This window comes from Humulus lupulus, chromosome 4, assembly GCF_963169125.1.
Source record: "Humulus lupulus chromosome 4, drHumLupu1.1, whole genome shotgun sequence".
Taxonomy (NCBI): Eukaryota; Viridiplantae; Streptophyta; class Magnoliopsida; order Rosales; family Cannabaceae; genus Humulus; species Humulus lupulus.
The window spans coordinates 31,237,761-31,309,849 of record NC_084796.1 but is presented as its reverse complement, the minus strand read 5'-3'; the positions used below and the strand labels follow the sequence as shown (position 1 = coordinate 31,309,849).

At 40.6% G+C, this 72,089-nt stretch overlaps 1 protein-coding gene and 3 non-coding genes across 5 annotated transcripts; 1 reads left to right on the top strand and 3 right to left on the bottom strand.

Annotated features, from left to right (window-relative positions):
• The first annotated feature begins 3,438 nt into the window (after positions 1–3,438).
• On the top strand, positions 3,439–3,545 carry LOC133833507 (small nucleolar RNA R71). The gene has a single exon (XR_009892884.1). It is a non-coding gene; the product is annotated as a small nucleolar RNA R71 (small nucleolar RNA).
• A 41,072-nt stretch (positions 3,546–44,617) lies between these two features.
• LOC133830291 (cysteine-rich receptor-like protein kinase 1) lies at positions 44,618–48,579 on the bottom strand. Of its 2 annotated transcripts, none has more exons than XM_062260233.1 (6): positions 47,433–48,579; positions 46,485–46,649; positions 46,063–46,407; positions 45,738–45,972; positions 45,357–45,501; positions 44,618–45,267 (listed from the first exon to the last, which is right to left on the bottom strand). In XM_062260233.1, exons 1-6 carry the CDS (start codon positions 48,208–48,210, stop codon positions 44,911–44,913), a joined length of 2,025 nt encoding a protein of 674 aa, XP_062116217.1. In that variant the 5' UTR covers positions 48,211–48,579; the 3' UTR covers positions 44,618–44,910. The 2 variants fall into 2 exon arrangements, with proteins under 2 accessions (XP_062116217.1, XP_062116218.1); XM_062260234.1 differs by having other exon boundaries at positions 46,485–46,628; positions 47,433–48,578.
• A 5,021-nt stretch (positions 48,580–53,600) lies between these two features.
• On the bottom strand, positions 53,601–53,707 carry LOC133833648 (small nucleolar RNA R71). Its single transcript, XR_009893017.1, has one exon. It is a non-coding gene; the product is annotated as a small nucleolar RNA R71 (small nucleolar RNA).
• A 14,634-nt stretch (positions 53,708–68,341) lies between these two features.
• On the bottom strand, positions 68,342–68,447 carry LOC133833542 (small nucleolar RNA R71). The gene has a single exon (XR_009892918.1). It is a non-coding gene; the product is annotated as a small nucleolar RNA R71 (small nucleolar RNA).
• Between the last annotated feature and the right edge of the window lie 3,642 nt (positions 68,448–72,089).

The window sequence follows — 72,089 nt, the reverse complement described above, 5'->3', positions numbered from 1 at the left end:
TCATCAAGGAAGTCAGCTCGAATGGCTGGGCCATCAGCGGAATCAGAAAATTCAAGACGAGATAAGTGGTCCGCTACCACGTTTTCAACTCCTTTCTTGTCTTTTATGGTCAGATCAAATTCCTGTAACAGAAGGATCCACCTAATTAAATGTGCCTTAGCATCCTTTTTGGAAAGGAGGTATTTTAAGGCAGAATGGTCTGTAAAGACTGTGATAGGTGAACCAATCAGGTAGGAATGAAACTTGTCAAGTGTGAATACTACAGCAAGTAACTCTTTCTCAGTGGTAGAATAGTTCATTTGAGCACTGTTAAGAGTTCTACTTGCGTAATAAACAACGAAGGGCTTCCCTTCCCTTCTTTGACCTAAGACGCCCCCTATAGCATAATTGCTAGCATCATACATGACTTCGAACGGTAAGTTCCAATCTGGTGGCTGAATGATAGGGGCGGAAGTGAGTTTTGCAAATAGCGTTCGGAAAGATTCCTCACACTCAGGTGTCCAACTGAACACAACATCTTTTGCTAGGAGGTTTGACAAAGGGCGAGCAATTATCGAGAAATTTTGTATGAACCTCCTATAGAACCCTGCATGCCCAAGAAAAGATCGAATGTCTTTAACAGTCTTGGGGGTGGGCAGCTTTGATATGAGTTCAATCTTTGATTGATCAACCTCAATTCCTCGTTCCGATATGACATACCCCAAGACTATGCCTGATGGCACCATGAAATGACACTTTTCCCAATTGAGTACCAAGCCCTTTTCTTTGCAACATTTAAGCACAGACTCTAAATTGAGAAGGCTTGACTCAAAGGAATCTCCAAAGACTGTCAAATCATCCATGAATACTTCCATACATTTCTCGATCATATCACTAAATATGCTCATCATGCATCGCTGGAAAGTGGCTGAAGCATTGCACAGGCCAAATGGCATGCGCCAAAAGGAAAAAGTACCAAAAGGACAAGTGAATGTGGTCTTATCCTGGTCTTCTAAGGTAATCTCGATTTGGTAATACCCTGAATAACCATCGAGAAAACTATAGAAAGGATGACCTGCCACACGTTCCAATATTTGATCGATGAATGGAAGTGGAAAATGATCTTTGCGGGTGGTTGCATTTAATTTTCTATAATCAATGCACATGCGCCACCCAGTTGTGACCTTGGTAGGAACAAGTTCCCCTTTTTCATTTTGTACCACTGTTACCCCAGATTTCTTGGGAACAACCTGAGTTGGGCTGACCCATTTACTGTCAGCAACATGATAGATTATGCCAGAATCCAGAAGTTTCAAGACTTCAGTTTTTACTACTTCCTTCATCGTTGGGTTCAATCTTCTTTGAGGGTCACGACGTGGTACAACCCCGTCTTCCAATTGAATGTGATGGGAGGAAATTAAAGGACTAATACCTTTGATGTCAGCTATCATCCATCCTAATGCATCTCTTTGTTCTTGCAACACATTGATGACTTGGCGCTCTTGTGTGGCATTGATCTTGGAGGATATTATGACAGGAAAAGTGTTATCAGATCCTAGGAAAACATGCTTAAGACCCTCGGGAAGTTGTGCCAACTTTAGTTGAGGAGCTTGTTCAATAGATGGTTTTGGTGTTTCTCGATCTTGAGGGAGTTCCTCAAAGATTTGATTCCAAAACATGGTTCTTCTAGCCCGTGAGTGTTTGAAGATTTCAGGGTTGATTTTAGACTCATCGGGCTCCAAGCTTTCTGAAATTTGGAAGAGGTGATTAAAATTATTAGACGTGTATTTTGCTTTGACCTCTTCTGAAATAAGTGTATCGATCAGATATGATTGGAAACACTCATCGTTATCAGGTGGTTGTTTGCCGATGTGGAAAACATTCACTTCTTGAGTCATGTTCCCGAAATAGATTTTCATGAGACCATTCTTATAGTTAATGAGTGCATTTGCTGTTGCGAGGAAATGTCTACTGAGAATGATGGGAATTTTGGACTCTATACTCACTTCAGATTGAGTGTCCAAGATGAGAAAATCAACAGGGTAATAGAATTTTTCAATTTGAATCAGAACGTCTTCTACTGTTCCCCGAGGTTTCTTAACTGATCAATCGGCCAATTGTAGCACCACAGATGTGGGCTTGAGTTCTCCTAGACCTAATTGCAAGTATATTGAATATGGCATGAGATTTACACTTGGTCCTAAGTCTAGAAGGGCTTGACCAAATTCCTGCTCCCCAATTTGACATGAGATGGTGGGACAACCAAGATCTTTGTACTTAGGCAGTGTCTTGCAGTCAATTACCACGCTAGCTTGTTCCGCCAAGAATGTAGTTTTCTTGACATGGTGCTTTCTTTTAACGGTGCATAAATCCTTGATAACCTTTGCATAAGCCGACACTTGTTTGATCACATGCAACAATGGCAAGTTGATCTTCACTTGTGTTAAAGGGTCTAGGATTTCACCATGATTTTCCAGTACCTTTCCAGTGGATTTCAAAGATTGAGGAAAGGGTGCCTTTACTGGAATGCTTATTGGCACGTCATCATCTGGAGCGGGCATTGACGTACGCATTGTCTTAGTTAACGTTGAAACTGTACTTTGACCACTTCGAGTAGAGATGGCATTAACCTCTTTGAAATTTGTATCTGTAGAGGAGGAGGTTTGTGCCATGTGTTGCCCTTTTTGATGGATTAGAGGTTGAGTGGGAAGTCTACCATGCTCTTGAATCGCCAAAGTAGTGTTTAGCTTTGTCATTTGGATTTTCATGTCTTTCATTTCCTCTACCATTTGAGTGAAACAAGATTTGAGCTCTTGAGTTGAGGCTATTTGAGTTTGCACAAGCATTTGCAAAGTATTCTCAATAGAATTACTTGATTGCATGTTATTTTGAGGAGCAATGTATGATTTTGGTGGTTTATGCTGCTCAGGCCTCCATTGGCTCCCAGATGCTTGGTTTGAATCCTTCTAGCTAAAATTTGGATGGTTGCGCCAACCGGGATTGTAAGTGTTTGAGAAAGGGTTATAAGGCTTCTTGTAATCCCTTAAAGCATTGCATTGTTCCTCATTTCCTCCTCTTAACTCACCAAGAGTTGGGCACTCTTGCGGTTGATGTTCCGTCCCTCCACATATGAAGCATGGATCCCGTGTCTCTACCTTTGCAGCCATATGGATTCCTCTACCTTCTTGAGATTTGAAAGCCTCGAATTGTTGTCTCAATGATTCAATTTGGCTTTTGACGTTGTCATCTTCCTTTAATTGGTAGATTCCAGTTGATCGTGGCTTGTCCATAGGCTTCGGTCCATTCCATGTGTAGGACTTTTTACCAAGATCGTTGAGGTACTCGAAAGCTTCATCGGGATCTTTTTAAAGGAATTCACCATTGCACATCATTTGCACGAATTGTCTTTGTCCGGTTGTGAGACCATCATAAAAATAGTTGATCAGACGCCAGCTTTCGTATCAATGATGTGGGCATTGATTTATCAAATCTCTAAACCTCTCCCAGACTTGTTGGAAAGTTTCATGGTCTTTTTGGATGAAGGTAGAGATTTGCCTCTTAAGGCTGCTAGTCTTAAGGGGCGGGAAATATTTGGCAAAGAATGCTTTTGTCATTTCCTCCCATGTTCCGATAGATCTAGGCCTTAAGGAATACAACCAGCTTTTTGCTTTGTCTTTGAGAGAGAAAGGAAAAAATTTCAATCTCACAATGTTGGTGACATCAGCTCGGTTGTTGAATGTAGCCACCACCTCTTTGAATTCCCGTATATGCACGTACAGACTCTCATTTTCCAACCCATGGAAGTTTGGTAAGAGGTTAATCATGCCGTGTTTGAAATTGAAATTTGGCATATTGTCGGGATACATTATGCATGAAGGTGTGGCTGTACGTGTAGGATGTAAATAATCCTGTAGCGTTCTTGGTTGGACTTCATCTTGTTGAGCCATCGTGGGTGGTTCAGGAAGTCTTGGTGAATCGAGAGTGTTTGAACGAATGGAAGAAAACGACGAACTAGAAGAGTTTTCTAAAGTTTCTACTTGTTGTCTCACGAATCTCCCTAGTGCGTCTCTATTTCGTGGCATAAATTTTTTATTTTATTTTGTAAGTATTATAAGCACAAATGTGTAATAATGTAATAAGTATACACCAAAAATGTTTCCAGGCCAATTGGGAAGGCTGCCAAGGTACCACTTTAGGCCCAAGAGCTTTTCTAGAATTCCCCGAGGTTCTTAGAAAAGATTGGAGGGTAACGCTAACACAAACCTTATTTAAGAACCAATTTTTCTAAGACAGAACAAGTTTGGTTTTTACTAATTTCCAAAATTACACAAATGTTCTCAATACTTTGTTTATTTTTTTTAAAAAAAATTATGATTTAAAATTTTATGCTTTTTTTTCGGAAAAAACCTAAATCTAGAAAATAAAATTCTAAACCTAAAAATAAAATAAAAAAAAGAATTGAATAAATAAAGATAAATAAAAATTACTAAGGAAAAATAAAATAAAAGAGAAATTAAAAAATTATACTACTTTGTTTTTTTTTAAATAGAAAAAAAAATTAATTTACTATGCAAACCTTTAATTGTAGAATTACCTCCCCGGCAACGGCACCAAAAATTGATATCGCTCAATAACTCCTAAGCAGTCATAGTAGTAATTGGGCTATGTCGTATCCACAGAGAGGTAAAATACAAGTAAAAAGAAAGATTATTAAATCAGAAATAATAAACTTTGAAATGATGTAACTTTGAAAAAGAATATAAACATTAAATAAACAAAATCGAGGAATTAGAATCAGAAAGAAAACATGGAAGGCATAAGTTTCATTCATGCAAACATATATATATTTTAATAAAATTGATTCATTATACTCAACTATAATTCTACACCATTAATTATAGTTGGAAAATATATATAATAAAGCTCACCTTAAAATATGTTCTTTAATTAAATTATACTAATTTCTAATTTTAAAAACCTATCATATTATATACCTTAGAGCGACAAAATACCAATGACAGAATACAGTAAAAAGCATATAATATAACAAATATCCTAAATTAAATTAAAAGTCTAAATTACATAAGAAGAGCATGCCTAGACTTATGTAAAAGATACTAATAAATTTAGAATAAAATAAATTTAATTGTAACAAATATATAGAAATGAAGAACAAAATAAAGAATCAATATATTAAAAATATAATGTGAAACATGAATTTTACTCTAGCCTTTCCACAAGAGAATTTAGCCTAAAATAGGCATTGTTTTCACTCAAAGTAATGTAAAAGAAATGAAAGAAAAATAAGAACAAAAATACTTTTCTCTCTCACTATACTCTCCACACTTAATTCCACCATTTGATGATTTTTTTCCCTACATTTGGTCCTCTATTTATAGTGAAAAAATGACACAAAATATGTTAAAATCGTGTACTCAAGAGTGGGAAAAATGGCTGCAAAGTAGGTGCAAAGTGGGACAAGTGGGAGACAAGTGCATTAGACACGTTGGCCACGTGTCAAGCTTTTGTTGGTTCGGCAGGCTGCGCGTCAGGTCGTGGGCAACAGCCGCCAGGCATGTGGGATGCGTGGCGACTTCTGGTGGGCTGCAGGTGGCGTCAGGTGGACTCGGCTTGGCTCCGTGCGGCTCGGCTGGAGGCGGCGGTGTGGCTCAGATGGACGAATGGCAGGCTGCCATGTGGCAACATGGGGGAGCCCATGTTGGCTTGGGCTTTGGCTGTTTGGGCTTAATTTTGGGCCATTCCATCTTCAAAAATGCCATTTTCTTCATGATTTCTTCAATTTTAATTCTTTCTTTTTCTTTGTGTCAAAATACATTTTATTTCCTGAAAATTAAACACAAATTAAATTAAAATTAATATTTTCAAATATAAAATATATGACAATTAATCCATGAAAATATTAATTAAAACTTAATTAATTTTACACTTTAAGACTAATAAAATGATATTTTTGAGCACTAATCAACCAGCACATCCCTCACCTCAGCCTGTCCCCGTCGTTTTGGATTTGGGGGCTCGCGAATGGAATCGCGCAGAGATGCGTGGATTGAGGTTGTGTTCGTCGATGGTACGACTGGGATGTTCTTGGCTGGGTTTCACAGAGGTGTGCGCCTAAGGTGGTGAGGGTGGTTGGGTTTCACGGAGGTGCGGCTGGGGTTTTCTTGGCAGGTGGTGAGGGTGGGTGGTCGGAGATGACGGTGGAGATGGTGAGGTAGTTGAGTGGAGGAGTGGCTGGGTTTCACGGAGGTGCGGCTGGGGTGCTCTTGGTGGTGAGGGTGGGTGGCCGGAGATGATGGTGGAGATGGTGAGGCAGCCGAGTGGAGGAGTTTTGGCTATGGTGGAGATGGTGAGGCGACTAGGGCAAAATCAAAGAGAAGATGTGGCTTGGCTGAATGAGTTTTGGCTATGTTAATTACCATAGTACCCCTCCTTTTGCTGTTTTTTTTTATTCATTTTGATTTTCAATATGGGATTAGTTTTCCCATAAACTAAGCTTTTGTTAATTAAATTTTCCCATACAAATTAAAAAAAGTTTAACTCCCATATTTTTGCACATTGATGGCTAAAAAGCCATATTTTTGAAAAATTCCCTTTTTTTAAAGTGTTACATTCATAATTTTGATTGTTTTATTTATTATAATTAATTGTATTTAATTCATCAAGTTTTAGAAAATTAGGGCATGAATGGTATGTCATTAGGATTCAATTTTATGATTCTAAAAACTAAAAATAAGTAGGACCCACAATAATCCATGATTAGTTAGTTATTTCCGAAAACAAAATCAAAATTTGATTTTAAACTTTTGCCTGTATAATTGAAAACGAGAAAACATCTTTTTCTCTATTTTTTTTAATTTTTCCCTAAGACTTGCTTCTATTGTGTGCTAGTATATATATATATATATGAGTGCACTTTTAATAGTTACTACACATGAATGACTACTTTAATATTAACCATTGGATTAAAATCAATGGTTCATATTTATAATATTTAATTAATATTTCTAAAAATATTTTTTTTTTCAAATTTTTGGAAGGGTTACCTGATGAAAAATATGTATTTATTATAAAAATATAATATTGTAAACTTTTCATTTTTTAAATGCATGTCAATTTCTAAATATAGTTAGTGTCTCTTATTAGTTGAAAACAACATTAATTATGAAGAAAAAAATAATTAATTCGAAATTAATGTAGAAAAAAAATATTTACCTATTAGTGACTTGCTATACCAAGTCACTATGTTGCCACATCATCATAATTGTTAGTACCCATCTATGGATAGTAACCATTGAGAAGTCTTCCATATATATATATACTGAAGCAATAAAACACCTATATACTGAAGCAAATTTATGAATTTAATCAATGCACTATTATTAAATTTTAATTTCTCAATATTAGTAAATTTTACTTAATTAAATCTACTGATAAATCAAAATTTAATATCATACAACTTATGTGTTGACGCCGTTTTTCATCAATTTAAACAGTAGAGCAATTAAGAAAATGGAAAATTGAGCGAATGAAATCAAAGAGGAAGATACGAAGGTTTTTACGTGGTTCAACAATTAATTCTGCCTAGTCCACGAGTCTATGTTATTAAGACTTGGAGTTTTCTAGAAATTCTTCAAAGATGAATTACCCAGAGCTTTCTCCCAAGAAATCAGAAATCAGAATTCGATCCCTTACAAGTGGTGATTCCTTCTCTATTTATAGGGAAGGTTACAGAGTTCATTCCCACATATTTCAGGAAGATATTCTATATATCAATTGAAATAATGATATTAAATGCCTTATTTCCTATATACACGGAAACGTCCCATGGAAATCGAGAATGGATAACAAATTAAATGATATCCCTCAAATTAGGAGATTAAATAACAATAAACACGTTCACATGTAATGGGTTATTTTAGACGAATGATCCAATCTTCGAGATTGGGCATTATCATTGACTCTGTCGAGACCAAGAGTCATTCATGAGCTTTCCACCCCAACTTCGTGCAATGCCCGAGACATGTGGATGTCGATGAAGCTGCTACATCCGAGCTTGTACTTCCCGAGTTTGAGCTATCTCACCTGAGAGTAATTGGTGAAAAATATGTTTAAGTGTCATGTTGTGCGAGCTCAGAACATATTAGAGGCTACACATCTCGAGCTTTTGAGGTCGGAAATTACAATAGAGCTGTCTGACTGAAGGATCAAATGACGACCATGCATACTTCGAGCTCACACCTGACGAGCCTAGCTTTCGGGATCATGACTCCTTATCTCGAAATCTGGGTGTACCATTTTGCTCCCTCAAAAGTATCAGTTCGAATCCCATGAGAAGGAAACTTTTGAACTGCCCCTTTGGAAAACTGTGCCATCCTTTGTACTCAAGTGTGGACACACGTCAGGTGGATATTGGTAAATCAGAATACTTGAGTGTGTTTTCACCACACCATGTCCTTTCAGTTTTTAGCTTTTGCCGCCATTGTGACATTCGCACCTGACCATTGGATCTAATACCAAATCCAACCAATGGCACAGATTAGCTCGACCATTGCCCTTCTCTTGGGACGCATATATATACCAGTGTCATCCCCTTCCTCTTCATTCTTACTTCAAGTTTCAGAAAAAGAAAAAAACAGAGCCGAGAACCTTCTCCTTTTTTTCTTTGCATGTTCTCTAAACCAAGAAGATAAAATAAGCTTGGCCTTTTCGACTTCGTGGGATCATTCTTCCAGCCGCTTCTCCAGTTGTCCATTTCTCTGTTTCCAACATCTTCATTGTGTAAGTATTTACTTTTGGTCTCAGATGTTCATGTATACGTTTTGTCTTTCCATGCATGTTTACTGTTGCAATGGCGTTTAGGTACATTTTACCAGTTTTATGCTAGAATGCTTCGATTAATGCCGTGTAGTTTTTAGGCTCTTCTGTTAGGATTTTTCAAACCCAAATTTTTGCATTTCAAGGGGTTATCTTGATTTCCAACTATCGTATCATGTAGACCAAGAAATTGGGCACATAATTAGGGTTTTCAAATTGCACATTTCCCAAAAAATCACCTTTTGAGTAACCGCCAACTTTTTTCCCTAAAAATCTGGGATTCTCCAAAATAAGTCCACTTTTCCCTCTTTACGTGGAATACACGCTCTGATTCTGATCTTGCTTTTTTGATCGAGCTCATTCTATAGTCTTCGACAATTCAAGCTTAGGTCGACTTGATTTTCATGCTTAATCTCTTATTCTTCTGGCCCTCACCCTTTTGTTCTCTTGCTAGATGCCGCAGAACTCGGAAGAGCGGTGGGGGTCAAAGCTCGTAGTTCCTTATTCACCGAAAACTCCAAGCCCGGAGTCTCCTTTTACTCAAAATCAGCGCTTGATTTGGGAGCACGAACTAAGGTGTGAGAAAGAAGACACTCGAGCTCATTTCTGACGCCAAATTGACGAGGTTGAGGAAAGAAAAAGGAAAAACTCAAGGTCGCAATCTATCCAGACCCGGACCCTGAGCCCAGACCGATCCCTCTCGACCCTACTCTTAAGGTGACGGTTGCATTCAATCTGGGCGAGCTTAAATTTTCACTGATGGAAGGTCCATCGAATCCCCCTTCTACCTCACAGCCAACCTCCATTCCCACCTCGAAGAGAGAATTTTTTGAGGCCGAGCATTACTGGAGCTCGATTTCTTCATTTGGGTAGATTTTTGACATCTTGGCCCTACACAACATTGGATTGTCAGCCTCGCTGAGGTGTCAAGCTGCAACTTCCCACGAGCAAAGTTGTCGCGCCCCGGGAGATGGTAATCCCAACAACAAGCTAAGATACGCGGCTTGGAGTCAGGAGCACATGAAGGCAGGGGCTTTATTGCCCTTAAAGTCCTTTTTCAAGGACTTCTTTGATTTTGTTGGGCTTGCTCCTCTCCACCTCAACACCAACTCTTACAGGGTTTTGGCAGCCCTGAGGTCGCTTTACCACGAGCTAAAGTGGGAAGGACCTTCACCACAGGATATCTTGTATCTCTTTTGCTTGAAAAGCAATCCCTCCCGAGCTCGGGGAGGAGACGACTTCTACTACCTTTCGAGCTATCCTAAGGAGAAGAAAATATTTGAGGATTTACCCAACCATCCCCCCGATTTCAAGAAGGCTTTCTTTTGGATAGATGGCCTGGCCCCGTCCAGATACTATTCGTTCAGACGAATTCGTAAGTATAAAAAATCTCTTCTTTTTGTGCTCGAATTTTTTGCTCAAGCTCGAATCACTCATGATATGTTTACTTCTCCAGCCAACTATCGTTGACCTACTCCCACCGATAAGATGAAGGAGCATAAGGAGGCCTTGCTCCAACTTCCTTACGGCAGGCGCTCCTTTTCCTATCTTCTTCATGAAGATAGACTCCGAGCTTGTGGTCTCCTAGAAAAGGATCAGTCCACAAATGACTGGTCCAACAAGAAGTACGCCCAGTGGGAGTTTGTGCCTCTCCTAACCGACAGCCTTCCTCCAAGGTGCAGTTCTAAGCCACAATCCCCAGCTCATCATCGCAGGAGTCCGCAATTAGGAAGCGAGGCCAATGACGAGGCCTCGAGCTCGAGCGACAGAGTTACGGTCATCCTAAGCTCGAACTTATGGTCTCCCTCACATCTTAAGCATAAGCCTGACATATTAGTCTTGTGTGAAGATGATAGGGACCACTTTTACGTATGGTCCCGGGTAGATGAAAGGGTACATAGGTTCGATAGTTGGCTAGGGAAATACGATACCATGTATAGCCTGAACGAGGTATGGGACTGAATAGCCGTTCAATACGGGACAAATGATTATATGGACCTTTCAAGGTTGACTTCCACATATAGGGAAGGGACTCCCCCTGTCTCTTCTGAAGATGGGGGAATTACGTGGTAACTGAGCACGAGCTCGGGGGAAAGTTCCAGTTAGGTTCCTCTTTACTTGTCTTTTATTCCGTGCTTGTCTGTATTGTGCTGACTTTTTGTGTCTGAGATTTTCTTATAATGTGGTGTAACTATGCAGGTGCCATGGACTCTGATCTTGACACCGTGCTCGCCAGTGGCAAGGGGGCTCAAAGGAGTAAGCGCCCGAGAGGCTCGCGAAAGTCAGACCGACCCGCCAAGGTCCTTAAGAGGACTAAGAAGACTCCTCCTCCACCAGCTCCCACTGTTACGAGCCCAGCTGTGGATCTAAATCCCCAGGTCGAAGCATCCACTGTAGTCGTTCCTCCCTTGCCTCCTCCGATCATGGTTCACTCAACACTCGGCCCACCTCCGAAAAAGCCCTCGGCCTCCAAAACACGCATGTTGTCGATTTCTACTCACGTCGATGAGTATGTAGTCGACAATGCTACTGGGCCCCATGGGGCTACACTTGGTTTGGACATTCTGTCCTGGGTGGGCCAGAGATTTAGTGGCTTTGATGCTCCCCAGTGGCAATTTTTGAGCAATGCTCAGGACTGCAACACAATTTACGACAAGAGTGTCGAGCTCACTGCTGCGGTAACTCCTCTCATCTTATTATTAGTTGTACTTGTACTTAGTGTATGTTCTAACTTGATTTCTTTGTGTGTCAGGCTCTTTCTGTCTCTGCTCAACTTAATTATAAGTTGAACAATGAGGTCCATTCGAGCATGTCCTATGCCCAAGAGTCGAAGGATCTCCAAATCAAGATTTCTGACGAGTTCAAGGCCACAAAGGCAAAGATGGAGGCTGAAGCCGTGTAGATGAAGGCCAGGATAACCGATCTCGAGAAGCTGAATGCCAGGCTCGAGGAGCTTGAGAAAACCAATGCCAAGCTTAAGGAGCTTGAGAAGGTCAATGCCAAGCTTGAAGAGGAGAAAAAAGCCACCTTCGAGATAATGGAGGGTGATTAGGCTCATCTTATCGCAGAGTTTAAGGAAAGGAAGGATCGGGCAGTTGACCTGGCCATGTACAGGATCTGAGTTCCTTGGCTATTCGAAGTCCTGCCAGTAGAGCTTCGTATTCAGCCTCGTTATTTGACGCTTCGAAGTCAAATCTTAAAGCGGAGTGAAATCGACACCCATTTGGGGTGATTAGTATTATTCCTACCCCGATCCATTCTCGTTGGAAGACCCATCGACATAAAGTTTCCACAGCTCGCGGGTCGGGGTTATAACTTTGTCGTCAGTCACTCCGATGCATTCCACTATGAAGTCTGCCAGGGCCTGTCCTCTAATGGTTGTCCTCAAATGACAAGTAATCTCGAATTGTCCGAGCTCAACAGCCTATTTCAATAGTCAGCCCGAGGCCTCTGGCTTTGATAAGACTTGTCGTAGTGGTTGGTCAATCAGCACATGGATGGGGTGTGCTTGAAAGTAAGGTCGGAGCTTTCGAGACGAGTGAATTAGGCTGAGAGCCAATTTCTCCATTAAGGGGTATCTCGATTATGCCCCCACTAACCTTTTGCTAACGTAATACACTAGTTTTTGCACCTTCTGGTCTTCTCGGACGAGCACGGCGCTGATGGCGTGTTCGGTTGTAGCAAGATATAGATATGAAATTTCTCCTGTGATAGGTTTCGACAAGATAGGAGGCTCCGCGAGATGCTTCTTGAGCTCTTGGAATGCTAGCTCGCATTCCTCTGACCACTCAAAATTTTTGCCTCCTCTCAAAAGATTAAAAAATGGAAGACAGCGGTCTGTAGATTTCGAGATAAACCTACTTAATGTTGCCATCCGCCCAGTCAAACTCTAGACATCTTTATGATTTCGAGGTGAGGGCATGTCAATTAATGCCTAGATCTTGTCAGGATTAGCCTCTATTCCTTGTGCGTTTACAATGAAACCGAGGAATTTTCTCGACGATACTCCAAAAGAGCATTTCTGGGGGTTGAGCTTGATGTTGTATTTCCGAAGTACGGTGAAGCATTCTTCGAGGTCGTCCACATGGTTATTGTTATGTTTAGATTTGACCAACATATCATCAACATAAACTTCCATGTTATTTCTTATCTGTTAAGAGAACATCATATTTACGAGCCGTTGGTATGTGGCTCCAGCATTCTTGAGCTCGAACAGCATGTCATTGTAGCAATACAGTCCTTTGTCTATTACAAAACTTGTATTTTCTTGATACGGGGCATGCATGGCAATCTGGTTATATCCAGAATACGCGTCCATGCCCAGTTGTGGCATCTACGAGCTGGTCGATTCGAGGTAGGGGGAAGCAGTCCTTAGGACATGCTTTATTTAGGTTCGAGTAATCAATATAGATTCGCCATGTTTCGTTAGGTTTCAGAAATAGCACCGGGTTAGCGACCCACTCCGGGTAGAAGGCGTCTTGTATAAATCGATTTACCTTTAACTTGTCGACCTCTTCCTTCAGGGCTTTCTTTCTGTCGTCGTCAAAGAGTCACTGCTTTTGTTGCTTCGGGGGGAAACTCTTGTTAATATTAAGAACGTGGCTTATCACGTTCGGGCTTATTCCTACCAGGTCCGAATGTGACCACGCGAAAACATCCTAGTTCTTTTTCAGAAAGCAAATTAATTACTATTTGGTTTCTTCCGGAAGGCTTTTCCCTACCTTTACTGTTTTTGGGGGGTCTACTTCTTCGAGCTTGACCTCTTCGAGCTCTTATAATGGCTCGAGATCGGCTCTTTCCTCTACCCTTGGATCAATTTCTTCGTCTATCTCGAAGACTGTCCCATCCTTGTTCTGAATTATGACAACTGTTTGTGCACTTGTCTGTTTTTTCCCCCTAACAGAAATGTTGTCACATTCCCTTCCCGCGAGCTGGTCTCCTTTCAGTGTCCCGATGCCACTAGAAGTCAGGAACTTGATGGCCAGGTGCCTAACAGACAATACTGCCCCCAGCCCTACCAGGGCGAGTCTCTTGAGCAGTACGTTGTCGCCTGATGGAAGATCCACTACTACAAACTCCATCATCTTGGTTGTCGAGACTGGGAAGTATCCCAAGGTCACCAGGATTTCAATGGATCCCACACAAACAATCCCTTCTCCTGAAAAACCGTACAACAACGTTGCATAGGCCTTTAGGTTGTGAAGCGCGAGTCCCATCTTTTCTAAGGTGGCCTTATAAAGGATATTTACTGAGCTCCCGTTATCAATCAGGACTCTGTGTACCCTCTTATTCGCGAGCTGAAGGGTGATGACCAGTGGGTCTTTGTGAGGGAATTGTACATGAGACGCATCATCCTCAGTAAATGTATGGGTTGAGATTCAACCCTATTCTGTTTTGGAGCCCTAGGCTCGGGTTCGTAAGGAGATCCGTCACCTGTTTTTAGCTCATTCATATATCGTTTCTGGGTGTTCCTGCCCGATCCTGTGATATGTGGTCCCCCCGAGATGGCTATGACGTCTTCTCCATCAATCGGAGGGGTTCGTTCGTCCTCCCTTGCTCGGGAGTTACTGTTCTGGGCAGGAGGTGCTGCAGCTGCCCTTTGGCTGGTAGAAGCCTGATTAAGGTTTTGATTTCTAATATATTGCCTGTAATATCCTCTCGAGATCAGGCCTTTGATTTCATCTTTTAATTGCCTGCATTCATCGGTTGTGTGTCCGATATCTCTATGGAATTTGTAGTATTTGTTGGAGTCTCTTTTCGCTTTTTGGTTTCTTATGGGGTCCGGACGTCTGAAAGGGACCTGGTTTTCATTAGCCAGGTAGATATTCTCCAGAGACTCATTGAGCTCGATATACACTTTGTATATGAAGAAATATCTTTCCCCTTTCTTCTTCTTTCCCCCTTCCGCCTCTCGATTGTTCCCTTCATTCTTCTTTCTTTTAGAAGGGTTGTCCCCAGGGGGTTTTGAGGTCGTAGGTGTTAGAGAATATATTTTATTTCAATGGAAATAGGTAAGATAATTACAACTCTATGCAATATATTACAAATAAATAATGATTGATTAAAAGGAGTGTTACAACTCTATAACTGAAGATACACACAAACAAAGAAAAGAAGAGGAAGAAAGAGAAGAAGAGAATGGTGAAAGATACAACTTCTAAACAAAAGATTACAAGTGAAGGAAAGGTGTTGGAAACAAAAGAAAAGAAGATTACAACTCTAAACAAAAGTTACAAGTAAATAGAAATTGAAAAATAAGAAGAAAAGCAATAGAGAAAAAATGCAAGAACAAAACAATAGTAAACTCTCACTTACACAACCTAAGTGAAGAGGGTTGGGGATTACCAACTTGAACAAGATTTAAAACCTTTGTCCAAAAGCTTATTTCCCCCTAACTCAAGCACTAAGGGATCTCTCACAGATTTTTGGAAATGATTTCTGGAATAATCAAGCCTCAAGGTGTATTTTCCAGCCAAGTGCTTTGTGGATGAAAAAATGGCGTGTCTTACAAGTGAGCATTAGGCTCCTATTTATAGAGTTTGAGATACCCCTTTGAATTTCAAATTCCACCAACCCCCATGGCTGTTACCAATGTTTAATTTGATGTTTATGAAATTAAAATGGAGATTTGGGATGTTAGAACCGTTCAATTTGGAAAAAATTGAAAAACCACATAGGCTGTTAGCCTCACTGGCCGCGGCCAGAATCATCAGTGGTCGTGGCCACTGGCCTCTGTCCTCCAGGTCGTGGCCAGGGAAAGACAATGGCCGCGGCCACAACCTTTTTTCAGCCAAAAATGTGATTTTTCCAAAACGTTTCAAAACGTCCGAAATCATTTCCCACATGATTTTGTAACCTCCAAAATCCTATTGGGAGTTAAAAACATGTCTCCAACAGTCATATATCATCATGACTTTGTGAAATCCAATCTTAAATGTGTAACATATAATATACACATTATTGGGTAATATTTGGGAGTTACAAATTTGTAACTGATTTTGTAACTCCAAAATATGTCACATTTGGGCACACACATGTGTCCAATTTTGTGACTCTCAATAATATGTTACAAGGTGTGACAAATCACATTTGTGTGACAAATTACATTTTGTCACATTATTTAATCTAATATTATATTATATGAAATAATATAACAGTAGGATCCGCCGAGGTCGGAGCAGAGTTTGTGTTTGTTGTTGTAGTTATGGGCTGGGAGGTCATATTCAATGCTGACCTCACCTCTTCTACATTAACAAACCTCTGAGCTCGTCGATTCAACTCGGTTAAGGACCTTACGGGTTTCCTCTACATGTCCTCCCAAAGAGGACTTCCAGGCATCACTCCGGCTTGGACAACCATTAAATGGCCACTATCGTCTACGTCACGAGCTCGAGCGACTTCCAAATTAAACCTTGTCAGGTAACTTTTTAATGTTTCATTCGCCTGTTGTCGGACATTGGTCAAGGCAGACGCCTCGGGCCTAATTCCGACCATGGCTTTGAATTGCTTTTTGAAATCTCTAGATAATTGATCCCAAGAAGCAATCGAATGTCTCTTATACTTCTCAAACCAGTTTTTTGTTGGTCCTGTGAGCGATGCTGGAAACAACATGCATCTAAGCTCATAGCCCACATTACTCGCTCGCATGATTGTATTGAACATACTTAAATGACTGAATGGATCGAAATTCCCATCAAATGGTGGGACATGAGGAATTCAGAATCCCTGAGGAAACGGGGTGCTGGAAATATGGGGGGAGAAGAGCTCGAGTTCTTCGTCGAACTCTTCATCCCGATCCCGACCTCGTTCATTTTGTAAGAGCCTGAACGCTCTTTCTAGTTGTTCAATCCTTTCTTGGACTGGATCCACGGGGAGTCTGACTTGAAATTGGTTATCGTTGATCACCACCCCAGTTTTGCGTCTCCACATAGGGTTCTTGCGTCCATTGAGATGATCCCTTAGGTCTAGATTCGAGGGGTTATCATTACCCCTATTATGGTTCAGGTGTTCTCATAAATCTGGGTGATCTCTTCGATTCCCAGTATTTCTGCGTCCCTGGTCATACATCCTGACCGATCTGGTGTCTCCCGAGCCTTAACTGACATGGCTCGTCGCGCGGTTGTTTCGAGATGGGTTCCTTGCTGGTTGCCTCATCTCAATAGTATGAGACCGAGACATTTGACTTCTCGTGGGTTGGGTACTTCTATGCTCCCTAGCAGTCTCCCCATTCCCATGTCTTTGCCCAGCTCGCCTTTCCCTATCACCCCGAGTCGGTTGCGCATTTCTCTGAGTTGGTGAGGGATACCTTATTGGCGATGGTGGGTTCCTTATGGGTCATGGTGGCTGCCATCCATTACGAGGCCTAGAAGGTCTCGAGTTTGCTCGAACTGGTTCAGGAACGCTCTGTGCGTTACCAGGATTTCAGGTTCGAGCCTCCGTGGGGGCTCGGTTATTCCCTATCTCAGTCGGTAGCTCTGCAGTTGAGTTGGCAGGAGGTCCAGCCTGGGTACTTCTCTGGGGCCTTGATGGAGCAGGCTGTTCTGCTGGTGGCGGAGGTTGCTTCGTTCTCCAGTTGGCAGCATTTTTACGCGGTCGCCCACGAGGTCTGCGTGGTGGAACATGTGTAGGAAATACTTATTGCAGGATCTTTATTTATTTTCATGCAATTTACATATTATCAAACAAACATGCAAATTCCTAGAACATGCTCCTATGAAATTGATACAAATACAGAGTAAAGTAAAAACTTACATTATGCAGCGGAACTGGAACAACTCCATCCTTCAATCTCTCTAACCCTTGATTTCTTTCTGTAGCAGAGTATTATCAAGAGATTGAACAAGATCAGCAATACAGTCTTCCTCACCAAGCCTTTGATCAACCTAGAACTAGTGTGGGCTAGTTCTCAACACATGAGATAGAGATCTAGAAATGAAGAAGAGAATGTGGCTAAGAAAGGATTAGAGTGTCTAGGTTTTCACTTACCCAAATCAACTGAGACTGACATCCTCTTGAAAACCCTAGATATCATATTCCTTATATAGGAAACTTAATGGGATTTATTTAAATTTAAATTAATTAAAAATAATAAACAAAAATAAAAGCCTTGGGCTACCATAAATGGACTTGGGCCCAATCTCTTTGTTTTGAATTTAAATCCCAACTGGGCCTAAATTCAAAACCTTTTATTTATTTATTTATTTTTAATTAATTAATTAAATCATTATTCAAATTAACTAATTATAATTTGAAACTTGATTTAATATTATTTATTTATATTGATACCAATTTATCAATATTAATAAATTTACCCAAATATTCTCTTTTATTCTCTAAATCTCATATCTCTGTAAATTTTCCAAAATTGACCTAGTCAAATTTAAAAACCCTAATTGATAATTAAATCAATTAATTGAGACATTCTAGATGATTTACTCAAAGGTGATGCAGGGACCATGGATCCATGAAATCAAGCTCCAACAAGTTACCGTGAATTTATTTAAGAATAATCTCACTACCTTATTTTTTTTTTGGTACCCAGGGTATCAGGGGCCCCACCCCACTAATCCCTGGAGGCCCTGGTGCCAAGCGGTATTACCACCACTTGAACGATGCCACAAAGCCCGGAGGCGCACCAATTTTGATGGTGCCACACTCCATTGGACCCGCCACATCGCTTCCGCCGGAGACTTGCCCCAGTGGCCCCTTACGGAGTATTGGCTCAGTGGGGATTCGAACCTGTGAGGAATTATCTCCTCAAGGTCGCCCTTACCAACTGAGCCGCCGCTTGGGGTTTAATTTCACTACCTTATTAATTCCTCGTGACTCCACTATAGACTCGAAATTGAACTCTTGAATTCATAGAACGTATTTTCAAAACCATAAATACGTTATCCATTGTTATAACCATTACAATCAGTCAATCCTCTATCGATGACTTACTAACGAGCTGGGTGCAAATTACCGTTTTACCCCTCATCAGTATTTTATCCTTAACTCCTACTAAGTTCCTTATAAATGATATTTCCGTGAACTTAATCACAGAAATGAGATCTCAATCATTTAACCTTTTGAACAAAGCAAATAAGGAAATCATCTTTTCACTTCTCATGCAGAAGTTATAGATTTCGTATCTATGAATAATACTCCCACTCAATTACACTAATAAATCTCCAAGATGTAAGTATGGGCTAGATCGTAGGGTAAGCTGGTAACGAACAAGTCAAAAGATTTAAATAATATAATTAGCAGAATATTATCACTCAGAATTAAGATTGACTTAATATATGGTCAACGTTGTGACATTGATTAGATTTGATAACAACGATACTTATTTATCAATCAACAATCAATATCGGTCCTAGTCCGATGTAACTAAATACATCCGATCTTATCTACTTGGTCGATGCCTTGGACAAGACATCACACCCTGAATGTGTAAGTAGATCATATCGTAGATTGCCTAATCAATGAAAATCCAATGCACTGATCTAATCTTAGGACTCGTTCTTTTGAACATATAATTACAACTATAATCCACTGTGACCTAGTCACTACAATTGTAACTATCCATATGTTCGGGATTTTATAAATATTTGTATTATTTCAATAATCATGTAATAAAACAAGCAAGCAACACGACTTTCAAACTAAATGATTTCTACTACTTTTATTGATAATATGAAATCGTGCTACATGTCCGACATGGTTTTATAAGGGCATAAAACCCAACAACATGAACATCTTGTGGAGGCGGAGCTTGGGCCTCTGGCGGAGGCGGGGCCTGAGCCGCCTGGGCCTCGGCAGCCATTCTGGCCAGCTCCTCATTACGTTTCTTGGCTTCTGCCAACTGTTTTTGCAGTTGAGGATTTTCGAGCACCACTGTAACGCCCTGGTTACCCCAGAACAGTTACGGTGAACGGTGAACCGGAAATTTGACCCGCTACCCGAGTCCTTTGGTTAAAAACGTGATCTAGGTACCATTAACAGGTTAAGGTGAAAAACCGATAAAAAGGAAAGGGTACATTTCATTAAGTAAATAAACTGCTCATGAGCCTTTTAAAAATGTTTACAAGTAGTTCAAGTTACAAAAGAGTTGCTACAGTTCCAAATATACAAACTCCGCCGGCCTAAGCGGCAAAAATAGGGTAAACCCTTAGTCCCTCTGAGAACTCCTTGACCGTGGCAGTCAAGCGGCCCTGTATGTACATTACATCGCCCAAGCTCTCCACTCAAGGCTGGCCAAGCTTTTCCTTTCCTATACCTGCACCACATAGCACCCATGAGCCGAGGCCCAGCAAGAAAACACAATATAGCATGATATAATATCAACAATAATCATAGTTATTCCTTCAGGACTATCAGTCCAACAAATAGGTGACAATAGCCAAAAGTCACCATAGTGAGCATCGCTCCCTCTAGCCATGTGACGATAGGGTCACCAGGGCTTAATCGATAAGTGTTTCATTTATAAGTTTGTTTAGGACAGGTGCAAGGTGATTAGTCACCAACATAACCTTCCTCACGACTCTAGAGTCGAAACTATGGACAACGTCCCTTAGCCTTGTGACAAACGGTCACCGGGGTCATATACCTTGGCTATAATCATCTGGTCGTAGACCAGGCAAGCGCTTGTAAGTTTCTCGACCCTTAGGGTCGGTCAGGCATTAATGCTATAGAACCATTCAATGCATGATTCTCGACTTTAGAGTCGGTCCCTGACTAGTCAGTGTCTCAAGCAGGTAATCAGCGTTCACGAGCACTTAATATGCAATCCATGTCCACATATATCAACCAGCATGCCTCAAATATCAAATCACACATGCCATATACCTGTACAGGGTGCAACTATACTCATACACTGTTTTCTTACCTCTGGTTCGAGTGAGTATTATAATATGAACAACCCCTGAGAACGATCAACCTTTAAATTCCTCGACGGTCACCTGGTCATAACCAAAATATAGGATTCATCAATAAAAATGATAACCAAGGGTTCCCAAACCAAATCCCAACCCCCGAGACATCAAATACTACCCAACCGGGTACCAGGTCCAACCCCGAGGCCTATGTTTTGAATCCCCAAGCTAAAAACCTGCTTTTGGCTAAATCTGCCCTGATGGGCCGCGGCTCACCCTCCTGACAGGGCCATTTTCACATTTCCAGCCATCTCAGGCCGCGGCACGCCATAGACAGGCCGCGGCTCATTATGCCTTTTCAGCCTAAAACCAGCAACGCACCAACAAACCGCCCCTGCGTTTTCCCTTGGAACTAACCCTTCGAACCAACTCCAAACCTCCCCCAAACACTCAATTAAACCCCCAAATAACACCCATAGCTCACCCTCATCAAACCCCAATCAAAACAACACAAAAAAAAACCCCTTTGATTCACACTTCCCACATCAAAAACCATGAATTAAAAACTAAAACGAAAACAGAGTACCAGCTGTGTTATATAGCCAAAACTCACCTTGAAACTAGCTTTAAACCTCCCACACAAGCTAAAACAAGTCTCCAATCCAGCCCTTAAGTTTCCCTAGCTTGAATCTCCACCAAGAACTCAAAACCCTCAAAGAAGCAATGAAGAAGATGAAGCAAGGAGGATGTACGGGAATGGAAGAGGCAAACTCTGTTTTTTACTCTATTTGTTCTACAGCCTTCAGCCACTAAACCTTATATAAATCCTCACTAAAATGACCAAAATGCCCTTATGCCACCCAAAGCCTCTTAAACCAACTCAAGGGCAAAATTGATACATTCCGCTAAACCCGTTAATTATAATAAACGCTTCCCAATTCCCGCTAATCTCAATATCCTCAAACATCAACAATTCATAACCCGTTACCCTAAAATCCCCGGTAACGCTATAACCTTTAATATCACCCCGAGACTCACCCCGAGCCCCGAGCTCAAACCTGTTATGACCAAACCGATAAATCATGTTTAAAGATCGTCTCATGTCGAAATACTCGAACCAATCCACATTATAATGTGGTCTCACAATATGTCATTAACATACAACAAATATTCTATTATACCCTCAACGGGCCAAATTACCATAATACCCCTGTAAACAAATGTGGACTCACATGCATGCATTTAACATTATATTATAATATAATTCTCATAAACATGCATAAACACATTTAAATGGCATAATTAAACAGTTATGGCCCTCCCGGCCTACTAAACCAGCCATTAACCATAAAAGGGAATCTGGGGCATTACAACTATCCCCTCCTTACAGAAATTTCGTCCTCGAAATTTACCTGAACAGCTCGGGAAACTGACTCCGCATATCAGACTCCAGCTCCCAGGTCGCCTCCTCGACCTTGCTGTTCCTCCACAACACCTTAACCAAAGGTATTGTCTTATTCCTGAGGACTTTATCCTTCTGATCAAGTATCTGAACAGGCTGCTCCTCAAAGGAGAGATCTGGCTCAAGCTCCAGATCCTCATAACTCAAAACATGACTCTCATTTGATACATACCTCCGAAGAGCGGAAACATGAAATACATTATGCACGGCCGACAACGCCGGAGGCAAAGCTAGCCTGTAAGCCACTTGACTAACCCTCTCCAGGATCTCAAATGGACCTACGAACCTGGGACTCAGCTTGCCTTTCTTCCTAAACCTTCTCACCCCTTTCCATGGTGAGACTCTAAGGAAGACATAGTCTCCTACCTGGAACTCCACGTTCCTGCGTTTGGGATCTGCATAGCTCTTCTGTCTACTCTGAGAAGTAAGCATCCGAGCTCTAATCTTATCAATAGCCTCACTGGTCCTCTGAGCCGCCTCAGGACCTAAGTATCTCCTTTCACCTGTCTCATCCCAATGAATGGGAGATCTACACTTCCTACCATACAGCATCTCATAAGGTGCAACACCAATGGTAGACTGATAACTGTTATTATAGGAGAACTCTATCAAAGGCAGATACTTACTCCACGAACCACCAAAGTCCAGCACACATGCCCTCAGCATGTCTTCTAATATCTGGATGGTCCTCTCTTATTGCCCATCTGTCTGAGGATGATAAGCTGTACTGAACTTCAGTCGTGTACCCATGGCTGTCTGTAAACTCTTCCAAAACTTGGAAGTGAATGTAGGGTCCCGATCTGACACGATCGACCTAGGAGCTCCATGGTGGCGCACGATCTCTCTCACATAGAGATCTGCATACTGATCAACAGTATAAGTAGTCCTCACTGGTAGAAAGTGAGCTGACTTGGTATAACGATCCACTATCACCCAAATAGAATCATGTTGACCAACTGTCCTGGGCAAGCCCACCACAAAGTCCATTGTGATGTCTTCCCACTTCCACTCTGGGATATCCAGAGGCTGCAATAACCCTGCCGGCCTCTGATGCTCAGCCTTGACCTGTTGACAAGTCAAGCACTTAGCCACATACTCTACTACATCTCTCTTCATCCCTGGCCACCAGTACAATGATCTTACATCCTGGTACATCTTCGTGGTGCCTGGATGTAAAGAGTAAGGTGTAGTATGAGATTCATCCAGAATCTCCCGCCTCAATGCAGTGTCTAACGGAACACATATCCGTCCTTTGTACCTCAACAACCCCAGATCAGACACTGTACAATCCCTGGATGCTCCAGCCAAGACATCCTCTCTAATCTTGACCAGCTATGGATCACTCAATTGACCCTCTTTAATCCTCTCTAGCAGCATAGACTGTAGCGTAACATTGGCCAACTGGCCCACCAGCAACTCTATACCAGCTCTGGTCATATCATCAGCTAACTCTCTGGCTATCAGTCTAATACCATGAATCTATCCCGGACCCTTCCGGCTTAAAGCATCAGCTACCACGTTGGCTTTCCCTGGGTGATACAGAATCTCACAATCATAATCTTTCACTAATTCCAGCCAACGCCTTTGCCTCATGTTCAAGTCCTTCTGGGTGAAGAAGTACTTCAGGCTCTTGTGGTCTGTATAAATCTCACACTTCTCTCCATAGAGATAGTGCCTCCATATCTTTAAAGCAAAAACCACCGCTGCCAACTCTAAGTCATGAGTAGGATACCTCTTCTCATACTCCTTCAACTGACGAGAAGCATAAGCTATAACTCTCTCTGATTGCATCAAAACACAGCCCAAGCCCTGATGAGAAGCATCACAGTATATCACAAACTTCTCCTGGTCTATAGGAAGACTCAGAACTGGAGCTGTAATCAATCTCTGTTTCAACTCCTGGAAGCTGTTCTCACATTTTTCTGACCACACAAACTTCTGACCTTTGCGTGTCAGCTCAGTCAACGAAGTAGTAATCTTTGAGAACCCCTCCACGAACCGTCTGTAATACCCTGCCAATCCAAGGAAACTCCTAACCTCAGAAGCATTCTTTGGCCTTGGCCAATCTCTGACCGCTTCAATCTTTGATGGATCCACTTTAATCCCCTCCTTACTGACAATGTGCCCAAGGAAGGACACTTGAGACAACCAGAATTCACATTTCTTGAACTTTGCAAACAATCTGTGTTCCCTCAACCTCTGTAGAACCAACCTCAGATGATGCTCATGCTCTGACTCAGTCTGAGAATACACCAAAATATCATTGATAAAGACGATCACAAACTGGTCCAGATAATCTTTGAACACCCTGTTCATCATATCCATAAAAGCGGCAGGGGCATTAGTCAACCCAAATGACATAACTAAAAACTCATAATGCCCATACCTAGTGCAAAAAGCGGTCTTCGGTATGTCTCCCTCCTTGACCCTCAACTGATGATAACCAGAACGAAGGTCGATCTTAGAGAATACCGTCTTACCCTGCAATTGATCAAACAGATCATCTATCCTTGGCAAAGGATACCGGTTCTTAATTGTCAGCTTATTCAGTTCTCTATAATCTATACACATCCTCAGAGAACCATCTTTCTTCTTTACAAACAGAACTGGCGCACCCCAAGGTGAAAAGCTAGGTCTGATAAAACCCAAATCCAACAGCTCTTGCAGTTGTACCTTTAATTCTTTCAACTCAGCTGGGGCCATTCTGTATGGTGCTCTAGACACTGGCTCCGTCCCTGGGGCCAGTTCTATAACGAACTCAATCTCTCTGTGTGGTGGAAATCCTGGCAAATCCTCTGGAAACACATCCAGAAACTCACACACAAGTCTAGTATCCTCTGGTCTCACTGGCACGACCTTGGTGGTATCAACCACACTGGCTAAGAATCCAATGCAACCCCCTTGCAATAAATCCCTAGCCCTCAATACTGAAATCATAGGAATACGGGGTCCATGCACAGTACCAACAAATACAAAAGGATCCTCACCCTCAGGCTCAAAGGTGACCATCTTCCTTCTGCAGTCAATGGTTGCCCCATACTTTGCTAACCAGTCCATACCTAGTATCATATCGAAGTCAGTCATAACCAACTCTATAAGATCCACTGACAACTCTCTGCCCTCCACCATCACTGGCAAAGATCTGACCCACCTCCTGGATACAACCAGCTCCCCAGTGGGTAACAAAGTACCAAACCCCACAGCATGAAGATCACAAGGTCTACACAATCTATCAATAACGCTACTAGCAACAAAGGAATGCGTAGCACCTGAGTCAATCAATACATTATAAACAGTTCCTGCACTAAGAAGCTGACCTGTAACAACTGAGGGGGAAGCCTCAGCTTCTGCCTGAGTCAATGCAAACACTCGCGCTGGGGCCGAGCTGTCTGCCTTCTTGGGCTCTTCCTTTCTTGCCTTAGGGCAATCCTTCTTCAGATGACCCACTGCTCCACAAGAGAAGCAGGCCCTTGCCTTACACTCTCCCAAGTGATGCCTCTTACATCTAGGACACTCGGGATAGGACTTCCAGGCTTCACTGCCCCCAGGACGACCTATTGTAACACCACGAGGTCTCCTGTCAGGACCTGAAACTGGGAAGGTGTCAGGAACCTTCCTCTTCTGATCACTGGGGCCAACACCCCTACCAGAACCCATAAATGGAGGACCTGGCCTCCTAAAATCTCTTCTGGCTGCATTCTCATGCCAGATCTTAATCTCTGCAGTTTCAGCTGTAAGTGCCTTTTCCACCGCTTGTGCATAAGTAGTCACTCCTGCCACAGTGGTGATGCGCACATCTCGGGCTAACCTGGGCTGTAGCCCCTGTAAGAAACGCTCTCTCCTGGTCCCATCAGTGGGCACCAGCTCCTTGGCAAACTTTGCCAAACGGTCAAACCTTAAGGCATACTCGGTTACTGATAAGTTTCCCTGAAGTAGCCTCATAAATTCATCAGCCTTCGCCGCTCTAATGGCGTCATTATAATACTTTTCATTGAACAGGGTCTAAAATTCCTCCCAGCTCAGGAGATTAACATCCTTGGTCTGACCAACCACCTCCCACCAAATCCGGGCATCTTCCCGAAACATATAGGCAGCACAGGCCACCCTTTCATTACCAACTACCCTCATAAAGTCAAGCATAGTGGTAAGCATGCTCATCCACTGTTCAGCTTTGGTGGGATCAGCACTGCCTTCAAACACAGGAGGTTGCTGTTTCCTGAACCGCTCATAAAGAGGTTCCAATCTGTTTTCAACCCCAGGCAGTGGCCCAATAACTGGCACCGACACAGAAGGTGCCTCTGCAACACTGGCTACCACTGGCACTTGTTGCTGTCTTAGGAGACGAAGCTCCTCCCCTTGTTTCAACACTATAGCCTGCAAATCATTAAACAACTGCTGCCAGTTTGCAGGTGCTGGCTGTGGAACCTGAGATTGGTCATTCTCTTGACCCTGACTACTGTCATTATTCTGACCCTGACCATTCTGGCCAACTGAGGTGCCTGTCTGTTCTGGGTTCATTCTGTCACTGATACCTTACTGAAACAACAATCAACACGGCCAGTCAGGTAGTAATAACTAAACCTCTTGCCGCCTTACGGTCCAAGAACAAACAGATAATAGTCACATTCCACAGTCATTCAATATTCACAATCAGATACATGTTCATGGCATTCAGCACTCAGCATGTATCACATAATAACTCATAAACAACCATACTGATAAGCAGGCGCCAGCAATCTCAGTACTAATCAGTACACATTTGCTGAAGATATGATATTACAAGGCACAGACTCAGCATAATATCTCATGCACGCAGGTAACACATATATATCACGTTTAAACAATTATTCATGTAACCACGTAAATAGTTACCAAACCGTGAGTCGAGCTTGTCTTTGACGATGTGTGTACATACCCAGCCAGTCTACAGGAACCCTAACCTTGGCATTGCTCTGATACCAAGTTGTAACGCCCTGGTTACCCTAGAATAGTTACGGTGAACGGTGAACCGGAAATTTGACCCGCTACTCGAGTCCTTTGGTTAAAAACGTGATCTAGGTACCATTAACAGGTTAAGGTGAAAAACCGATAAAAAGAAAAGTGTACATTTCATTAAGTAAATAAATTGCTCATGAGCCTTTTAAAAATGTTTACAAGTAGTTCAAGTTACAAAAGAGTTGCTACAGTTCCAAATATACAAACTCCGCCGGCCTAAGCGGCAAAAATAGGGTAAACCCCTAGTCCCTCTGAGAACTCCTTGACCGTGGCGGTCAAGCGGCCCTGTATGTACATTACATCGCCCAAGCTCTCCACTCAAGGCTGGCCAAGCTTTTCCTTTCCTTTACCTGCACCACATAGCACCCATGAGCCGAGGCCCGGCAAGAAAACACAATATAGCATGATATAATATCAACAATAATCATAGTTATTCCTTCAGGACTATCAGTCCAACAAATATGTGACAATAGCCAAAAGTCACCATAGTGAGCATCGCTCCCTCTAGCCATGTGACGATAGGGTCACCAGGGCTTAATCGATAAGTGTTTCATTTATAAGTTTGTTTAGGACAGGTGCAGGTGATTAGTCACCAACATAACCTTCCTCACGACTCTAGAGTCGAAACTATGGACAACGTCCCTTAGCCTTGTGACAAACGGTCACCGGGGTCATATACCTTGGCTATAATCATCTGGTCGTAGACCAGGCAAGCGCTTGTAAGTTTCTCGACCCTTAGGGTCGGTCAGGCATTAATGCTATAGAACCATTCAATGCATGATTCTCGACTTTAGAGTCGGTCCCTGACTAGTAAGTGTCTCAAGCAGGTAATCAGCGTTCACGAGCACTTAATATGCAATCCATGTCCACATATATCAACCAGCATGCCTCAAATATCAAATCACACATGCCATATACCTGTACAGGGTGCAACTATACTCATACACTGTTTTCTTACCTCTGGTTCGAGTGAGTATTATAATATGAACAACCCCTGAGAACGATCAACCTTTAAATTCCTCGACGGTCACCTGGTCATAACCAAAATATAGGATTCATCAATAAAAATGATAACCAAGGGTTCCCAAACCAAATCCCAACCCCCGAGACATCAAATACTACCCAACCGGGTGCCAGGTCCAACCCCGAGGCCTATGGTTTGAATCCCCAAGCTAAAAACCTGCTTTTGGCTAAATCTGCCCTGATGGGCCGCGGCTCACCAGAGCCATGCCGCGACTCACCCTCCTGACAGGGCCATTTTCACATTTCCAGCCATCTCAGGCCGCGGCACGCCATAGACAGGCCGCGGCTCATTATGCCTTTTCAGCCTAAAACCAGCAACGCACCAACAAACCGCCCCTGCGTTTTCCCTTGGAACTAACCCTTCGAACCAACTCCAAACCTCCCCCAAACACTCAATTAAACCCCCAAATAAGACCCATTGCTCACCCTCATCAAACCCCAATCAAAACAACACAAAAAAAAACCCCTTTGATTCACACTTCCCACATAAAAAACCATGAATTAAAAACTAAAACGAAAACAGAGTACCAGCTGTGTTATATAGCCAAAACTCACCTTGAAACTAGCTTTAGACCTCCCACACAAGCTAAAACAAGTCTCCAATCCAGCCCTTAAGTTTCCCTAGCTTGAATCTCCACCAAGAACTCAAAACCCTCAAAGAAGCAATGAAGAAGATGAAGCAAGGAGGATGTACGGGAATGGAAGAGGCAAACTCTGTTTTTTACTCTATTTGTTCTACAGCCTTCAGCCACTAAACCTTATATAAATCCTCACTAAAATGACCAAAATGCCCTTATGCCACCCAAAGCCTCTTAAACCAACTCAAGGGCAAAATTGGTACATTCCGCTAAACCCGTTAATTATAATAAACGCTTCCCAATTCCCGCTAATCTCAATATCCTCAAACATCAACAATTCATAACCCGTTACCCTAAAATCCCCGGTAACGCTATAACCTTTAATATCACCCCGAGACTCACCCCGAGCCCCGAGCTCAAACCTGTTATGACCAAACCGATAAATCATGTTTAAAGATCGTCTCATGTCGAAATACTCGAACCAATCCACATTATAATGTGGTCTCACAATATGTCATTAACATACAACAAATATTCTATTATACCCTCAACGGGCCAAATTACCATAATACCCCTGTAAACAAATGTGGACTCACATGCATGCATTTAACATTATATTATAATATAATTCTCATAAACATGCATAAACACATTTAAATGGCATAATTAAACAGTTATGGCCCTCCCGGCCTACTAAACCAGCCATTAACCATAATAGGGAATCCGGGGCATTACAACCACTATTGAGACATATCATTCTGGATTATAATACATGTCCTCGTCATCCCTGGGGGCCGGTGGTCCCCGAGAGTCGGATGACCCACTCCTCTCATCAGGGTCCGAATTCACCATAGGCTGTTTTCCAGGGCGTCGGGGGTAGTCATCTTCATCTAAAATTTCCTCCTCTGGAACGTTGGGATCATTCGCTGCCATTGTTGATTCAAGGAGGCTTTTTGACTAGACTCACATGTGTATTGCTTAATGCTCTCAATGAAAGCACCAATCTGTTGACGTCGTTTTTCGTCAACTTAAATAGTAGAGCAATTAAGCAAATGGAAAATGGAGCAAATGAAATTAAAGAGGAAGATACAAAGGTTTTTACGTGGTTCAGCAGTTAATTCTGCCTAGTCCACGAGTCTATGTTATTAAGACTTGGAGTTTTCTGGAAATTCTTCAAAGATGAATTACCCAAAGCTTTCTCCTAAGAAATTAGAAATAAGAATTCGATCCCTTACCAGTGGTGATTCCTTCTTTATTTATAGGGAAGGTTACAGAGTTCATTCCCACATATTTCGGGAAGATATTCTGTATATCAATTGAAATAATGATATTAAATGCCTTATTTCCTATATACACGGAAACATCACATGGAAATCGGGAACGGATAACAAATTAAATGATATCACTTAAATTAGGGGATTAAATTACAATAAACACGTTCACACGTAATTAGTTATTTTAGAAGAATTATCCAATCTTCGAGATTGGCCATTAGCATTGACTCTGTCGAGACCAAGAATCATTCATGAGCTTCCCACCCCAACTTCGTGCTATGCCCGAGACATGTGGATGCCGACGAAGCTGCTACATCCAAGCTTGTACTTCCTGAGTTCGATCTATCTCGCCTGAAGGCAATTGGTGAAAAATATGTTTAAGTGTCATGCCGTGCGAGCTCAGAACACATTTGAGGCTACACATCTTCGAGCTTTCGAGGTCAGAAATTACAGCAGAGCGGTCTGACTGAAGGATCAAATGACGACCATGCATACTTCGAGCTCACACCTGACAAGCCCAGCTTTCGGGATCATGACTCCTTATCTCGAAATCTGGCTGTAACACTATGTATATAGAATATATAAAATTAAAATAATATTTAGATTCAGTTGAACCAATCACATATTCAAATTTAATACCAATTACAGATTCAGTTTTTTAAAACTCAAAAACAAATTACAGACATTGAGCCAATCACATTTTCATAAACATGTTTTTAGTCACTAAATTCAGATTTTCATTTCAGAATCTCATTTTTAAAAAATACAGTTTTCTAATCGTGAACCAATCAGACCCTTAAATAAATATGTTTCTGTTGACGCGGTTCTTCGCCAACAGGTAATTAAGAGAAGAAGAGAAAGGGATTAGTGCTGAATATAGAACCGTCGCAGATATAAAATCTTAGAGAATGAACTAGGTGACTCAAGGCACGTTTTTAAGTGGTTCAAAGGTTAAAATCCTTCTACTTCCACTAGTCAATATTACAAAGCATATATCTATTCAGAGACTATTTTTCCCAACCTTTATCAACTCCCAGGTTCTCCATATTCATAGGAGAAGGCACCTGGAAGTTGGTAAGGAGGTCATCCTGTGACCTTATTATTTGTCATATCAACTCTGTGACATTCATGATTAATTCCTAAACCTGACACATAAGTATGGTCAAATCGATAGGTAAGAAGATAATGGGCCGCACGGCCCAACCCAGCCGTGGGTTTCAGAACATGCACGTTCCTGCTGCGTGTCCGAGAAGTTAGGGAGACATCGGACACGTGATGTCAGATATATGCACGTTTATCTTGCGTGTGTTGACTTTACAGAGGGTCAGAGCTCTTTATATAGCTCGTACCACGAGCTGCTCCCCTGACCCGACCTTCGGCCTTTAGGTTCTTTCCCCCAGTCCTGGGCAACCATGGCGTGTCCTTAGGGATTGCTCGAGCTAAGAAGGTACGACCTCGAAGTGGGAGCTCCAGTCTTGGGGATGTTCATGGACTAATTGTGATTAGTCAGAAACTCTGCCTGCTAATCAGCCCGTGGGGAAAATCAGGGCGTACATCTGCCCCCCAAGCTCCTGCTCGTGGTACATGACGTCGTATATAAGACCACAGTAAGGGCTTTTAGACTTCCCCATAGACTCCTCGCATTCCACCCTTACGCAGGCGTCTGACACGTGGAACGTCGTGGGTGGTGGCGGTTCGTCTTACGAGAACTGCATTTAATGGCCTAGCCTATGCCCAACCGTCGTTTCGTATTTCGAGTGGAAGGCCTCGGATCCCTCACCAGGGTCATCCAAGAGTCTTCTACATGTGATCCTTCACGTATATAAAAAGGGGGTGGCCACCCTACGCACGGGCCACCCTTTCATTCGAAATTTTCCAAATCTCCTTTCTTTTTCCCTCTCCATATTTCAGAAGAACGAAACCCTCAACCCTGTTGCTGCCATTTTCATCGTTCACGAAGCTGAGGCGCACGGATTTCTCCGAAGCTTTGGAAGCTACTACACCGACGAAGCTCCTACCAACGCAACGCCCTCGTCCACCTCCCAGCCACACACTGTAAGTTTCCTGACCCTGTTAACTTTGAAAACATGCTAGTGTAGCTTAGGTAAAAAAATTGACTGTAGCCGCATGCAAGGGTTTTCTGGGTTGTGTGAATATGGGGGGTGACAGCCCTTTTTAGGTTAGGGCACATTTGTTGTAGGAAATCGATTTAGAGTATGGGTTTCAGGATGCTTTTTCTGGAAAAATTCCTGGGTAGGAGTTTTGGGAATTTTTGGGTGCAAAACCAAGTAGCTTAGGGAACACGCCTTTAAGCGGTTTTGTAATTTTCCGCCTGTTGAAACTTTCCCCCCCAAGGAAAATTCTATTCTGAACCCCCTGACACGTGAATTCCGAGTAATCTGGGATCTGTTGGGAGTATACGCGCGTGTTCACTGAACCGCGTGGTTCCACTCTCCACGGGCTGGGCTTACCTCAGCTCGTGCAAATAATAATTGCTTCTTTCTCCTGCTTGGGTCGCCTTTTCTAAAGTGTTTTCTTTTGTTCGCTAGGCGACCAGATGGCTCCAAAAAAGAACCTTCCCCAGAAGAACGTTGGAAGCTCGGCCTCCCGGCAGGAAAAGGAAAAGGCGGTGATGCCCAGCTCCCCGATTCCCCGCTTCGGCCCGGCCGTGGAAAAGGAGGTCGAGGTGGCCCCCGACGCATTCTTTGAGGCAGAGAGAATCGTCTCAAAGATAACCGACCAGATGAAGATCAACAAACTCTTCCTCAGTCACAACATTCCACTGGGGAAAGCCTCCGTTATTGGCCGACCTGCCTCGGATGGCGAGAGGAGTTGCACGCCGCTCGATGAATCGTTTGCGGCCTGGAGTGGTGAGCACTTTAAGGCAGGGGCCTTCCTTCCCCTGGATCAGTACTTCGCTGATTTCCTGAACTACGTGGGGTTCGCCCCATTTCAACTCCCCCCCAACTCCTACCGTCTGCTGGCGGGGTTGAGGTATTTATTCAAGAAGCAGGAGTGGGAAGTCCCTACCCCTGCTGATATTTTATATTTCTTTTGCCTCAAAGCCAGCCCGGATCAGCGGGGGCGAGGTGACGGGTTTTACTATTTAACTCGTTTTCCCAATATGGCGGCGGTCATCGAGCTGCCCAGCCACCCAAATGACTTCAAGGACCAGTTCTTCATGTCAACTGGGTTCCGGAACTGCGACCACCACTACTTCAATCGTCCTCGTAAGTAACCTCCGATCTTAGCTCGCCTTTTGAGTGTTATTCTGTCTTAGCTTCTCCTGGATTCCACTTTGATTCCAGCCAATCTTGCAGCCATCTACGTGAGGACCGAAAAGTCTGTGACCCTCGGGGGCCAATATGAAACACTGGCGGGCTTGCCCCCCAGTGAGAAGGACTATCGCGTGCTCGTGACGGACGAGACAATGGTGTTCTGCAAACTGATTTTCCCAAATCAGACCCTGAACCTGAAGAGGCCCCGGGGGCCGCCCCCAGCCCGCAACAACAGACCTATCATCGTGGAGGAGGTCGCGGTAGAGGAAGACGAGGAGGACGAGGCGGCCGAAGTTTCGCTCGTGAGGAATAGGAAGAGGGCCTTGGAGGAGAGGATCCAATCCGAAGCAACCGCGGGTCCTTCCGGCCAAGGTAACCCTTACTCGTTTAAGCATGTAGATAGGGCCACTGCAGACCCCCGACTGGTTAGGTTCAATCCTAGGCAGCTCGTCCACCGTTACCGAAGGGACCCGGACCTGAACACACTCCTGCTCCATTGTGTTGACCGGCTCGTGCTGGATCACCAAGAGAGTCGGCCTAGGGGTACCGTAGTAGTAGATAACACCCTAGCTTTTAGGTCGATCTTATTCGAGGAGTATGGGACCAACCTACGCACATGGCCATCACTCCAGAGGGGTATCTATGCTCCGGGGCTTAGGCAGTATGTAGAAGAGTCTAGCCCTGAGTCAAAACCGGAGCTAGAACTTGCGCCAATTCGTGAAATAGTCGTCTTAGGTTCTTCCAGCTCAGGGGGTAGGGCTCCCTCAGTATTCACATGATTTTTAGCTTTAAACTTTTGTCCTTATCTTTGCATGATTGCTAACTTGTAATAACCATGTTTTTTGTTTGACAGAAGATATGTCTCAGCCCGAGGATAGCTTGCGGGGCATAGTCTTTGGGGGGAACCCCCCAGCCGGGCTAAGAGAGAAAAGGCTCCGGGGTTCCAAGAGCTCTGCCGGGGTCCCCACTAAATCTCCTGCGAAGGAGAAGGAGAAAACCCCGCCAGCCCAGGTCGTGGGCGCGATCCTTCCAGCTGCCGGAGCAGGACAAATTCTCCCACCGCACCAGCGATCTCCCTCAGCCACCCAGGACGTGGGAATGGAGATCGGGACTCCGGCCATGGTGGCCCCCGAGGTACGCATCCCGGTCGATCCCCAGGACCTGGAGAAGATCCCAGAGGCCTTCCGGGGAACGGTGTACGAAACGGCGAACTACGCCGTCAGCCATTTTTACAAGTTCAAGGAGAAGGAGCTCCGGGCTATTGAGACAATGAGCCCGGTTGACGTAATAGAGTCTTCAATGGGCATGACCCTAACGGTAAGCTGCCCCGTTCGTTTAAAGCTTTTACCTTTGCATATTTCCTTATTTTTCCACTTAGCCAATTTATCCTTCATTTCTCGTAGGGCGTCGCTGCAATCCACCGGAGCATCACCAGGGCCAGAGCTCAGCTCGAGGAAATGAGGACCGAGCACTAGGCCGCTCTCCAGGAGGCTCAGGCGGCAAAGGATGCGTTGGCGACCTCGAAGGTTGAGTTGGAGAGGACACGCTCTAAGGTTCAAGAGCTCGAGACCTCCCTTGCCACCTCGCGGACAGACCTCGAGGCAGCTAAGACTGAGGCCCAGGCCGCCTTGGAAGCTGAACGGACCACCTCAGAGAAGTCCATGCAGGTCTGTTATACCATTGCTGGGCCCACAACCTGGAGGCTGACTTCTCTTTCATGCCACCGAGCCTCTGGGCGCGCTTGCTGGTGAAGTTCCAAGCTCGCCTCGACAAAGAGGCGCCACCTTCGTAGACTGGGGAAGCCTCTGGTGCGGCGGAGCAAGGTGAAACGACGACCTCCAAAGGGCCGAATGACGGAGCTTAGGGCGCTCTTCTCTTTTTCTCTTTACATATTTTGAAGTATTTTTTGTAACCTTTGCATGAGGTGTTTTCACCTCGAGATGCTTTTCCTTTAATCCATACTTTTTAACTTAGGCTTTTTTTTTATGCTTTTGGCTACATTATATATATATATATTTTTTTAAAAAAAACTTAGTTCGTGCTAACTTTTATCCATATCTCGAGTTCTTTAAGAAGAACCACGATCAATAAATTTAAGTTAACCTCCAAGTTTTATGACCTAGTTAAAACCAGGAACTTATTTTGAAAACTTAGTTCGTGTTAACTTTTATCCATATCTCGAGTTCTTTAAGAAGAACCACGATCAATAAATTTAAGTTAACTTCCAAGTTTTATGACCTAGTTAAAACCAGGAACTTATTTTGAAAACTTAGTTCGTTTTAACTTTTATCCATATCTCGAGTTCTTTATGAAGAACCACGATCAATAAATTTAAGTTAACTTCCAAGTTTTATGACCTAGTTAAAACCAGGAACTTATTTTGAAAACTTAGTTCGTGTTAACTTTTATCCATATCTCGAGTTCTTTAAGAAGAACCACGATCAATAAATTTAAGTTAACTCCCAAGTTTTATGACCCAGTTAAAACCAGGATAGGACTTAGTTGGCGTTAACCCTTATCCGTGTCTCGAGCTCCTTAGGAAGAGCAACGATCCATAGATAAAAATCAACATCTAAGTCGTTAAGGAGACCTGGTTATATCCAGGTACCATATGCCCCCCAAGTAACTGGGAAAGGGTTTTTCGTGGTTACTTTAAGATTACACTTGCAAATATGCGAAAAAAGCTGATTTTTATTAATACATAAAAAGTGGCCTTCCAGGCCTTACAAGTGGATCATTGATAATATTTCTTTAAGTGGATGGCGTTCCAAGTCCATGGGACGACCCCTCCATCAAGTCGAGCTAACTTATAAGTTCCCTCCCTGATGACTTCGATGACCTGGTAAGGTCCTTCCCAGCTCGGTCCCAAGACTCCATCTTTGGGATCTTTCTCGGCCAGGAAAACTCTCCTTAGGACCAAGTCGCCAACGCTAAAGGCGCGTTTTCTGACCTTGGTGTTAAAGTAGCGAGTGATCTTCTGCTGATAATTGGCGAGCTGGAGTTGCGAATCCTCTCACCTTTCACCAACGAGGTCTAGGGAATGACATAGGAGCTCGTGGTTCCGATCTTGGTCGTAGGACTGAACTCTATGCGACAGAACCTTAACTTCCACGGGGAGGACTGCTTCACTCTCGAAGGTTAGGGAGAAAGGAGTATGACCCGTAGGAGTCCGATGCGAGGTCCGGTATGCCCACAGAACCTGGGGGAGCTGTTCTGGCCAGACTCCCTTTGCTTCATCTAATATTTTCTTGAGGCTTGCCTTTAGAGTCTTGTTGACAGCCTCGACCTGGCCATTTCCCTGAGGATAGGCCACGAAGGAGAAGCTTTTCACAATTCCGTGCCTTTCACAAAATTCGGTGAACAGGTCGCTATCGAACTGAGTGCCATTATCGGAGACGATTTTCTTCGGCAGGCCGAATCGACAGATGATGCTTTTAACCACGAAGTCGAGTACCTTCTTCGATGTGATTGTTGCCAATGGTTCTGCCTCGGCCCACTTGGTAAAGTAGTCGATGGCTACTATGGCATAACAGACTCTGCCCTTTCCAGTGGGCAGGGTGCCCACCAGGCCTATTCCCCTGACAGCAAACGGCCAAGGGGCCGAGATCATCCTTAGCTCGACTGGAGGAGCTCGGGAAACTGCAGCGAATCGCTGGCATTTGTCGCACTTCTTCACGTATGAGATCGCGTCTTTGGACAGAGTTGGCCAGTAATAACCTTGCCTGAGAACCTTTAAGGCCAGGCTTTGCCCCCCAGTGTGGTCTCCGCAGAATCCTTCGTGAATTTCCTGCAGGATGGCTTTCGCCTCTCCTGGAAGAACGCACCGGAGGAGAGGTAGGGAGTGCCCACGTCGGTACAATAACCCATCAACTATTGTATATCTAGGGACTTGATATAGGACTCACCGTGCGTCGTTACGTCCTTCAGGCAGCTTGCCCTCGACGAGGTACTCAAGAATGGGGGTCATCCAGGTCGGCCTGGCGTCGACCATCTCGACCTCCGCCCGATATCCTTCTATACTTGGCTTTTCCAAGAATTCTATTGGTACTAACCCCAGGGTCTCCGTCTCTCCCGATGTGGCGAGTTTGGCAAGAACATCTGGATTGATATTCTATTCTCGAGGAATCTGTTCGATTGATCCTCGCTCAAATGCGGACAACTCAGCTTTTACCTTCGACAGATAGGCGGCCATCTTGGGTCCTCGCGCCTGATATTCGCCCAAGACCTGGTTAACCATGAGCTGGGAGTCACTGAAGCATTGGACTGAGCTCGCCTTTAACTCCCTGGCTATCCTTAGGCCAGCCAGCAAAGCTTCGTATTCCGCCTCGTTGTTGGAGGCCTTGAACCCGAACCTTAGCGCCGAGTGGAGCCTATGTCCCACGGGGGATATCAGAATGATTCCGGCCCCGGAGCCATTCTCGTTGGATGAACCATCTACAAAGATCTTACATAACGATTCGGGCGAGGTGAGCTGACATGAGTCTCCTGATGGATTCTCCTGGAATCCCGTGCACTCTGCCACGAAGTTGGCCAAGGCCTGACTTTTTATAGAAGTTCGTGGAGTATAGAAAATCTCGAACTGACTGAGTTCGACCGCCCACTTTAACAAACGTCCCGATGCTTCAGGTTTTTACAAAACCTTCCTTAGAGGCTGATCGGTCATGACGTGTACCGAGTGGGACTGGAAGTACGGCCTGAGCTTTCGCGAGGCCGTGATTAGGCAGAATGCCAGTTTTTCCATCAGTGGGTATCGTGATTCTGCCCCGAGGAGTCTCTTGCTTATGTAATAGACTGGCTTCTGAACTTGGTCCTCTTCTCGTACTAGTACGGTGCTAGCCGCATCCTCAGTGACAGCCAGGTAGAGGAAAAGAGGCTCTCCCACCTTGGGCTTGGATAGCACGGGCGATTCAGACAGATGTTCCTTCAGGTCGACGAATTCGCTTTCACATTCTACTGTCCACTCAAACTTCTTGTTTCCCCGGAGCAGGTTGTAGATGGGCAAACACTTATCGGTTGACTTGGAAATGAACTGGTTGAGTGCTGCCACTCTTCCTGTGAGGCCTTGGACATCTTTCTGCGACCTGGGGGAAGGAAGCTCGAGCAGTGACCTGATCTTGTCGGGGTTTGCCTCGATTCCTTGGGTATTAACTATGAACCCCAGGAACTTCCCGGATGCGACCCCAAAAGTGCATTTCTGGGGATTGAGCCTCATGCCGTATTCCCGTAGTATTTAAAAACATTCTTCCAGGTCGGAAACATGGTTGTCGGCAGTCTTTGACTTGACGAGCATGTCATCGACATACACTTCCATGTTTTTTTCGATCTGGTCCGAGAACATTCTGTTTACTAGCCTTTGGTAGGTAGCGCCGGCGTTCTTCAGACCGAACGGCATTACCTTGTAGCAATAGACATTAGTCGGTGTCATGAAGCTGGTGTGCTCTTGGTCCGCCGGGTTCATCGCGATCTGATTGTACCCTGAGTACGCGTCCATAAAGGATATGAGCTCGTGCCCCGCCGTGGCGTCCACCAGCTGGTCGATCCTTGGCAATGGAAAACAATCCTTGGGGCAAGCCTTATTCATATCGGAGAAATCAACGCAAGTCCTCCATTTCCCGTTGGGCTTTGGAACTAGCACGGGGTTGGCGACCCAAATTGGAAATTTGGCTTCCCGGATAAAGCCACATTTTTTGAGTCGGGCTACCTCTTCTTCTAGGGCTTCAGCTCGGGTTGTCCCTAAACGCCTTTGCTTCTGAGACTTGGCGGGAATGCTTTTATCCAGATGGAGCGTGTGCATGATGACACTCGGGCTAATTCCTACCATGTCCTCGTGCGACCATGAGAATACATCTAAACTAGCCCGGAGGAACGTAATCAGCTCCGCCTTCCTCTTGCTGCAGAGGTTTTTCCCGAGCTTGACCGTCCGTGATGGATTTTGTGGATCAAGGTTCACCTCCTCGAGCTCCTCAATAGCCTGGAGCACAGACCTATCTTTGCCTATTCGGGGGTCAATGTCCTCACTAAGGGCGACACTTTCCCCTTGGGCGTTTTGAGGTTTTTCAATCTCAGGAGCCACCAAGGGCTCCTGGGATTCCTCTTCACTCAGAATGGCCATAGCCAGCTACCCGGGTTTAGATTTTCCCTTCATGGAAATGCTGTAGTATTCCCTGGCAGCGAGCTGATCGCCCTTGATGGTGCAGATTCCTGTTGAAGTAGGGAATTTCATGGTGAGGTGTCGAATGCAAGTGATAGCCTCGAAAGCTATGAGCGTAGGTCGGCCCAAAATGGCGTTGTAGGCAGCGGAGCAGTCAATGACCATGAACTCAAGTAATTTAGAGACTGTCCGAGATTCTTCCCCTAGGGTGATCACCAGCTCGATCGTCCCTATTGCTGCCGATCCTTCTCCCGAAAAGCCATACAACATCATGGAGGTCGCCTTTAGGTCGACGACAGTCATACCCATCTTCTCTAAAGTGGAGCGGAATAAAAGGTTCACCGAACTCCCGTTGTCCACCAGCACCCTTCTGACTTTCCGATTGGCGAGCTGGACTGTTACAACCAACAGATCATTGTGAGGGAGCTGGACATGGCCTGCGTTTTCCTCCGTGAAAGTGATCTGTTGCTTCTCTAATCGTTGCTATTTTGACTGACGCTGCTCCGGGACGAACTCCACTCCGTTGTGGGCCTTTAATTCATTCACATATCTCTTATGGGCGCCTCTGCTCGTTCCAGCCATGTGCGGTCCTCCAGAGATGGTGGATATCTCTCCTCAGACCACGGGAGGAGGGACGTCCTGATCTACCCGAGGCCCGGGCTGACTCGCTGGGACTTCCGGAGCGGGTCGACTTGCTGGGACCCTGTTTCGTGAGTATTGCGCCAAGGGGCCTGCTCGAATGAGAGTCTCGATCTCATCTTTGAGATGCCTACAATCGTCGGTATTGTGGCCGACGTCGTTGTGAAAACGGCAGAATTTGGAAGTGTCTCTCTTTCCCTTGTGGTGTTTCAATGGTTCCGGCCTCTTCCAGGGGACCCGAGTAGAGTTGGCCAGGAAGATACTTTCCCTGGACTGGGTGAGTTCAGTATATGTCGCGAACACGGGCTTAAACTTGTCTACAGACTTATTCTTCTTTTGGCCATGCTGATTGTTTTCGCCATTTCCCTTTCTTTTGCCTCCACCCGGTTGGTTGTTCTGTATGGCGCCTAGGTCGCTGCCACGACCTCCGTCCCTACTCTGGTGGGCTGCTCGGGAATCTGGTTGGTTCCCACGGCTGAGGCTTCTGCTTCTTCCAAGTTTATCCACTCTTGGGCTCTGTTAAGGAATTCGTTAACCGAGCTGACTCCCTTCCTCTGTATATCCTTCCATAGGTCTCCCCCGACAAGGATTCCGGTTCTCATGGCCATGAGCTTGGAGCTATCATCCGCGTCCCTAGCTCGGGCAGCGAAGTTCACGAATCTGCTCAGGTAGGCCTTCAGCGTCTCGCCGGGCTGCTGTCTCACATTGGCCAGGGAGTCGGCTTGAACACGGGCGGCCTGGGAGGCGCGGAAGGCCCTTTTGAAGTCGGCTGAGAAGGCCTTCCAGGAGCTGATTGACTGCTTTTTACTTTTCTTGAACCACTGTCGAGCAGGTCCGGTCAGTGTGGAGGGGAAGATCAAGCATCTCAGCTTTGGGCCAATATTATGGGCCATCATTAGGGTGTTGAACATCCCTAAATGGTTCGACGGATCTCCGTCCCCGTTGAGCTTCGACAAGTGAGGCATACGAAAGCCAGATGGGTATGCCGTCGCTGCTATGTTGGGGGCGAAGAGTTCCATCTCGTCTCCCGAATCATATTCGTCTTTTTCCTTTTCTGATAAGAACTTCTTCATCAGTTCCTCCATCTGAGTGAGGTGCTCGAGGGTTTGATTCTGAGATCCTTGGTTATTCCAGGGCTGTTCAGCAGCTCCGGATCCATTGTACATATGAGGTGGGTTATTGCCCCTCCTATCTTGAGATAGGTTATTTGGGACATTCCCTCCGTTACGTACTTCGGATCGCCCCCCCCCCCCCCCCGAGCGAGCCTGACTACCATCTCTAGCCCTGTCCTCTCTGTGAGAGTTGAGGTGATCTCGAAGGTCGCCTCCCTAGGTGGTCTGGTGGCTTTGTGCCGAACTTAGTCGCTGACGTAGATCTCCTCCAGAGAGATCACTCCAGCGACTACCGGTCCAATGACTCCTGCTGGACAAACTTGGAGTCTGTCTTTGGTGGTGAGGACCTGGGCTTTCTTCCGGCGCCCTGATACGCCGGGAAGGTCCCGCTGATGGTGGGTTTCTCCTACTACTCCCGTAAGCTGGGATGTCTCGGATGGGCCGAGGAGGAGACGGATATCTGATCGGAGATGGAGGATGCCTGACTGGAGAAGCGATCCTGGTTCCATCTGGACGGATCAAATTTGGTGGGGGCCTTTCGGCCCTGCCAGCTTCCTGGTCCCGCACCGGGCGACCTGGACAAGCCGCAGGACGATCTTCGGGGACGGGCTGGCGTCTTTGGCCCTCCTCGGATCTCCTCCGGGAATTTCCTCGAGCTCTCCTGGGCGTCCTCGTGGATGGTTGAGAGCTAGGAGTCGACGTCCTAACTGAACGACTGTATTGTTGTTGTCTGGTCCCAGGCATTTCCCCGAAGTTTGTGTCTCGGTGGTGCGATGAAGGGGTGGAGTTGGCTGCTAGAAGTCTATCTGAATGGCTATGCCTGGATCGACTACCCCGGCGAGACTTAGGAGCCTCACCTTGCCTCTCTCCAACGTTAGCGTTGGTTGTGAGAGAGGGTAATCGGGCCAGGATATCCTGGATTTGCCGACTAGCCGTGGCCAACTGGCTCCTCAGCTGAGCGTTCTCCATCTCCACCGCAGTATAATAACACGGGTTCAGATTAGGTGGCCGGGGCGCCGAACTACCCGTATCGTCTTGGCCCGCTGGCTGCTTTCCTGGCTGCTGCTGGACTTCAGGAATTTGTTCATCAGGGATGGCAATATGATGAGCCTCCTGCCCATCATGCTGTTCTGTCTCGTTGCCATGCCTGGATCGAGTAGTCACCATAGTTGGATGTTTGCGGCAGCACTAATCAAACTTGCTCTCAATGAAAGCACCAAACTGTTGACGCGACTCTTCGCCAACAGGTAATTAAGAGAAGAAGAGAAAGGGATTAGTGCTGAATATAGAACCGTCGCAGATATAAAATCTTAGAGAATGAACTAGGTGACTCAAGGCACGTTTTTAAGTGGTTCAAAGGTTAAAATCCTTCTACTTCCACTAGTCAATATTATTGATATACTCTGGGTATCTGGTTACAAAGCATATATCTATTCAGAGACTATTTTTCCCAACCTTTATCAACTCCCAGGTTCTCCATATTTATAGGAGAAGGCACCTGGAAGTTGGTAAGGAGGTCATCCCGTGACCTTATTATTTGTCATATCAACTCTGTGACATTCATGATTAATTCCTAAACCTGACACATAAGTATGGTCAAATCGATAGGTAAGAAGATAATGGGCCGCACGGCCCAACCCACCCGTGGGTTTCAGAACATGCACGTTCCTGCTGCGTGTCCGAGAAGTTAGGGAGACATCGGACACGTGATGTCAGATATATGTACGTTTATCTTGCGTGTGTTGACTTTACAGAGGGTCAGAGCTCTGTATATAGCTTGTACCACGAGCTGCTCCCCTGACCCGACCTTCGGCCTTCAGGTTCTTTCCCCTAGTCCTGGGCAACCATGACGTGTCCTTAGGGATTGCTCGAGCTAAGAAGGTACGACCTCGAAGCGGGAGCTCCGGTCTTGGGGATGTTCATAGACTAATTGTGATTAGTCGTAACTCTGCCTGCTAATCAGCCCATGGGGAAAATCAGGGCGTACAGTTTCAAATTAATTTTTAACCATAAAAAATGAACTGGCAAGTAACCACTAGATCACCATTTGACATAATGATACCAATAATCATACTAAAATCATAACATAAGTTATCTTTACCACTAACTTTTTTTAATTTGGTATATAAATACTATTTTTTGGAAAATAATTATTATTTTCCTTATAGTTAACTATATATTTAAAAAATTTGACGTTAAAAATATATTTTTTTAAAGGTAAATGAAATATTCATTAGTAAATCCATCGAACATAGTTCATTATAAGAAAATAACGTTTATAGAGCAAAATCAACCAACATATGCATACCAAGTTGTTTACAATAATCAATAGAAAGAAAATCCTAACAGAAACTTCAACTAAATGTCTAATTAGTCACAAACAATCAAGCTTCCAACGAGTGCGAAGTAAACTAGATTTCATTTTCAAATAGGCATATGGTAGATCAACCCCACCAATGACCACCAACCAATAGTCGTCCAATAGAATGCACGAAATAAAACAACCACCAACAATGTTCATAAGCTCCGACACTAGATATCAGAATGCCACGTAACACATGGCCAATAGAAATCGAGAAATCCCCCAAATTTGTCAGTCAATGAGAGAAAAATTGAGACCCCTAAAGAAGCGACTTGCGCAGATTGAAGAAACACCAACTACCCAATAAGAATCAAACCATCCTCCCCCTCCGCTATAACTACTAATCCCACTAATCTAGTAGGGTGGTGGTTAAAATCCATCATTATTTTAAAATTTAAACAAATACTTAATTAGTTAATTTTCTCACACTTAGCTCTTTACTATTAAGTGAACCGTTAAAGTTGATCATAGGGAAATGTAACAGTCTTTAATTAGTTTTTTAATTTTAAAAATTTACTTTAAAATAATTAAAAAATGAAAAAAAAACTAAAATGAAAATGAAATATTTTAAATAAAAATGTAAATAACATAATTTAAAATTAGAAAAAAATTAATACAAGTATATTAAAAACTAAAAAAATAATAATTTTCATTAAATTAATGTTATTTTTTTATTATTTTGTTCAATTATTTAATTTTTATTTTTATTTTAGCTTTTTTTTTAATTTTCAAAATATTTTAAAAATAATTTGGACCACTTAGAAGCTGCCATGTATCTCATATGGTCAACTTTAATTAATTACTTAATGATATAATATTAAGTACAAGAAAATCGACTACTTAATTAGTTTTGCTCTCAATTTTTTTTTTACATAAATAGTTAACTATAATATTTATAACTATACAAATTGTTTAGCTGCTAGTATCCATTTAATTTAACATGAAAACTATTTAAAAAGTGACAGTGTGCACCAATAATTCATGAGTTGGTTGACACATTTATACCAGCTTAAAGTATTTTCACAATAAAAAAATATCATTGAAAATATATGTAAACACAAAAATCATGTGTATATGAACTTGGCTAGACTAAAGAATCTCAAATAGAGAAGATCCTAGTGCCATAAAAGGCCAAGTACATGAGTTAACTCACTGCATGACTAAATCTCTCTCATTTTTATTTACAAAAAGAATTCCACGTCTGTCTGCTCTAAACCAATCATATAACTTTCTGTATATTATGTATAAATATATTAGATATATATTCATTTCACCCCCAAATCATCACCCACCAAAGGATTTTTCTCAATCAACAATTTAGTGACAAACCTTTGTACAAAACTTTTAAAGTTTATAAATAAAATTTAAGAAGGTTTGGAGGCCTCAGTGGTTTCAACAATTGATTCATAAAGATTGCTTGAATTTGCAGAAAAAGAAGATGAAATTTCCTCTAGATCTGGACTATCGGAGACCACTCTTGTCTCATCTGCATTCAACAAGCTAGCATTTAAAAATGGAGGCTGTTTTGGTGAGGGAATTCCATACTCTTCATCAGTCAACATTTTGACAACATCAGACATAGATGGTCTTAGTGCAACCGAAGCTTGTGTGCACAGTAGCCCAATTTGAAGCACATTTGAAGCTTCTTCAATGGGGAAATTACTTTTTAGCCCCGGATCCACGGATTCGAATATTTTCTTTTCTTTGTAACACTTCCAAACCTAATCACAGAAGGAAGAAAAAAAACATCATTTCAAGTATTTTTTTCCTTGAAGTAGTAATGAAAAAAAAAACTGAGTAAGACTCTTACAGAATGCAAAATTGAACTTGATCCCAATGTGAAAGCACTATTCTTCCTACCAGATGCAATTTCAAGAACCAATACTCCAAAAGCATAAACATCAGCCTTTTCTGTGAGTTGCCCTCTAACAAGATATTCAGGTGCCATGTATCCCCTGCATAAATTCAATGAGAAACTTTGAGTTGTGAGCATATAATTCTACGATTGCACATTCACGCAACCAACAACTTGAGTTAGAATTCAGTATTAATGGTGTCTAACATCGCAACTAATACACATAAAAAATTTATTTGTATTAGTGCATGACGTTGGGTACTACGAATAATATCTATTTTTTGTGAATATATGATAAAAAGATTAGAAGAAATAAGAAGCTAAGTTAGTGCTTACAATGTTCCTGCAATTCCTGTGCTTAGATGAGTTCTATCAGCAGAAACGGATCGAGCAAGTCCAAAATCTGCTATCTTTGGAATAAAATCATCACCAAGCAAAATATTACTAGATTTGATGTCTCTATGGATAATTTTCAAGCCACAGCCACCATGGAGATATGCAAGCCCTTCAGCTATTCCAGCTATGATATCAAATCTTTGTTGCCAACTTAGTATATATGTATTTTTCTTATCTGCGTAAATCTAAAGCTTTAGAGTACTGTAAAATTTCACACAAAGGGTAATGGTAGATTTTAGGGGAAAGAGGGCTAGAATAAACTTACCATATAGTATCTGATCGAGGCTTTTATTAGGTACGAATTCATAAACTAAAAGGCTTTCTGGTCCTTCAATACTGCATCCCAAAAGCTTAACAAGGTTCTTGTGTTCAATCCCACTAATCAAATTCACTTCATTGAAGAACTCATCAACCCATTGCCTTGTATTGAAGAATAGTCTTTTGACAGCAACAATTTTCCCATCTGGGAGAATCCCTTTAAACACAGAACCCGCGCCACCTTGGCCTAATTTTCTTGACATGTTAAAATACTCGGTTGCCCTTTCGAGTATTTCATACTTGAAATTCAAGTTTGATTTTTGTATGGTGATTGAAACATCCTCATGAATCACTAAAAGAAAAGAAAGGAATAAGTGTTGGAATACAGATAAAGGAATAAGTGTTATGTTATAATGTTATAATAGGTACCTCGGTTTTTCTTTGACCTATATCCACAATAAACACCAACATAAACTCCGAAGAGGGCAAGAAGACCCAGCACAATTGCAGAGAAAATGCCAGCTATGACGATCCAAACTCGGTTTGACGCAAGCAAATCACGCAGAGGGGAAACTATGGCCAAAATTTTTGGTGCTATCAACATTTTTATGAATAAAAAAACAAAATAAATGAACATTTAATTCACTATTTTTGGATATTAAGAATAAAATTTAGGACATAATTTTTTTTTTATAGAAATTACATCATTTCAATTTTTGATATATTAAAAACTCTCCATAATTCGTTCCAAACTCATTCATACATGTATTATGGGTGGAGGGATCAAACATGGTGAACACCACGTATTAATATAAATCACATTGGTAAATTATCTTATAAGAATTATATTTTCATAATTTATTGTTGATAAATAATTAAATAATTTTTTTTATATTTATTTCTGGTATATTTCTTAATCCAAATTATACTTTTCTTAACATTTTTCTATTAATAATTCTTGTAATTCTTATAAATTCTTGTAGTATTATATTTGTAAGTTTATTTATTATTAGAATAAAAATATCATGAAATTAGACCAATATATATATTTCCAAGTGAAACTAATTTTAAATATCAAATAATTCATAACACACAAAACTTCCTATGTAGTTAAGCAAACGTATAGAATTTAGGTAATGTTTGGATGAAAGTAATGAAATAAAAATGAAGTAATTTTTATTAAATTTATTTGTTTGGTTATATTTTAGAATACATTCTAAAAAATATTTTTTTTTTTTACCATTTTTTAAATTTGTATAGCATTTCATTCCTATTACTTTTGTCATTCTCATTCTTACCCCTGCATCATTTTCATTTCCTCAAACTAAACAGAACCTTAGTGTAATGGATTAGAACAGAAATTTGAAAAAAACTGACCTTCGTTTTCTTCTTCTTGTTGTGGTTCAACATGAAAGAACCTGTCGGTAGAGTACCTCAAATAACAGCCGGCGAACATGGCTCTACCCTCGGCCGCGGGAGCACAATCCAAGAGCGCAGCACTAGCGTTGAGCAAACAGTTCCGACACTCATCTTTGCTGAGAGTTTTCCAACACTGAGCCAAACCAAAAACACCCTCCACTCCTCCTCTATCTTCGTCCACAGCATAACCTCCTTTATTAACCGCTTTAGCTGTCAAAATGCTCAGAACCTCCTTCACCTTCCTCACGAACTCCGACCTCATCAGCTCGTCCGACGAGAAATCCGTCGGCGGCCCACATGATATCTTATCATGCTTCTCGTCTATCGTCTCGTGAATGAAGCTATGGTTGTCGTAACGAAGGTAGCAGCCGTCGAGATACAGTCTTGCCGATACGGAGGGCAAGCAATTGGGGAGCTTCGTCCTTGCTACGGCGAAACACGACCTGCAATCCGGCGCCGAGAGGTCCCCGAAGCATTGCGCGAAGGCGAATACCGGTGGATTCGGCGCCGATATGTTGGAAGCACCCCAATTCTTGATGCTTAATTCTATTTGGACGTTGTCCATTGCTACGATGAAGTTTGGGATGAAATTTGTGAGAGGAGTATACTCAGACGACCCGCAGAGTCGCCCAGCGTCGTTCGTTCGGCCCTTTGCGTAGATACATGAATTTGATAATGAGTTCAGTATGAGAAAAACCCAAATCCAATATAGATAGATTGAGATTGAAAATTCCATTTTTCTTTGCTCTGTTTTTTCTTTCTGGGAAAAAACAGAGCAAGTAGAAAACGTCTGTTTTTGTTTTTTTTTTTTTGGGAAAAATATTATGATAACATCTGTTATGAGTTTGAAAATTACATGGTTTTGATTCAAATATAGAATTAAGAAACAGAAGCAAAAGAATCGAAGAGAATGGGGTTTGTTCTGTTTTTGAAAATAGAACAAGAACAGAGCAAGTCAAAGGAACTTCATCACTTTTATGAATTCTGATAATCCTTTTGTCTTCTTCTTCTCCTTTTTCTCTCTCTCCAACATGTTTAGAGAGATAAAGTCAGATCATTATGATCTGGTTTTGGTTAAAAGGATTTGTTTGTTGAAGAAGAAGAAAGCAAAAACAAAGTGGGATTTTTGGATTTCGTTTCTTTTTCTTAATTTAGTCGAATTGTTAGAATATGGGACCAAAGGAAGACACCCATTAAGCCACGTGGAATGTCAAAGTCAGAAACCGTGTCAATTATTGTTCAGACTCGTCGTAGACTGATACCAAGAATCTGTTTTTTTAATATTATATTTTTAACAAAGACACCCACAAAAACATAGATTTTATTAACCAACTTTTAACGTCAATAACACGAATCGTTTAAGTCATTAAACTTTTTTTTTTTTGTTATGACTGGACTTATATGGGAATGTTTTCTATTGAATTATAAGCAGTATTAGACATTGAGTACCAACCAAAAAAAAAAAGAGAAATTTACAGAAAACACTATTTTTTTCTGAAATTATTTCTTTACGGTGGAGTGGAGAATTTTTATTTTTTCGTTTTTTGTTTAATTTTTAAAGTTTTACAATCTTAACTGAGATTTAAAGTTCATGCTTGACTTTGTTCAATGTCCCTTGCTTTATAGGCTATTCACTAGCATAGATTTAATTACATAATGAAAGCACATGAATTACAGATCTAGACTAAGAAGAAGAGTATGCAGTGCTCTGTTTTTCTTCTAAAAAATAGGGTTACTCTTCACATGGGATAATGCAAAACTGTTTCTCAGCATAACATGTCCTTCTCTCGCTCTCTCTCTCGTGTGAAGAATGGAACCCAAAACTGCAAGATGTTAATCCGAGGTCGGTTATGGTATTGTTCGGCGAAGCGAAGATGGAGCGGACCAAAGCTTGGAACGGATACAGAATGCAAAGTAGACAGAGCTCAGCAACGTCATTTGGTAACCATGGAATCAAAGGCTCATGAATACCATTTTCTTATTCTTTTTCTGAGATTTTTTTTTTGGAAGAATTGGATTTTTCTTTTTGTGGTTGTGATGAGGTAAAACTGGAGTTATAGTAAAACCCTCTTGACCACATATTTGTCAATTTAAATGAAGTAAAATAAGAACTGAACGTTAATAATAAATGAGACAGGTAATTATACTGATTTCGTCCCAAAATGTATTCTGAGCTTAAAAGAGTAAAAAAATCGTGTATAAAAGCACTTAGTAAATCATCTTAGAAGATTAAGAATTACAGTATCTCAAATATACCTTTATTTAAAGGCTTATAATTGTACATAAATGGGTCGCGCACCTTACATAATTTATGTAATAAATGATAATAAAATATTACAAATTAACTTAATATTACATAAAATATCTTATCTTAACTAATTCTGAACATTGTTCGTGTTTTATTCGAGCATTTATAGTCTAGAGCACCGACCAGCCTGGTTATCCATTTATCCAAAATGCCTTTTAGTTAAACCAATGAGAAGAAACAACCATTCTGTCATGGTTGAGGGTCGACGAGACATTCATTAATTAGGTTATTGTTTGTCTGTCACGTGTCAGGTTCTTAGGCCATGTCATCATGCTAATTTTTTAGGGAAACATATGCCCCCAAGTTTATTATGATGCGACCAGCATCAAATAAAATTATCCGACCATTAATGTCTAACATGTCCTGTCAACTGTACTTTCATTTATTCGAAAAAGTAAATAATCATAATTTTACAGTTTTCTATAGAAAAACTGACGGCTTAACACTTCCCATTGCTTCAAAAATAACCTTTTTGATCATGGTTTTTCACCTACCCTACTGGAGTATATATATCCTTTCATTCTCCCTTTTCATTTTTCACCTTCGCTTTCTCTCTCTTCAAGAGCACTACAACTTTCAAAGCAAAACTCACCCAATTAGTGATTAATCTGAGGCAATCCGAGTAATTTTCAAGCAATCTCTTCGTCAATCTTCATTCCAAGTAAGTTTTCGGACTACTTTCCTTTGTTTTTTAGCAATTTCTTCGGATAATCTCACCTAATTGCCATGATTTTGTTTGAATTTGCTTTATGTGATAAAAACCAAATGGCGTTCTTGATATTTCCTGAATTTTTGGTAATTTTAGTGTATAATTATGGGGTTTAAAGATATTTCAGGTAGTGTGTAGGTGTGAAAAGACATTAGACATGCTTAAACATGGTTGTATTGAAAAACCCGGGGTTTTCCCGCCTATAATGAAGATGAAAAGTTTTCTTGATTTTTTTTTCATTTTGACTTTTTGATATGAAACCTTCGTTGCTCGTAACTTAAAATTTGTTTGCTGTTAAATGATGTTGTTCGGATAAATACCAGATTTTATCCACGAGCATTATTTATTTTCTTCATAGGTTAATTAATTCTATTGGTCGTAGATTCTCAGTTTCCCTTCTTCTTCTCAGATATTCACACACGCTTACTGGGGAAGTGAGAGGGCAATAGACGAAGATCTCTTAGCATTGATGTTCGAGGATACCAAGCAGCCTACGCTTCCTATCTCTCAAATTCCTTCTCCTGCAACAAATCCATCGACCACTCCTCACAAGCGCAAAACAAAAATGCGCAAGACACCAATGGCCCGAATAAAACAAGTGGCCCATAGAAAGAATAATCAAGATCCTCACGTTGGTCAGCATGCAGTCAACGTTGAGGCCTCAACAACTAGCTCTCAGCCAAAAGCCACTAAACAAGCTTTTGAGCTTCTTCTTACCCACGCCATTTCCATGGTTGGCGTTCATAAAGAAAGTGTCCCTTGGTACATTGCCCCTCCAATTGTGATCTCGAGCAGAATAGTGGCAAAATATCCCAAGAAGTATGGGCTTCCTAGGATAACCTTATATAAGCCCTCAGCTGGCCAAAGGGCCAATGTGCCCAGTGGTGCTTACAATGCCTGGTCGAGGCATAATATCAAGGTAGGGTCAACCTTGCCTCTTCATGAATACTTCAGGGATTCGCAAACTATTTCGACATAGCCCAATTCCAAATAACTTGAATGAATATAGAGTACTATCAACACTCTATATCCTTTACCGCTACGTGAGATTGATAACTTCATTTTAATGTTGTTTTAGAATGTGTCTTTGTGGTAATCTTGAGTCCTTATGTGTGTTTTGTGCTAGATTACGCTTTTGTTTGTCCTTGTTGTAGGTTGGTGCTGTGAATCATGAGAAAAATGTAAAAAGAAGAGAAAATGGTGGAAAAATAAAGCTTTTGGTGGTTGTTTGACTCAAAATGATGCTAAGGACGAGTAAAAGTCAGTTTGTGATGAAGAAATGAGGTTGAAAGACTTAAATTGAGAAATAATGGAATTAGGGCTGCAATTTGAGCTTATAAGTCGCAACTCTAGACAAGTTAGAAACACAAGGCTACTGAAAGGAATTAGTGTCACGACTTGCCCTTATAAGTTGTCGCGCAAGGGGAAGTTAGAGGCTAAGCAAGGGGACATAGTGGACACGGGCCGCGACTTGATATGCCTGAGTCGCGGCGCCTGAAGACTTATGCAGATTCGGAGAAGCTTCGAAAATTGACACGGGCCGCGACCTAGAGAAGGCCAAGTCGCAGCTCGCATATGAAAAACAAAGCATTTGTATGTTTTTTTTACTATAAATTCAAACTTAGGGTTTAATTAGGTCAGATTTTAATTACATTTTTAGAGACTAATTTTGATTCTTAGATTAGTTTTTCTGCATTTTTATATTTTTCTTTCTTCTTCTTCAAGTTTTTTAATCTTATGTTTCTGAATTATCATTTTGTTGATTTAGTCATGTCTAATATGAACTAAACATTTTTATCTTAGGTTTAATGTAGTCACTTGGATTTCTATCTAATTTAATTATGATGTTCTATTGATTTTTCTTCTCCATTCTAATCTATATAATGTGTGCTTCATGCTAGTAAATACTTGATCAATATTTACTTGATTTATGATTTTGATTCAAAATTCAAAAGATGAGAATTGAATATCCTATCGTTATATAGACATATGTTGCATATTGGATGAAAGTACCTGTATGACTTGTGTAGTAATTATGTTTCCATGCTTAATGCCTGCTATATGTTTAAGTTTATCACAGAGATGCAGAAAACTTGCATATAGGATGAGATCTTATATCTTGAAAAAGAATAGGAATCGATTTATGTTAACCTGCTATTAGAATAGAATGAAAGAAGTTTAGAACTGATTAATGAAATTAGTAGAATAAAAAGTTGATGAAATTAACACCCTAGGTCTTTTTAATAGTTATTTTTATCTTTTAACTAGTTATTTTTGTTCATGGTTATTTACAATTTTAAAATTAAGCTCATTCATCTAAACTTTGTTTGCCAAATAGAAATAAAAAAAACAATTATTAGTAATTGGGAAATAGTCTTTGTGGGAACGATACTCTATTTATCATCTATATTACTTGAATCGATTGCCTGCACTTGCGTACATAATTTTCGCGATCAAGTTTTTGACGCCGTTGCCGGGGACTTAATTTCCAATATCAAAATTAATTTTTGTTTGTTCTAATTTGGTTTCTATATTTTACGCTTATTCGAATCAAGGTTGTTGTTTGTTTCAGGAGTTATTGGTATATGCGGGGAAGTAGACAAAAGGCACTCATACCGAAAGATCTTCAAATTGAGAGAACGTGTAGAGAAAGTCGCAAGATAAAGAAAATGTTGGATTTCACCATGATTGAGAACACAAATAATGGTGTGAACAACAATGCAAATATGGGTAATGCAGCTAAAGCCAATCCACCATTGAGAAGCTATGTACTCCCTACTGTTTCGAGGATACATTCAATCATTCGTCCTCCTACTGTTGAGGAAAATAATTTTGAGATAAAACCCTCAATTATACAGATGGTACAAAATTGTGTACAATTTGGGGGGTTACCAAATGAAGATCCAAATCTCCATATCACAAACTTTTTAGAGCTATGTGCGACATTTAAAATGAATGGGGTAAGTAATGATGCTATAAGATTAAGATTATTCCCATTTTCACTAAGGGATAGAGCTAAGAGTTGGTTGAATTCATTACAAGCCAAGTTACTTAGGAAGATTTGGCTCAGAAATTCCTTGGTAAATATTTTCCTCCTGCCAAGTCAGCCAGAATAAGAGGAGAGATTAATAACTTCCATCAGTTGGATGGGGAGTCTTTATATGATGCATGGGAATGTTTTAAAGAGTTTCAAAGGAAAATCACACATCATAGAATAGAGCAGTGGTTGTTAGTTCATACATTTTACAATGGTTTGGGGGGAAATACAAGGACAATTATAAATGCAGCGTCGGGATGAGCGTTTATGAGAAAAAGCGCTAATGAAGCATATGAATTATTGGAAGAGATGGCCATGAATAACTATAATTAGCCTACTGAGCGTGAGAATAAGAAAGTAGCAAGAGTCTTAGAAGTTGATCCAATTGCTTTATTGATCGCTCAAGTGGCATCTCTAACCAAACAATTACAATAGAATAACCTCGCCGCACAAGCAATGCAGGTGTAGAATGTCGTGAGTTGTGAGATTTGTGGGGGACAACATTCTTATGAACAATGCCCGAGCACAGTGAGTTGCTCAACAGGCGTGAATAATATGCCTTTGGAACAGGCACATGTTATTGGTTACTTTTCTAGACCTACACTGTAACGACCCGAATTTGCTAATCGGGCTTAGAGCCTTGATTAGTGTGCCTGGAGGGCAATAAATGATTTAATATGCTAATACGTGGATTTATATGAATATATGATAGTGATGCATGTTTAATTGAGTTAAATGTGCATGTGGGCCCCGTCTGGATATTGGGGGCATAAGTGTGATAAATGTTATATGTGTGATATGTCTGTGTAGCACGATCCGAGACAGTCTTGGGGAGCGGTTAGCCAGAGAGTCACAACGGGGTTGAGATTCTGACTCGGGGTGAGTCGAGGGGTAATTTGGGTACTAGGTGTGTTATGGGATTATCGGGACATGAAAATAAATATTTGGAGATATATTTGAGGATAGAATGTCTAGGCAGGAATATTGGGGAAATTTACCATTTTGCCCTCGGGGACGTTTTGGGCACCCCGAGCCTTGAGGTAACCACATAGATTTACGTGAATAAAACAAAAGGGAGAATTGTTTAGAAACTTAGAGAAACCGACTTGCACTTCTCTTCTCAGCCAAGGATAGCTTTTATTTTCCTCTCTCTTTCACTTTCTAAGGCAAATTCAAAGGGAAACTTTGGGAATCAACTTGAAGGTCTAAGGAGTTCAGCTGGGATTTAGGGAGCTTAGAGAATAAGGGGGTTGGTTCTAAGGTTTAATTCTGCAAGAGGTAAGCTTTAATTATAGAGGTTATGTTAGAGTTGCAGCTGGTTGTTAGAGTATGCATGTTAGCAAGTTTGAATTGTTCTTGAGTGATCTAGTTGAGTTTTAGGGTAGATTTTAATGGGTTTTGATGTTGATACTGAGCTGGAATGATGGTGTTGATTATCTAGGACTGTTAGCTTGGTTTAGGTAAGGATTGGCTTGAAGAAAATGCAGGAAAAAGGGTGAAAAATCTGGGTTTGGAGGTGTGGGCCGCGGCCCGTGCGCGCGCGGCCATGGGAGGCCGAGAAGATTCATGTGCGCCGCGGCACTTGGTGGGCACGCCGCGACCCGTGTGGGTGTCAGTGGGAAGCTAGCCTCTGTTTTGAGGCTAGCCGCGACGCTTGGGGGTAAGGTCACAGCCCTTAGTGCTAATTTGCATTTTTTTAAGGGTGTTTAGGTTTGGGAATTCAATGGTTAAGGCTCGGGGTAGGGAATTCAATGGAATGATGGTGTTGATTATCTTAGGATTGTTAGCTTCATTTTGGTGAGGATTGGCTTGAAGAAAATGCAGGAAAAAGGGTGAAAAATATGGGTTTGGAGGTGTGGGCCGCGGCCCGTGCGCGCTCGGCCATGGGAGGCCGAGAAGATTCATGCGCGCCGCGGCGCTTGGTGGGCGCGCCGCGGCCCGTGTGGGTGTCAGTGGGAAGGTAGCCTCTGTTTTGAGGCTAGCCGTGGCGCTTAGGGGTAAGGCCGCGACCCTTAGTGCTAATTTGCATATTTTGAGGGTGTTTAGGTTTGGGAATTCAATGGTTAAGGCTCGGGATGGATTTTATCACCCGGATTGATAGAATTCAAGGTCCCGGAGGTTAGGGTTATGGCTTAAAGTTATTTATTGGATTAGAACTTGATGGATGGATATTGTTAATGTGTTGTGACTCAGGTTTCGGCAAGGCTCAAGTTAGAGGACTATACTCGGGGCATCGGTGCTCGGAAAGCTCGGGACTCAAGTAAGAAAACCCTTGTTCCCATGGAGCTTGTGTGCAGGGCTGAGCCCAATGTGTGTGAATAGAATTGATATGCAGGGCCGAGCCTAATATGTTAGAACTGCAGGGCGTAGCCCTTTAACTGATTATGCTAGAATTCTATACTTGCTTGTAATACTATGTATGTTATTATGTGAATGATCGGCAAGAGCCGGGAACGGTGTAGGCCGAGAACGGCGAAGGGCTGGGAACGGCGTTGGGCATGTTGAGTGCAAGGCCGAAAACGGCAAGGGGCCAGGAGCAGCGTTGAGCACGTGGAGTGCGAGTTGCCAGGGCGAGTCCCTAAAAGGATACCTGGGATATCCTCACAGCGTGGTCCGCGAACCCGGGGCTTGGTAAACGCCTGGGATGGCTAGGTCGTATGTGTTTAGGCCGTTGGTGGCCTGTTTATATGCTTGATATATGTGTTGCATATGTTATCTGTTTGTGGATTTTCTTGCTGGGCTTCGGCTCACAGATGTTCTGTGGTGCAGGTAAGGGTATAGAGAAGGTCAACCAACCATGAGTACAGCAGGTGTGAGGCGGCGTGTACATGTTTGGCTAGCCTGGCTGCCACAGCCAGAGGATTTTGGGAGATGCTTGTAAATAAACTTAGATTTTATCGTCTAGTCGACTTGGTTCAGTTTATATGCTGTAAATATTTCTAAACTGTATTTTGGGATCCCAAGCGTAAAACTTTTATGATTTACTATGGAAATTACTATTTCTAAAGTTTTTCCTTTGTTTATGGCTTAATCACACTGTTTGACCTAAACCCTCGATTAGCGAGTTGAAAGCACATTTTAAAACTCACTTAGTAACGACTCTAAGGGAGTAGGGCGTTACATACACCCAACACCTACTCCAATTCATATACTCCTTCGTGGAAAAATCACCCTAATCTGTCTTGGAAAAATAATCAAGGGTTACAACCGCAGTATCCACAGTACCCACCTCAACAACCTCCTAATCAACTGACTTATGGACTACATTCTAGACCTTATTATGATCCAAACCCCTGTCCATCTCATGCACCACCATAACCTCAAATGAATACACCAACAACACAACTTGAAGTACAGCCCGACGTACTGAACTAGTTCATGACTGAAACCATGGCATCTATCAGGAATTTGGAAACACAAATAGGTCAATTGGCTAAAAAAAATTCTAGTAGACAGCAAGAGAATTTTCCTAGTTCCACAAAGGTAAATCCTAAAGAACAGTGTAATACAATATCCTTGAGGAGTGGGACTAAGTATGATGGACCTGTAGTGGATGACAAGGGGAAGAATACAGGGGATCAACATGTTACTAGTCCAACACAAAAGGAGGCTACTGAAGACCTTCCAAAGACAGAGAAGCCAAAATACACCAAGCCAAAACCAAGGATTCCATATCCTCAATGATTCTGAAAGGCAAATCTTGACAAATAATTCTCTAAATTTTTGGATATCATTCGAAAATTACACATTAATATCCCATTTGCTGAGGCACTTGAACAAATGCTAAGTTATGTGAAGTTTATGAAAGAAATTTTCTTGAAGAAAAGGAAGCTAGAGGATTATGAGACAGTGGCACTTATTGAGGAGTGCAGCACGATACTTCATAAGAAACTACCTCCAATGCTTAAAGATCATGGTAGTTTCAATATCCCATGTTCTATATGGGGTTCAGTAGAAACAAAGGCTTTATGTGATTTAGGGGCCAGTGTGAATCTAATGCCTCTATCAATCTTTTGGAGGTTGAATTTGGGAGAAGCTCGTGTTAGGAACGAGTTTCCTAATACGCAGTAGAATGGTGGTGGGTTGGCCCAGTGTACAAAAAAAAAATTGTAACATATTTAAACTACCTTTAAATATGTGGATCCATTAATATACATACATTAATCATAAGCAAGTAAATAGAATACATACCCCTTGATGCCTATCAAGTGTCCTTACTATCTTTTTGTAATTTGAACGAACTTCCTATCCAAGCTGCTCCCAGGTACTCACACCAAGATCTTTCACAACGTTCTCTACACCTCAAAAAGTGTGTGAGCACTTAGAGAATAAATGATGGTTAATATCTGATTCTACTTGATGTACTCAACACATGAGATCAAGAGAATAGGCCTGAGATTTGTTCTTTATCTGTTTTTAGGGAGAGATAGAAAAGTATCGTTCTTTTTCACAAAACGAATTCTTGGGAATCTTGAGTATTCTCTCTGTCTCCTAATTATTTTCTGATAAGTCTTACTTAAAAAGAAAATATTCGAATTTTAAAAAGTAAATCTGTAACCAACTTACAATTTATCTTTTAATTAATTAATTATCTTATTAATGAAAATATCCAAAAACTAATTTTTGAATTTTTTGTCAATTAATGAATTAAATAAATAAAATTGAAAAATCTATCCCTGAAAATTATGCAGTACACACCACACAGTCCATAGACTGTGTGTGGTCGTGTACCACACTATATTTTAGGGATATTTGACTTTTCTATTTTTATTTAATTATTTATTCAAACTACCTTGTCAGATAAAAATCTAACAACTTGATAATTAATTCAAATTTGAATTAAATATCTTTTTAACTAATCATCAAATATAATTAATTATTTGAATAAATATCAATCTTTTAAATTCAAATCTAATTTGAACTTTTCATATTATTATCTCCCACTCAAATAAATATATTTAATTAATTCTACCAATTAATTAACACCATTTTAAATTTCGAAATTAAATATTTAATATATTATAATTTTGAAAATTATAATTAATTAATTATTTAATATAATTTCGAAAATTAATTAAATTATTTAATATAATTTCAAAAATTACAAAATAATTAAATATTAATTAATTTTGTTAATTACAATTAATTTGTAATTAATTAATTAATCACTATTATCACATAATTGCATATTTGGCCCGAAGAACAAATTTTTTCTTAAATATGTCTTTCAACCATTTTTCCTTTTATATCAACTATTGCCTTGAATAGTGTTGATAGAGCCGCTGTGGGGACCTATGGGCCTATAATTCCAAGCTCCAATAAATTTGAGATTATTAATTAAACTCTTTAATTGAATAATCTTAATTTATTAATCTCGTGATTATTCCACTATAAATATGAGACTGCACTCTTGTAATTATATATATTTCATTTACTGAGTACTTTATAAAATAAAGCGTCCATTGATATAATCATTACATACAAATTAGCCCTCTAATATTAGTCATAATTAATCGGGAATAAAATTACCGTTTTATCCTTTTAATTATATCTTGTTTCCTTAAGTACCATTGACTTTACAAGTGAAGGTTAATTCATAACTAAATTATGAATTTGTGCTCAATAACATTTCAGTCCCAAAAATCAACCCTTAAGAGAACCATTATTCAATCTCTTACGATAAGGTATAGATTCCATTTATGTACACTATGTCCCCAGTCGTTTACATTAATGAGTTCCCAAAATAAAAGTTTATAGCCTGATCATTCTGATAGACCCTAACGAGTGAATCAAAGAACTCATATAACATAAACAAGAGTTCATAGTAACTTCAAGATTAAGCTCTATTTGTATATGATCATCAGTTGATATATTTATTTAATACTTCGAAACAATATTTAATTAAGTATTAATAAACATATCTGGTTTAGTTCTATATATTCTCTAATATATAAAGTACCTCCATTAAAGTGTCCTACTACACTAGTGATCCGGATCTAGATCACATGTATTCATAATACTAGTGGACCGTACTTGTAGTAATTAATCTAAATATTCCATAACTTTATTTTACTGTGAACTATTCAAGTTCATTTATCTCAAACATAATCCTCCCGTACTAATACGTGTTTGAGATCACATATATGAACTTAGGAGTTTTTATGATATTTACATAATATTATCAAAGAATAATATAGTCTATGATAACTCTACAAAATAGAGTTATTTTACCACTTTTTATGTGCTAATTGTTGATTAATTATTGAGTTTTTAATTGATTTATTAAGTTTTTAAGTAATTTTGAATTTATTAGGTTTATTTTAATTTTATGGCTTTTTGTGTATTTTTATAGTTATATTATTGTAAAATATTATAGTTTAATTATTTAAAATTAATATTGTTAAGTTAGGAGTAAAAAGATGCAATTTTGAGCTTAAATGTTTAAGTAAATTAAATTTTAATTAATATTTTCATTGAACTTTTGTTGTATATTTCATTATTGAAAATATTTAGTTTTAATTTAATTTATGTTTGTTTATAGGGAATTTTTTGTATGTTATTTGCTCTTGAAAAGCAAGAAGAATGGTGAAAAAAATGGCATTTCTGTAAAGGGAAAGCAAGGAAAGTGGCACTTTTCTCCAGGCCCAAGCCAGGCCCACGCCTGCCACTTCAGCCCGCCACCTCTAGGCCCGTTCCCTGCCAGCCTTCCTTCAGCAAGTCCCACACTCAGCTGTTCTCCAACGCCTCACGCCTCCAGCTCTCACCAATTTTCCATAGCACCTCACGCCTAACTCCATCCAGCTGGCACCACCTGAAGCCCCAACGCCTGGCTCTTCATCAACAAAGCAGCATCACATGATGCGTGAAGCAAGCTTCCCCAGGCTCAAATTCCACCATCAGCCAGGCCCGAAACTACTCCATCAATTCGGCCCACCAGAAGCCTCCATCAGCCATAAGCTATTTGGCCCAATTCAGCCATTCAACCAAGCTGCCAACACATCCACCAAAATGCCAAAAATCATATTTTTCCTTCCCAATATTTTTCACTCAAATATCAATTCACTCTTCCCTATTTTTCTTACCTAAATAAACATTCCTAATTCATTTTTTTACCCTAGCTTTTCACTAATCTTTTACCCAACCAAACATTTCATATTTCCAATACTCTTACACTTACTCTATTTATCCTACCACTTCCCAACATAATTAAATTAATCAATTTATTTATTTTAATTTGATTAATTTAATCTCCATATTTTGCCTATAAATAGAGTCTTGTAAGACCATTTGGAGGGCTCTTCTTCATCTTTTCAACATCTTCTACACTTCATATTTTTCACTATTTTCTCTCTACCATTTTCATCTTTTGAAGAGCATGTCGAGTATGTTATTTTGTAATTTTTATTTCAATCTAGTTATGAGCTTCTAATCTTTTTCAAAGGTTATTAAGATGATGATGAAGCAAAATGTAACTAGATAGTATTTTTTGTTGTATGTTGATTTCCCATTTGTACAACATTGTTTATGGATTTTTCTATCAAAGATATGCATTTTTCATCTAGTGTTGATTGTTAAAGCATATTACACTTAGTTCTTCATTATGCAAAAATATGATATTCTTTGATTAAATGTTTTTCATTAAATTGTTCACATCTAATTCTTAGAGCATAAGTATCATATTTTGCCTAAACATAATCTCTTTGATTTTTTGTAGTTTCATTAGGTTGTAACACAACTAATGCTTAGAAATTATATCTTATATAAGTGAAGAAAAATCCTACATTTTTTAAAGAGTAACTTGTGCTTGAATAGAAAATATATTTTGAAAAAATATATAGTGTGATTTATTTCAACTATATCAAAACTTGGGAATCAATATACTTATAAATACTATTGAACTTGCATTTTGTGGATTCTAAAATCTTAATAATCTTATTTTACATATCTCATTTGAAAACCATTTTTATCATTAATATTTTTATTATTTGTCTTATATTTTTCTATAACAAAATCTCATCAAATATTTGGAACTAGGTTAGAATATTCTTGCTTTGTTTGAAATAGTTTCTTTTGATGTTAGTCAACTCCCATGGGTTCGACCTCGTACTTACATGAACATTATATTCCGAAACGAATCGTGCACTTGCGAGTTTAAATATTAAAACACCCTCTTTTAGGATCAACAGTCCATAAAATATATGCATAACAAATTCAGTTTATTTATTTATTTCTTAAAACAATGTCTACTACATATTCTTTCAGGGCACAATTCTCGACAGCTCGACCAACTACTGTGTCTTTGCAGATGGCAGATATGACTAGTTAATCATCCTCGTGGAGTGATTGATGACGTATTGGTGAAAGTGGGTAAATTCATTTTTCCTACGGACTTTATTATTCTAGATATGGAGGAAGATGAAAATATTCAAATAATACTTGGAAGGCCATTCTTGGCTACTGGTAGGGCTTTAATCGATGTACAAAAGGGTGAGTTAAAGTTGCGAGTGCAAAAAGAGGAGAAGGTGAAACAACTCGAGGAAATAAACCAAAGTAACTTGGAGCGGTTCCATGGTGCGGTGTTCAACTTCTTTTATATGTTTTGAAAGAATAATCAAAATGCCAACTTTGATTATCTTCCTGAGCAGATAAAGCAAGAAGAGCTTGAGAAGTGTGTTGCTTGGTTGTTTGAAGAGAACAATACGCTTGCTTCTCCAGAAATCTCTTTGGCTACTAACATCTATAGAGAGGATGAGACCGGCACTACCATGGACCAGTAGCCCCAACAAACCCCTCCTGCTCAATAATTTCAGTTGTAATAACTTAGTTTTTAATTTTTCTTTAGTAACACACGGTTTACCTGTTTGTGGTGTTGAGACAATATACTGCCTAAGGCAGTTCTTCTTTTATATTTCTAATTGCATCAAAGCAATACCGCTCACAGTGTAACGACAATCTATTATAGTATTATACATTTTTACAATTATAACACCTGCTCGTATGACCAAACCTAGCACAACACTTTATATTTTCATGCAAAATGTCAAAATATAAATTTTGAAAAAATATTCTAAGTGTTTTTGCATGCTTTCGTTTATTTTGCTCATGTGTTTACATATTTTCATATGCTTCACTTAGTCTTAGTATCTTATATACCCCCAAGTGATCGAGGGGCTTAAGGTGCTCGATCACTTGACATAGACCGTACCTGTGTGAACATAATTGCTCGTGTAACTTATAAATAGTTATGAATACAACAAAACAACACATTTGAAGAGCAAATACTTGTAAAAAAAAATACAATAATTGGAAAGAGTAACTGTCTATACACAATTCCTTTTATTTCTCGTAAAAAATGAATAAATTATGTGTCTATACGAGCGTTCATAATAATCTTACACTTATAAGCAACCAAACAAAGTATGACTAGCCCTTATGTTTGTTTTTGATCATATGATTGACAGTGCAGCAGAAACATATTATAATATTTTAATGCAATAATAACAATTATTAAAGCATAAGAACAAATCACTCTAGGAACCATAACTAGAATGGGATCTTTCCCATGTGCATGAATCTGAATAAAATAGAAACTTACAAATACATTTTATAGATGAGAACATGTGTAGATCAAATAATGTCTTAGTCTCCTAACCCACCATCTTCCATACTATGGCTCGCACAAAAAGAATGAGACAGGTGGATGTCTATGCTGTTTGGTAGGATACACAAGAACACACTTTTGAATCTCAACATATGAGAGAGTGTTCTTCTCACAATTCGGAGAGAACACAATACTCTATTTTTCTCTCTTGACAAAATAACATGAAAATGCATTTGGTGTCTCTTTCTCATGATGTTATGTTATATTAATATAACAATCAAAAGAAGACCTAGCCCTAATCACATTGGGCCTCTGCGTGGGCCATAGTCCATTTGGACTATGGTTGGCACCAACTACAGGGCTTTGGTCCTTGTGGTATTTTATCTCTATAAAATTATATGTTGGACCTTTATCATATTATTTTATATACCATATAATCATACCACAAAATTAAATATGATTAAAATAATTTTTCAATAAAAAATTAATTTCACAAAATTATCAATATAATTTTATTTGCCATTAAATATTATATTTTGAATATTATTTCACAAATGATATTATTTTGTGAGAATAAAAATAATACTTTATTATTTTTAATAATTTCCTTTTAATACCAAAATCCTATATCTGTGTTATCAAGCTAGTACGGGGACAGTATGGACCCGTAGTTCTAAGCTCTAATAATTTAATTAATTTCACTAACTCTTAGTTCCATTAATTAATTTATTAACTATGAATTATTCCACTAGAAATTCATAGTTGAACTCTCAAAACTACAGTCTTATATTATTAGAAGCTATAAATATAAAGTTTCCCATTGATTTAGTCATTGCATGAGTTATGCCCTTCTGCTAGTTGTTCATAATTAAAGCTAGGTCTTAATGTCCGTTAACCTCTCTAATTATATCTTTATCAGTTAGTTCCATTGATCCTCTAATGAAAATTATACTATAAATTTAATTATAGAATGAAATTTCTATTCTTCAACAGAAATTGAGCGCTCTATGTTCAAGCCCCGAATCAACACTAAAAGGAACAACTAATATGCTTTCATTTACATAAGGAGCAGATTCCATATATGTGAAGTATGTTCCCAGCCACTTGTAGTTCTATGACTCCAAGATATCAGGCATTTGGTCGTAGGAATATTGAACCTTACCCGATAAGTCAAAACTCATAAAAGCACAAATAGGAGTTCATTACTCACTTCAGGATTAAGGAAAATCTCAAACGACCATCGATTTATGAATTTTGAAATCTATATTTTGACAAAGATTATCAGAAATTCTTTCTTTCATCGTGTCCCAGTCTAATACAAGCTATATTGTAGACGATACCTCTATCTCTTTATGTCGCTACACTTAACAGTCTGGATAAACTGCTGTGTATTACACAGAAGATATATCGTACTCATAATCTTTATTAAATAAAGCTCCCACTTTATTTAGCGATTACAAACAATTTTTATATTATTATCTTGAATTAAATCCTCTTGTATATATATCATTATATATATACTTAATTCAAGACCACATCAATAATATTGGATCTTCATGATAAATGACATGTATAATTAAATACAAATATGAGTGCAAAATATTAAATTCATTTAATTACCAGTAATCGTTCATTCAGAAATACGCTTTAAGGGCACAAATTCCAATAATCTCCCACATGCCCTAAAGTAGATGAGACATGCCGCGTAATCCTAAATCTAAGAAATGACTATCAAAACTCGTAGTAGGCAACATCTTCATAAAGAGATCAACATGGTTGTTTGCTGATTTAATCTTTTGAACGATTACTTCCCCTCTGTGAACTATCTCTCTCTTACGAGGTGGTACTTACGCTCTATATGCTTGGCTCTCTTATGGCTTCTTTGTTCTTTTGAGTTGGCAACTGATGTGATGTTTGTCACAATAGAGTATGATTGGTTTATCCATATTTGGAACAATTTCCAAATCACCCACAACTTTCTAAACCATACAACCTCCTTTGTTGCTTTGCTTGCAGCAACGCATTCTGCTTCTATGGTGGAGTCAGCAATGCAAGCTTGCTTTATACTCCTCCATTTAATTGTTCCACCCCCAAGTGTGAAAACAGATCCAGACGTAGATTTCCTAGACTCTTTGTCGGATTGGAAGTCAGAATTTGTATATCTGATTGGAATCAAATTATCTCCAAAATATACTAGCATATAGTCTCTCATTCTCCTAAGATACTTGGGAATGTGTTTGACTACTGCCTAGTGATCGAATCCTGGATTTGACTGGTACCTACTGACTATACCCACAACATAGCAAATTTCAGGTCTGGTACACAACATTGCATACATTAAGCTTCCTACTATGGAAATATAGGTTATCCTTCTCATTTCCTCTTATTGTTGAGGTGTCTTAGGACATTGGTTCTTAGAGAGGTGAACACCATGACGAGATGGGAGGTGTCCTTTTTTGGAGTTATGCATCGCATACTTCGCAAGTATTTTTATCTATATAAGATGCTTGAGATAGTGCCAACAACTTCTTCTTGCAGTCACGAATTAATCGTATCCCAAGAACGTAGCTTGCCTCTCCCAAATCTTTCATTTGGAATTGATTAGCTGGCCAGACTTTTACGTCAGATAATTTATTTACATCATTCTCAATGACTAATATATCATCTATGTATAAAACTAGAAAGACTACTTTGTCCTTAACAATTTGCTTGTATACACAAGGCTCATCGACATTTTGATCAAAACCATAAGGTTTAATAGCTTAGTTAAATCTTATGTTCCATCATCTGGACACTTGCTTAAGTCCATAAATGGACCTTTGCAGTTTGCAAACCTTTCGCTCTATGCCTTGTTCTATGAAACCCTCTGGTTGTACCATAAAGATACTTTCATCAAGGTGATCATTCAGAAAAGCCTTTTTGACGTCCATTTTCCAAATCTCATAGCCAAAATGATTGACAACGGATAAGAGGATCCAGATGGATTTTAGCATGGCCACAAGAGATAATGTTTCTTCATAATCCATACCTTCTTTCTGTGTGTAGCTTGATAACTCTTGAATAAAGAGTTATTTTTCATACTTTTAAGCTTATTAATATAGAATTAGGTTGAGTGTTGTTTGTGTATTTACTTTCCTTTTTGTGTTCTTGTGTCCTTTTTCGTCTTTTAGAGCTGAAAGTAGCAAATAAGGAGTTTATGCATGAATTTATCTAAAGAAAACATTGAAAAGAGAAAATGGCTCTTAATTGTTTATTTTGTGCTGAAATATTAGGTTTGGCTGGAGCAAAAGAAGTTTTGCTGGGGCATTTTCAGCAAGATTCAAAGAGGAGAATTCAGCCTATAAGGGAGCAACATGTGTCATGTCATTAATTAAATTGTCAAAGGGTGGTGAGGTGGCAAAAATCAGAGTTTTTTGGCTGCATTTTAGAGGAGAATTTTGTACTTTGGTAAAAAGGGTTTTGTACCCTAGCTGAAAGAAAAGGACGGACAACCTTCTTTTACCCAATTAAGCCATCTTTGAGAGAGAGAGAGAGAGAGAGAACCACTAAGTACAGAGAGTTTCAACAGTACAAAGAAGGAAGGAGAAGAAAAAAGAAGAGGAAAAGAGAAGCATTGATTTCATCGTCATTTTTTGGGCTTTTCTTCTACTTTGTTTGTCATTTCTTTCTAATTTTCTCTTTGTAATTGTTGTTTGAACTCTCGTGGATAGATTTAATTTTGTATTTGTGTTTCTTGTTTTAGCTATAAACTAGATTTTTTGAGGCTTGGATTATTAATGAACTCTATGTCTTAATTCTAAATTTCTAGCACTTTATTTTAGCAATTTACCCATTGTTCATTCAAATGTGCTTATTGATAAATTCTTGTTGTTGTTTGGCCACCAATGGCAAGATACTGAGTTATATTTGTGCTAGAAAGTTTGAATATAATGGATAAATTTGAATGACACAAGTGAATAATCTTGTTAGGTTATGTTTTTTAATATCGTAGGAATGTGTTATTTTCCTTATGTGACAATTGTGAATAGATGCTTAAATCTGAATTCTTAAACTTGGTTTGCATAGGAATATATTTAATTAGGTAAAAGGATTAATACCATGGGTCTTGGAAAAGTTCCATGAAATTATTTTGAATTCTTGTTAACTCTGGGCAATTTGCTGAGATTTTGTTGCAACAAAACGTACAAGTTATTTGACATAGAGGGATTTAATAATTCAAGTCTATTTCAATCAATTAATTTTACCTCACTTTTAGATTAGCATTGCAATTTCTTTTTAGGCATTTTTAATTGATCTCAAGTAGTGTTCGCTTACAAAATCAAAACAAATTAATTTGGTTACTTATGCAATTGTTTGGTAATTAATTTGTGCATTTACTTTTAATTGGCAATCCTTGTGGAGACGATCTCGAATATTTATCACTTTATTACTTGTTTTGTGACTATGTACACTTGCACATAATTGATCAAATTAAATCACAACAAGTTTTTGGCGCCGTTGCCGTGGATTGAAATTAAAATTTTGTGTATTATTAATTACTTTGAAATTTGTTTTTCTTAGTTTGTACTAATCTTGTTTGCTTGATCTTTTTGCTAGGTTGATTCCATTGCATGAATGAGCATCAAGATTTTGAGCTAGCCCCTATTGACCCTAAGATTAAGATTTTGAGCATTTAGAAGAAGATTAAGGGAACAATAGGCTCAACTTCACCTTGCTGTGGCTCAAGAAGGTGAAGGGGTTGAGGAGAATAGAGCTCAACCCTTGCTTAACACTGTTGTTGGAGTTATCAATGATGAAGAAAATATTTTGAATGCGCTAATGCAATTGATATGGCTGATGATAGAGAGAGCCACAAGGGAGTACGCCACCTCAATGTTTAACAACCTAAAACCAGGTATTGTTAGGCCTGAAATTCAAGCAGCTCAATATGAGTTGAAACCAGTGATGTTCCAAATGTTGCAAACAGTGGGTCAATTTAGTGGGCTGCTTATAGAGGATCCTCATCTCCATCTTCGTTCATTTTTGGAGGTGAGTGATTCCTTGAAGTTGCAAGGCGTTACTGGAGAGGCCTTGAGGTTCAAATTTTTCCAATTTTCTCTAAGGGACACTACTATAGTTTGGCTCAATACACTTCCTTCCGACTCAGTTACTACTTGGGATGAGCTAGTTGAGAAATTTTTGATGAAGTATTTCCCTCCAATGAAAAATGCCAAGTTTCAAAATGCGATTATTTCTTTTCAACAGTTGGAGGATGAATCGGTATGTGACGCTTGGGAGAGGTTCAAAGAGTTATTGAGGAAGTGCCCACATCATGGTATCCCACATTGCATTCAAATGGAGACTTTTTACAATGGTCTCAATGCCTCCACATGCATGGTTTTGGATGCTTCAGCAAATGGGGCAATTATTTCTAAGTCTTATAATGAAACACATGAGATTTTGGAGTGGATTGCCAACAATAATTGCCAATGGTAATGCAAGAGCCCCAATGTAACGCCCTACATCCTTAGAGCCGTTACTAAGTGAGTTTTTAAGACGAAACAGTGTGCAATGAACTCGCTAACCGAGGTTTTGAACAAAAGTGTGACTGATTAAAAGTTAAGGCTGTAATCTTTGAAAATGCGTTGACTCAATAAAAACTTCTAGTATTAGACAATTGGGATCCCAAAATAAGGTTTGAAAACTATTTACATCTTGAAATAAGTTTACAGTTGATCAGTTACAAAATCATAGATTATTACAGCCATTTTCCAAATAAACCCCCAACCAAAGCAGTCGGGCAGGCCAAACATGTACGCGTCGCTTCACGCTCTCCGTACTCATGGTTGGTTGACTCAGTCTTTGCCCTACCTGCAACACGGAGCACCCGTGAGCCGAAGCCCAGCAAGAAAACTCATGCAAAACATAACATATGCAAATATATATGGTTAATCATATCAGATAATCCACAAATAAACAAGTCAACCATTAGACTAAGCAAACACGGCCATGCCGCCCCAGAGCCTTACCGAAGCCTGGGGTATCGGTTCTCACCGCGAGGATAACTCATGTATCCCTTGGGTCCCACCCTGAATATAGCATAACACATGTATCCACCGGGCCCCGCCCTGACTATATCATCCCATGTGCTAGGTGTTACTTTCGGCCCACGGCCGCCCCGGCCTACGCCGTACTTGGCCCCACGGCCGCCCCGGCCTACGCCGTACTCGGCCCTTGCCGTTCATTTCATCATAAACACACATATAGTACATTCGAAATGAACATTCACACACATCACGGTTCATTTAAGGTTAAACATTTACACATAATACAATCCGGGGCCATGCCCTACAATCACACAGTGGGGCCATGCCCTATTATTGGGTGTTACGGTTTTCTTACCTTAATTCCAAATGCTTTAAATAGAAAAATGACGGCCCCCGAGCACGATCCACTTCCCGAGCACTAGCTTAACACCTAGTCACAACCAAGATAATGGATACCAATAAGATTAATCTCAAATGAGTTCCTAAACCAAGTTCTAGTTCCTGGAACGTTGAAATTCACCAAACATTGTAAAAGACTCAACCCCGAGCACCCTAGGTTAAATTCCCAAGCCCAAATTCTCAAAATCCCAAAATTCCTTAAGCGCCGCGGCATGGCCCCCAAACAGAGCCACAAAATGCCCAGAAACAGGTAAGGGTCGCGGCCCTACAAGGACCATGCCGCGGCCTGCCCTCCATCCACAGCACAACTTAGCCTTCAAGGGCCGCGGCCCTCCAAGAACCATGCCGCGGCCCGACCCTTCGAACCCAGAAAAACCCACCATTTTCAAGCTTAAAACCTCACCTTAAGCCATCCCAAAGCTCCCAAATCAAAACCAATTAATAATCACAACATTAGGATGGTTTAAACAACACAATTCCACCAAAAATCCAACCTAACACTCACCAAGATCCCAATTCCAAATTTCTGAAATTTCAAACCTAAAACTCAAAACCAACCATGGAAATTCTCAATTTCAACCATCAAACTTTAATTTAAACCTTACCTCAGTTGTAGAATCATTTCCCAAAGGATCCCATGACCTATCTTCAAAGTTTCAAGCCTCAAACTCCACCTTGAAGATCAAAATCCATAAACATTCACAACCCAACAAAATCTCAGAATTTAACTTGAGAAAAAGAATTAATTGCTTACCTTTACCGTGATTTGTTCTTGATTAACTCTTGAGCTAAACCTCCAAATCCCACCATCAATTTTCAGAAATTCAAGCTTGATTTCTCCTAAGATTTCTGTGGATTTCATGAAAGAAAGAGGAAAGAAAGAAGAAGAAGAAGAAGAAGAGAGGGTGGAGGCTGGGTCGGTTTCTCTAAGTCTCCAAATGGTTTATTTGTTTTGTTTTTATAACTTAAGCTGGTTACCTCAAGGTTCGGGGTACCAAGATATTCCCGAGGCAAAAATGGTAAAATCCCCCAGTATTCTCGTCTAGACATCCTAACCTCAAATATATCTCCAATTATTTATTTTCATAACCCAATATAAAAAATACTCCTTGACTTGTCCAAAGTCAATCATAATGCCCCGTTGTGACTTTTCCTCGCTATCCAGATCTAGGATCGCCTCGTGCCGAAAGTTACAAATCACGGATATACCCACATACCACTGTGGTCTCAACAATCATCACATATTAATACAGTTATGCCCAACATGGCCAAAATTACAATTATGCCCTTCTAACACAATCCGGGCCTACATGCATACTAATATACATAGTCATGCATCTCAAATAATCAAATAGTCACATAACACACTTTAAATCATAACCACGCATTTAACTCATAAAATCACACATAAATCCCAACATGCCCTCCTGGCACACTAATCAAGGCCCTTAAGCCTTATTAGCGATTTTGGGTCGTTACACCCAACGGGAAGGAAAGTAGCAGGTATTCATGAAGTAGATGCTTTGACCGCTCAATTTTCATCTATGACTAACTTTTTGAAGACCATGAGTATGGGGGGTAACTTACAACCAGGTCTTATGGGCCAAGTAGCAGAGGATTCTTGTGTTTATTGTGGAGATGGACATACATTTGATAGTTGTCCATCTAATCTCGCTTCGGTTTGTTACTTAGGGAATCAAAATTCCTACTACAACAATCCATATTCCAACTCTTACAATCCGAGTTGGAGGAATCATCCAAACTTTTCTTGGGGAGGTCAAGGGGCTAGTTCAAGTGGTTCAGCCATTCCAAACAAGCATACTTATCCACTGGGTTTTTTCCCAACAACAACAACCAAGAGCTCAACCTCCTTCTCCTCAAGTTTCTCAAATGAACTCTTTGGAGAATTTGATGAAGGAGTATATGGCCAAGAATGATGCAGTGATTCAAAGTCAAGTAGTGCCTTTGAGAAACCTAGAGATTCAAATGGGAAAGCTAGCTAATGAGTTAAGGAATAGACCACAAGGCACCTTTCCTAGTGACAACGAAAATCCAAGGATAGATGGTAAAGAGCATTGCAAGGCTGTTACCTTGAGGAGTGTTAAAAATCTGGAGTTGAATGAGCAAAAATGAGCCCACTTGAATCCAAGGTAGTGTGGAAAAGGGAGAAAGAGTTGGGAGTTTGAATATATCAAATGTTGATCCTGAAGCAAATGCTGCAGCAATTCCTCAACAAAATGCAGCAGAGAAGCTAATTAGTAAGCCACCTCCACCATTTCCTCAACGATTTCAAAAGCAGCAACAAGGTGGTCAATTCCACAGATTTTTAGATGTTTTGAAGCAACTCCACATCAATATACCTCTACTGGAAGCTTTGGAACAAATGTCCAACTACATGAAGTTGTTTAAGGATATTTTGACAAAGAAGAGGAGACTTGGTGAATTTGAAATGGTGGCTTTGACAGAAGGTTGTAGTGCTATTTTGAAGAATAAAATTCCTCCTAAATTGAAGGATCCAGGCAATTTTACAATTCC

Excerpts from the sequence above, each read along its gene's own strand:
- LOC133830291 (XM_062260233.1), bottom strand. The coding sequence starts at position 48,210 with ATGGAATTTTCAATCTCAATCTATCTATATTGGATTTGGGTTTTTCTC. Across the intron at positions 46,408-46,484 it reads TAGGTCAAAGAAAAACCGAG|TGATTCATGAGGATGTTTCA; the intron begins GTACCTATTATA and ends CTTTTCTTTTAG. Across the intron at positions 45,268-45,356 it reads CAAGTTCAATTTTGCATTCT|GTTTGGAAGTGTTACAAAGA; the intron begins GTAAGAGTCTTA and ends TTCTGTGATTAG.